Below are 72,089 nucleotides of genomic sequence, written 5' to 3'. Positions count from 1 at the left end.
TGGCGATGGGACAACAACTTCAGAAAACATTATGTCAGTTTCTTACAAAACTAAACATACTATTAGCATATAATCCAGCAATTGTGCTCCTTGGTATTTACTTAAAGGAGTTGAAATCTTATGCCACATCAAAACCCACACACAGATGTTTATAACAGTTTTACTCATAATTGCCAAAACAGAAAAAAACCCAACATGTCCTTTAGTAAGTGAATGAATAAATAAACTGTGGTAGCCCACACAATGAAATATTATTCATTTTTTAAAAAGAAATGACCTATCAAGCCATGAAAAAAAATGGAGGAAACTTGAATTAGTATTACTAAGTGAAAGAAGTACATCTGAAAAGGCTACACAATGTATAATCCCAACAATATAATATTCTATAAAGGCAAAACTATGAAGACAAAAAATATCAGTGGTTACCAGGGTTTGGGAGAGGAATGAGTAGGTGGAACACAGAGGATTTGGGGGGCAGTGAAACTACTCTATCTGATACTATAATAGTGGATGCAGGTCATTATATATTTGTCCAAATCGATGGAATGTACACCGAATGAACCTTAATGTAAGCAACGGACTTTTAATGAAAATGATGTATCAATATATTTTCATCCATTGTAACAAATGTCTCACTCTGATGGGGGATGTTAATAAGTAGGGAAGCTATGCATGAGTGGGGCAGGGAGGATATGTGAAATTACTGTATCCTGCTCTTAATTTTGATGTGAACCTTAAACTACTGTAAAAAATAAAGTCTATTCAAAAGAGAGAGATAGAACAAATCCACAAAAAGAATAATGAGAAAAGTTATAACCACAAATATGAGGGAGACCAGATAAATTACTAGGGAATTATGCATACAGAATTATGCTAACAAAATTCTTGATGGAATATACAGTTTTATGGGAAAAGTAAATTATTAAAATTTATCAAAGAAGAAATTTTAAAAATTAATAATAATTGTTGAAAAACTGAAACATTTCCAAAATGACTCCCTCAAAATTAATATCAATAAGGGTGTGATGAGGCTCACATTCTCATATACTATTCATGAATCTAAACTGGTACAACAAATAAATTTACCACTAGGTTGTGGAAGCATTATAAATGCTTGTATCCTTTGACCAATTAATAATTATACAAACATTAATTTATCTAATTATTATTTTTTTGTCTAGGGAAGACAATAGAGCAACCTATACAAAATTTTAGGGATCAGAGATCATAGCCCAAGTATTCTATGATGAGACAAATTACTATTTACATGTGAGGAAAAAAGAAAAAACAGTTTCAGAAAATACACATCTACAGTAATCTAGGAAGTTAAATTCAAACCAAGTAAAACTTGAGTCAGAATGAAGAAATCAAGTACAACAAAGTTTGAATAGAAAAGTTGTAAACAATGAAACCATGAAAAATAAATTAATGTTTATATAAGTATTAATACAGTTATAAAACTTATACCAGTATAAAAAATGTCTTGAAGAAGACACATAACATAATAAAGAAATATTTATCCTTATTATCAACATCATCAACTGTATTTAAAAATAGATGTTGGGTTGATTACTGTAACTTTTTAGTACTGTATGAAGTCTGGGGGGGTTATGCCTCTTGCTTTGTTCATTTTCCTCAAGATTGCTTTGACAATTCTGGGTCTTTTATGGTTCTATATAAATTTGAAGATTATTTGTTCTACTTCTGTGAAAAACATCATGTGTAATTTCATAGATGTTGCATTAAATCTACAGATTGCTTTGGTTAGTATGGCCTATTAACAATATTAATTCTTCCAATCCAAGAGCATGGGATATTTTTTCCATTTCTTTAAATCATCTTCAATTTCCTTTATCAATGTTTTATAGCTCTCAGCATATAAGTCTTTGACCACTTTGGTCAGATTTATTCCTAAGTATTTTAATTTTTTGATGTGATTTTAAAAGGAATTGTTTTTTCTGGGTTTTTTTTTGTGGTTTTCTCTTACTTTCCCTTTCTTATGTATAATTTTTAGTGTAAAGGATGTGACTGATTTCTGTAGGGAACTCTTGTATTGTGCAACCTTGCTGAATTCGATTATCAGTTCTAATAGTATTTTTCTTAACATTTTTATTGGAGTATAATTGCTTTACAATGGTGTGTTAGTTTCTGCTTTATAACAAAGAGAATCAGTTATAAATATATATATATCTCCCATATCTCTTCCTTCTTGCATCTCCCCCCCTCCCACCATACCTTTCCCACCCTTCTACCTGGTCACAAAGCACCGAGCTGATCTCCCTGTGCTATGCGACTTATTCCCACTAGCTATCTATTTTATATTTGGTAATGTATATATGTCCATATATACACTACCACTCTCTCACTTTGTCACAGCTTACCCTTCCCCCTCCCTGTGTCCTCAAGTCATTTCTCTAGTAGGTCTGGGACTTTATTCCTGTTGGGCCCCTAGTTTCTTCATAACCATTTTTTTTATTCCATATATGTGTTAGCAATATGGTATATGTTTTTCTCTTTCTGAACACTTCACTCTGTATGACAGACTCTAGGTCCATCCACCTCACTACAAATAACTCAATTTTGTTCCTTTTTAATGGCTGACTAGTGTTCCACTATATATATGTGCCACATCTTCTTTATCCATTCATCTGTCAATGACACTTAAGTGGTTTCCAAATCCCAGCTATTGTAAACAGAGCTGCAATGCACATTGTTGTACATGACTCTTTTTGAATTATGGTTTTCTCAGGGTATATGGCCAGTAGTGGGATTGCTGGGTCGTATGGTAGTTCTATTTTTAGTTTTTCAAGGAACTTCCATACAGTTCTCCATAGTGGCTGTATCAATTTACATTCCCACCAACAGTGTATGAGGGTTCTCTTTTCTCCACCCTTCTCCAGCATTTATTTTCCGTAGATTTTTGACGATTGTCATTCTGACCAGTGTGAGATGATATCTCATTGTAGTGTTTTTTTTTTTTTTTTTGTGGTACACAGGCCTCTCACTGTTGTGGCCTCTCCCGTTGCAGAGCACAGGCTCCGGATGCACAGGCTCAGCAGCCATGGCTCATGGGCCCAGCCTCTCCGCGGCATGTGGGATCTTCCCAGACCGGGGCACAAACCTGCGTCCCCTGCATTGGCAGGTGGACTCTCAACCACTGCGCCACCAGGGAAGCCCTCATTGTAGTTTTGATTTGCATTTCTCTAATGATTAATGATGTCGAGCATTCTTTCATGTGTTTGTTGGCAAACTGTATATCTTCTTTGGAGAAATGTCTATTTAGGTCTTCTGCCCATTTTTGAATTGGGTTGTTTGATTTTTATTATTGAGCTGTATGAGCTGCTTGTAAATTTTGGAGATTAATCTTTTGTCAGTTGCTTCATTTGCAAATATTTTCTCCCATTCTGAGGGTTGTCTTTTGGTTTTGTTTATGGTTTCCTTTGCTGTGTAAAAGCTTTGAAGTTTCATTAGATCCCATTTGTTTATTTTTATTTTTATTTCCAGTTCTCTAGGAGATGGGTCAAAAAGGATATTCCTGTGATTTATGGCATAGAGTATTCTGCCTATGCTTTCCTCTAAGAGTTTGATAGTGTCTGGGGTTACATTTAGCTCCCTAATCCACTTTGAGTTTATTTTTGTTTATGGTGTTAGGGAGTGTTCTAATATCATTCTTTTACATGTACCTATACAGTTTTCCCAGCACCACTTATTGATGAGGCTCTCTGTTCTCCACTGTATATTCTTGCCTCCTTTATCAAAGATAAGGTGACCATATGTGCACAGGTTTAACTCTGGGCTTTTATCCTTTTCCATTGATCTATATTTCTGTTTTTGTTACAGTACCACACAGTCTTGATTACTGTACCTTTGTAGTATAGTCTGAAGTCAGGGACCTTGATTCCTCCAGTTCCATTTTTCTTTCTCAAGACTGCTTTAGTTATTAGGGGTCTTTTGTGTTTCCATACATATTGTGAATTTTCTTGTTCTAGTTATGTGAAAAATGCCATTGGTAGCTGCATAGGGATTGCATTGAATCTGTAAATTGCTTTGGGTAGTATAGACATTATTTCTTTCATCAGTGTCTTATAATTTTCTGCATACAAGTCTTTTGCCTCCTTATGTAGGTTTATTCCTAGATAGTTTATTCTTTTTGTTGCAATGGTAAATGGGAGTGTTTTCTTAATTTCACTTTCAGATTTTTCATCAGTAGTGTATAGGAATGCCAGAGATTTCTGTGCATTCATTTTGTATCCTGCTACTTTAACAAATTCATTGATAATCTCTAGAAGTTTTCTGGTAGCATCTTTATGATTCTCTATGTATAGTATCATGTCATCTGCAAACAGTGACAGCTTTACTTCTTCTTTTCTGATTTAGATTCTTTTTATTTATTTTTCCTCTCTGATTGCTGTGGCTAAATCTTCCAAAACTATGTTGAATAATAGTGGTGAGAGTAGGCAACCTTGTCTTGTTACTGATATTAATGGAAATGGTTTCAGTTTTTCACCATTGAGAATGATGTTCGCTGTGGGTTTGTCATTTATGGCCTTTATTATGTTGAGTTAAGTTCCCTCTCTGTCTACTTTCTGGAGGGCTTTTATCATAAATAGGTGTTGAATTTTGTCAAAAGCTTTCTCTGCATCTACTGAGATGATCGTATGGTTTCTATACTTCAGTTTGTTAATAGGGTGTATCACATTGATTGATTTGCGCATATTGAAGAATCCTTGCATTCCTGGGATAAATCCCACTTGATCATGGTGTATGATCCTTTTAATGTGCTGTTGTATTCTGTTTGCTAGTATTTTGTTGAGGATTTTTGCATGTATGTTCATCAGTGATATTGGTCTGTAGTATTGTTTTTTTTGTGACATCTTTGTCTGGTTTTGGTATCAGGGTGATGGTGGCCTCGTAGAATGAGTTTGGGAGTGTTCCTCCCTATGCTATATTTTGGGAGAGTTTGAGAGTGATAGGTGTTAGCTCTTCTCTAAATGTTTGATATAATTCGCCTGTAAAGCCATCTGGTCCTGGGCTTTGTTTGTTGGAAGATTTTTTTTTTCTTTGCTGTACGCTGGTCTCTCACTGTTGTGGCCCCTCTCCCGTTGGGGAGCACAGGCTCAGCGGCCATGGCTCACGGGCCCAGCCACTCCGCGGCATGTGGGATCTTCCCAGACCAGGGCACGAACCCGTGTCCCCTGCATCGGCAGGCGGACTCTCAACCACTGCGCCACCAGGGAAGCCCCTGTTGGAAGATTTTTAACCACAGTTTCAATTTCTGTGCTTGTGATTGGTCTGTTCATATTTTCTATTTCTTCCTGATTCAGTCTCAGAAGCTTGTGCATTTCTAAAAAAATGTCCATTTCTTCCATGTTGTCCATTTTATTGGCATATAGTTGCTTGTAGTAATCTCTCTTGGTCCTTTGTATTTCTGCAGTGTCAGTTGTTACTTCCCCTTTTTCATTTATAATTCTATTGATTTGAGTCTTCTCCTTTTCTTTCTTGATAAGTCTGGCTAATGGTTTATCAGTTTATTTTTTATCTTCTCAAAGCACCAGCTTTTAATTTTATTGATCTTTGCTATCATTCCCTTCATTTTTTTTTCATTTATTTCTGATCTGATCTTTATGATTTCTTTCCTTCTGCTAACTTTGGTTTTTTTTTTTTTTTGGTTTTCTTTCTCTAACTGCTTTAGGTTTAAGGTTAGGTTGTTTATTTGAGATGTTTCTTGTTTCTTAAGGTAGGATTGTGTTGCTATAAACTTCCCTCTTAGAATTGCTTTTGTTGCATCCCATAGGTTTTGGGACATCATGTTTCAATTTTCATTTGTTTCTGGGTATTTTTTGATTTCCTCTTTGATTTCTTCAGTGATCTCTTGGTTATTAAGTAGTGTATTGTTTAGTCTCCATGTGTTTTTATTTTTTACAGATTTTTTCCTGTAATTTATATCTAGACTCATAGCATTGTGTTCAGAAAAGATACTTGATACAATTTCAATTTTCTTAAATTTACCAAGGCTTGATTTGTGACCCAAGATATGATCTATCCTGTAGAATGTTCCATGAGCAACTTGAGAAAAATGTGTATTCTGTTGTTTTTGAATGGAGTGTCCTATAAATATCAATTAAGTCCATCTTGTTTAATGTATCATTTAAAGCTTGTGTTTCCTTATTTATTTTCATTTTGGATGATCTGTCCATGGGTGAAAGTGGGATGTTAAAGTCCCCTACTATGATTATGTTACTGTCGATTTCTCCTTTTATGGCTGTTCGTATTTGCCTTATGCATTGAGGTTCTCCTAAGTTGGGTGCATAGATATTTACAATTGTTATATCTTCTTCTTGGATTGATTCCTTGATCATTATGTAGTGTCCTTCTTTGTCTCTTGTAATCATCTTTGTTTTAAAGTCTATCTTTTCTAATATGAGAATTCCTACTCCAGCTTTCTTTTGATTTCCATTTGCAGGGAATATCTTTTTCCATCCCTTCACTTTCAGTCTGTTTATGTCCCTAGGTCTGAAGTGGGTCTCTTGTAGACAGCATATATACGTGTCCTGTATTTGTATCCATTCAGCCAGTCTATGTCTTTTGGTTGGAGCATTTAATCCATTTGCATTTAAGGTAATTATCAATATGTATATTCCTATTACCATTTTCTTAATTGTTTTGCATTTGTAATTGTAGGTCTTTTCTTTCCCTTGTGTTACCTGCCTAGAAAAGTTCCTTTAGCATTTGTTGTAATACTGGTTTGGTGGTGATGAATTCTCTTAGCTTTTGCTTGTCTGTAAAGTTTTTAATTTCTCTGTCAAGTCTGAATGAGATCCTTGCTGGGTAGAGTAATCTTGGTTGTAGGTTTATCCCTTTCATCACTTTAAACATGTCCTGCCAACCCGTTCTGACTTGCAGAGTTTCTGCTGAATGATCAGCTGTTAACCTTATGGGGATTTCCTTGTATGTTATTTGTTTTTTTTTTCCCTTGCTGCTTTTAGTATTTTTTCTTTGTATTTAATTTTTGAGAGTTTGATTAATATGTGTCTTGACGTGGTTCTCCTTGGATTTATCCTGTATGGGACACTCTGTTCTTCCTGGACTTTATTAACTATTTCCTTTCCCATGTTAGGGAAGTTTTCAACTATAATCTCTTCAAATATTTTCTCAGTCCCTTTGTTTTTCTCTTCTTCTTCTGGGACTCCTTTAATTCGAATATTTGTCCATTTAGTATTGTCCCAGAAATCTGTGAGACTGTCCTCAATTCTTTTCATTCTTTTTTCTTTATTCTGCTCTACAGTAGTTATTTCTACTATTTTATCTACAGGTGATTTATCCGTTCTTCTGTCTCAGTTATTCTGCTATTGATCCCTTCTAAAGAATTTTAAATTTCATGTATTGTGTTGTTCATGATTGTTTGTTTGCTCTTTTGTTCTTCTAGGTGCTTGTTAAACATTTCTTCTATTTTCTGCCTTCTATTTCCAAGATTTTGGATCATCTTTACTATTATTATTCTAATAGTTTTTGTGTGTATTCTTTAGGGTTTTCTATATCCTGTAATCTGCATATAATGACAATTTCACCTCTTCTGTTCCAATTTGGATACTTTTATTTCCTTTCCTTGTCTGATGGTTGTTTCTAGAACTTCCTGTACTATGTTGAATAGAAGTGGTAAGATTGGGCATTCTTTTCTTGTTCCAGATGTTAGCAGGGTGAAGGCTTTCAGCTTTTCACTGTTGATTATGTTGGCTATGGATTTGTCCTAAATAGCTTTCATTATGTTGATATATGTTCCCTCTATACCTACTTTGGTAAGAGTATTTTATCATGAATAGATGTTAAAGTTTATCAACTGCTTTTATTGCATCTGTTGAGATCATCATGTGGGTTTTGTCTTTTCTTTTGTTGATGTGAAGTGTCACATTATTGATTTGCATATGTTGAACCACCCTTGTGACCCTGGGATAAATCCAACTTGGTCATGGTGTATGTTTTTTTTTTTATATATGTTGTGTGATTTGGCTTGCTGATATTTTGTTGAGAATTTTTGCATCTATATTCATCAAAGTTATTTGCCTATAATTTTTGTTTTTGGTATTGTCTTTGTCTGGTTTTGGTATCAGGGTGATGGTGGTTTCATAGAATGACTTTGGGAGTGTTCCTTCCTCTTCAATCTTTTGGAATAGTTTGAGAAGGATTGGTATAAGTTCCTCTTTCTGTTTGGTAGAATTCCCCAGTGAAGTCAACTGGTTCTGGACTTTTGTTTGCAGCAATTTTAAAAAATGTTTTTAATTTTTTTTTTACATATTCTATTTAACTTCTAGTGATTGGTCTGTTCAAATTGTCTATTTCTTCTTGATTCAGTTTTGATGGGCTCTATGTTTCTAGAAACTTGTCCATTTCTTCTAGATTATCTAATTAGTTGGCAGATAACTGTTCATAGTATTCTCTTATGGATTTTTGTCTTTCCATAGTATTGTTTGTAACTTCTCCTCTTTCATTTCTTACTTTATTTATTTGGGTTCTCTGTCTTTTCTTCTTGGTGAGCCTGGCCAGAGGCTTGTCAATTTTGTTTCACATTTTAGAGAGCCAACAATTGGTTTTATTGACTTTCTTGTGTGTGTGTGTACATGTGTGTGTGTGTGTGTGTGTGTTTAATCTCGATTTCCTCCCTGATCTTTATTAATTTTCTTCCTTCTGCTTATTTTAGGTTTTGTTTGTTCTTTTTCTAAGTCTTTTATTTGGTAAGTTAGGTTGTTTTTTTGAGATTTTTCTTGTATTTTTTATGGAAGTCTTATAATGCTATGAACTCCCCACTAGCAACTGCTTTTGCTGCATCCCATAGATTTTGTATGGTTGTGTTTTCATTGTCATTTGTCTCAAGGTATTTTTTTAATTTCCTCTCCAATTTCATCACTGACCCATTGGTTATTGAGTAGCATGCTGTTTATTATCCATGTAATCATTTTTTCTCATTTCTTTTTCTGTGGTTGATTTCTAGTTTCATGAAGTTGTGGTCAGAAAAGAAGCTTGAAATAACTTCTATCCTCTTAAATTTGTTGAGGCTTGTTTTATGCCCTATGTGGTCAATCCTAGAGAATGTTCCAGGTGCATTTGAAAAGAATGCAAAGCTACAGTAACCAATGCAGCATGGTATTGGCACAAAAACAGAGATATATATCAATGGAACAGAACAGAGAGCCCAGAAATAAACCCACACACTTATGGTCAATTAATCTTCAACAAAGGAGGCAAGAATATACATTGGGAAAAAGTCTCTTCAGCAAGTTGTGCTGGGAAAGTTGGACAGCAGCATGTAAATCAATGAAGTTAGAACACACCCTCACACCATACATAAAAGTAAACTCAAAATTGCTTAAAGATTTAAATATAAGACATGACACTTTAAAACTCCTAGAAGAAAACATAGGCATGTCTCTGACATAAATCATACCAATGTTTTCTTAGGTCAGTCTCCCAAGGCAATAGAAATAAGAGCAAAAATAAACAAATGGGACCTAATTAAACTTAAAAGCTTTTACACAGCAAAGGAAACCATAAACAAAATGAAAAGTCAACCTATAGACTTGGCGAAAATATTTGCAAGTGATGTGACCAACAAGCACTTAAATTCCAAAATACGCAAACACCTCAGGTAACTCAATAACAACAACAACAACAAAAACCCAAACAACCAAATCAACAAATGGACAGAAGATCTAAATAGACATTTCTCCAAGGAAGACATACAGGTGACCAATAGGCACATGAAAAGATGCTCAACATTGCTAATTAGTAGAGAACTGCAAATCAAAACTACAATGAGTTACCACCTCACACCAGTCAGAATGGCCATCATTAAAAAATCTACAAATAACAAAGGCTGGAGAGAATATGGAAAAAGGGACCCTCCTACACTGTTGGTGGGAATGTAAATTGGTGCAGCCACTATGGAAATTAGTATGCATGTTCCTCAAACAACTAAAAATAGAGTTACCATATGATCCAGCAATCTCACTCCTGGGAATATATCCAGAGAAAACTATAATTAAAAAAGATACATACACTCCTATGTTCATAGTGGCACTCTTTACAATAACCAAGGCATGAAAACATCCTAAATGTCCATCAACAGATGAATGTATAAAGAAGAAGTGGTATATATATATACAAAGGAATATTACTCAGCCATAAGAAAGAATGAAATAATGCCACTTGCAGCTACATAGATGGACCTAGGGATTATCATACTAAGTGAGGTAAGTCAGAAAGAGAAAGACAAATACCATATGATATCACTTATATGTGGAATCTAAAATATGACACAAATGAACTTATCTACCAAACAGAAACAGACTCACAGACATAGAGAACATACTTATGGTTGCAAGGGGTGGGGGTGGGAGAGGGTTGGATTGGGAGTTCAGGACTAGCATATGAAAACTATTATGTAGAGAATGAATAAACAGCAAGGTCCTATTGTACAGCACAGGGAACTATATTCAATATCCTGTAATAAACCATAATGGAAATTAATAAATATGCAAAAGAATACATGTATATACGTATATATAACTGAATCACTTTGTTGTCCACCAGATACTAACACAACATTGTAAATCAGCTATACTTCAATTACAAAATATATATAAAAACATGCACAAAGGGTAAAATAAAAAAGATGTTGGGTAGGGTTTTGGAAGAAAAAGCAGGTTAATTATATTATAAAGAGTCTATCAATAGTTACTATTTTATCCTGGATCTTGATAGAGGATAATAGATTATTTTTGTGTTTAAAAATATCCCTTACAATAGTAAGGGTAGAATAACTTCAAATTGCTAGAATAAATAGCCAATAAAACGTGAGCAATTCAGAAAAAGAAAGTTGGAATCCTTGTATACGATAAAGGCTTAATATTTGTAATACAAAAAGAGTACATACAAACAACATATAAGAATAAGAGAACAGCTCGTATCTTAAACCTGGATATAGTTCAAATTCTTCAGACCATTAGTTATGTAACACTAGACATACAGAATCATTTTATTATTAGGAATCTAGTGAGCGCACACGGAACATGTACTCTAGCCTCTTTATTTGTCTAAATCCACATGACAGTTTTGGGATTTTACTGATAACCCAGTAGGCCACATGGAATAAGAAGAGATCAGGAAAAAGAGAGTTTCAGCAGACATTTGAGAGCACAGAAAGTCAGATATCCTCCTAACCTTTTATTCAGCACCAATCACAGGAAATAGGAAGCATAAGAGAACTGCTTCATTAAGGGATGTGGCCTCGTCATACAAGGGTCTTGGAATCTGAATATATGTATATTCCCACCTCTTGGGGAGGAACAAAAAAGAGTGTGGGGAGGGAGTGGGAATTTTCTCTTCCCCTCTATTTTGAAACATATAACAAAGTGTTTGCTTAGAAATGCTTTTTTTTTTTTTTTTTTGCTTTACGCGGGCCTCTCACTGTTGTGGCCTCTTCCGTTGTGGAGCACAGGCTCTGGACGTGCAGGCCCAGCTGCCATGGCTCACGGGCCCAGCCGCTGCACAGCATGTGGGATCTTCCTGGACCCGGGCACGAACCCGCGTCCCCTGCATCGGCAGGCGGACTCCCAACCACTGCACCACCAGGGAAGCCCTAGAAATGGTTTTGAAGGAGCTAGACATAGGAGAACTTCCACTTTGTATTTTGCACATTTTTCATTTTAGTTTGTCAATGAACGTATATTGATTTTACAACCAGGAAAAGCAACAGATATTAAAGATAATGGTTATTTTTATTTAAACGTTAGTTTCATCCTCTTTTTAGAAACAGTGTCTCTGAAAAGTTATAATAATCCTGCATTTCTATAATTTAAAAACAAAAATATTGACTCGTTCTCCAAGTTATTTCATTCTGTCATTTCAGTTATCTGTTGTGTTGTCAAATTTGATTTCTTATTGATGGCATATCTAAAGGTCACTTTGTCTAGTCTAGTTGAAAATAGTGACATAACTAACAGGGTTGTCTCATTAACAGTGGACATTGATTTAAAAGCATGAGTATATGTAATTTAAGAAAATCTAAGATTTTATGTTTTAAGACCTTTCAACTTAGTGCTCCCCTTTTAAACACTGAATCATAGACATCTTAATGAAATCAATCTAATTATTTTCCAGCTCAGCATGTTTGTGGTATGTTCAGAATGAATTGCATTTAATTATCAGATTAATTTTTTTAACATCTTTATTGGAGTATAATTGCTTTACAATGGTGTGTTAGTTTCTGCTTTATAACAAAGCTTATCAGATTAACTTTTAAAATTAGACTGCAAAATTATATCATTACCTATATAGAATTATCTTTCTTGCACTAATGGAGATCTTTATACAAAATAACTATTCAAAATATTAATAAAGCTAAAAAATAGATCTCTCCATATGGATTAAGAACTTTGCACAATTTTTTCATTAGTATGTTTTACTTGAAGAAGTATTTTAAGTTTTCTCTTATGTAAATTGTCCAAGAACCTCATTAATTTAATATTTACTGAATGCCTATTATGTGCCATGGGGTTAGAGATATAAAGTTCAATCAAACATGGCCAGTGACCATAAGGAGTTATATATTTTTTAAATGAGATGTTATTTAAAATTATATTTGTTTGAGTCAAATGCATTATTGTTAGTTATCTGTGTATGTTGTCAAAAACAATTTCTACATCACCATTTTATACAATTATATTGTTGAATCTAAAGTGTCTGTCATTGTCAACCTCTACATAGTCATAAAACATACCATGTCATTCTTCATTTATTAAATTACTGAAAAACTAGGAGGAAACTAAATGGTAAAAATACACACAAAATTTTAAGTGTTTCTCCATGTGATATGCTTCACCAAAAGGGAATATTTAAGAGCAACACTCTAGTAACCTAACTGACCTGAGTTTAGTTGACTTTCCTGCTAAGAAATTTCTCCTTGGTCAAAATGTAACTATATATGTGGTTCAGTTTCATCATTAGCTGAAAAAGGAAAAAGAAAATGACATAACAGGTCTAGGTAAATCAAAGGATTAAATGTTTAAAAGTGAAACCATAGCAGAATGGAAGAAATTATAGGTTGGTATTTATTTGACCACTAACAAGTACATTCTAGCATAAAGGCACTGGGCAGAGGAGGAGGGCAGGTGGAGTCACAATGCTAAAAACTGGTAAGTTTGATACAACATAAGTTTAAAATACCATATGTCAAGATGCACTATAAATATTGGAAAAAATAACCTGATGGTGAAGTATGTGCAATATTTTCTACATACATATGGTGACTACACTAATAGGTAAATAGCTCTCTCAAATGCCTATGAAGAAAGTAACATGAAGGAAAACACTGGAGCCAGAGATTTCCATCTAGAAAATTGTTGCAATTATTCAGGTGAGAAATGGGAAGTTCCTGTACCAAGACAGTAACATTGGAAGTGGAAAGTCAGTAGGATTTGGTATTTGATTGAGGTGCAGGCTGGAAGAGGAAGGAGAGACCAAAGCACAGGTATTCATTGTTTACCTTTAAACCCACCACAGTCTTTAGGTTCAGCATATGTCTCCAAATGGACTACCAATGTCCTCAATAAACAGAATTCTGTAAAACACATCTAAGTCAGTGTTGAACCATACGTAACTTATTCACAAGTAGCTTCTGTTGTATGCACATCTAGCTAGTTTAGACTTGGATTTCCCAGTCAGCACATGTGACTTTTTCCTTTTTTCTCCACCTGTTCTTTTCTCTGCACTGATTGGCACCAGGGCAATTCCTGCTCTTTGCCTGTCCACCCATTATTATCCTGTCCTCCACTGCTCTACTGATTTAGAGATCAGAAAGCATTTTTCCCAGCACCAATGATATCTTATTGCCTACTTCAATTTCTGCATCCCCATCCCTTACCACACACAAGAGTTTTGCTAAATTTTGTGTGCACATATGACCCTCTTGCCATCAGTTTCATTATCTTGGCTATGATTCTATAAAGATTTTCTTGCTCATTTACTCAAACCAGTTTTCAACAGTGTATGTCACATTTTTTTGTACTGCAGTAGGGTTAAATTTATACAATGTGTCCCATCAAGACTTAATTCCTATTAGGTATAATAGATGCTATTTGGATTGTTAAAAATAACTGAGTCAGTATCTTTATTGATTTGGAGACATGTTAATAACAAGCTGCTGAGTGGGAAAATAAGATTATAATATTATGAAGCATAGAATCTAATTTCTGTTTTACATACACAAACACCCACAAGTATTCATAAAGTCTATACAATAAAATGGCAAAATAGTAAGAGAAAGAATCTTTTTCCTATAGAATGTTTTATGGGTAACTTTTAAATTTTCTTTCCTTTTCTTTTCTTTCCTTGTCTTTCCTTTTGTTTTTTCCCTATCTACAGTATCTAATTTTCTACCAAAAAAACATATATTATTTGTATATCAAAAAACTTAAAATTAAAAAAATAAATTAAAATAATATAATAAAATAATTCTAAAAGTATAATAAAAATAATATGTGATTCTTTAGAAACTTGTTTACTAACAAGGGAAAAGACTCATCTTATTGAAACACTGATCTTATATTTCCTTTTTTTTTCTAATCACTTCTCACAAAGTGACAAATAGGTCTAGAGAAAATACTGAAAACCTCAACTACTCTAGACTCTGTAGATTTATAAGCTGCTTAAAAGGAGCAATTTTCTTTTTCCTTTTGATGTATTCTAAATGTGTGTGTGTGTGTGTGTGTGTGTTAACAGTACCAACATTTAAACACTTTTACAATTATCCCTTATACAGTGCATGGTGTCCGTTCCTCCCCCTTCTTCTCAGGTGTAGCACTACACACATGAAAATTCCTAATGTGCTGTTGAATAAAAAATAAGTCTGGGTGTCCTGGGATACCAACTGTGTTTCATCAACATGTCTGTAAATAAATTTTGTTGAACTGATTAAAAGGTTTACTGAAACCCTTATTTATTGAGCATACATCTATGCTTTTCTATCTATTGATCTCATTATTTAATCAGCAAATAAATTAAATTAGTGTGATGACTTATAATTCATAAAGGCTTTGAGTGATTAGCTGTTGCCCTTTAGCTACCTAATGATTTTCCAGGGAATGAACTCAAGCTAATAGACTTGTCATTTCCAAGGCCTTATTTTTCTCTAGTGGATTTGTGTTTAGTTTTCTTCTGAAAATCTGTATTTACTTTTTATTAGTTTTGGGATTCTTCACCCATACTCATTTGTCATTTAAAGTTAAATTCTTCATTAGTTGTAATGGGGAAAACTGAGAGCTTTGAAAATGAAAATTCTGAGATAATTAAAAAATGTCCATCAAATAATTTATTATAACTACTTATAGGTAAAAAATATGTTCAATTTGAAATGCACGTTAGTTGTGTGCATAGAAGGAAAAACACCTTGATGGGAAGCATAAGAAATTTATTTTTGTTTAGATTATATCATTTTTATGTTTTGCTTAATGACATCTTGGTATTTGGAAATATTTCTTTGTTCAGCTTATTTTTTATTACTGAATTGAAAGTTTAGTGTCATGTGAACAGCTACCCTTTTCTTCTTTCCCATGCTTGCCACCTACTAAAATTGCTAATGATCTTGAATATTGACCAATAATTAGAGGAAGGATAATTAACCATAGGCCCAAATAGCTTAATTCCAGATGTCAAAGGTTGTTTTTCTTTAAACTTTATTTCTATTTTGGTAATGGAAAAGTAGCCTTATTTACTCCCATATTTCAACACCAACAGTGACTTCCCAGCCTTGACTTCACTCAGACGTATTTACATTAATCTATATCAGGTCTGTCTGTCCCACATGTTAACAACTGATGTAAAAGGACATTTCCCATTCTCACTCTCAGATTCCTAATTCTACTGTTGGCAAAATTCAATCTGAGTCCAAAGGCCTGAGAACCGGGGGAGCCAGTGGTATAAATCCAAGTCCAAGGGCAAGATATGATGAGATGAGATGTCCCAGCTTAAACAATGAGGCAGAAAAAATGGGGCAAATTCCTCTTTCCTCAGTAAAGCTTTCCCCACTCTTATTGTGCCACTTTCTTCTTTTTTCTCTAGGGCCATACTTCTCTCTATATCAAGGCCTTGAAATACTCTGTTCCCCTCTGTAATGTCCTTAGTCACCAGTCCCATCTCAATTATGTGCCTAGATCCTTATCACTCTTCCAACATGATTTTAAATGCCATTTCTTAAGAGAGGATTTTCCTGATTACTCATTCCAAAGTAGCTCCCACCCCACCACAAAAGTCTTTCTCACAAGAACTTGTTTTTTTTTAATAACTTAACTACAATTTTAAATTTAAATATTAATTTTTAGATTTTTAAAATCTCTTTCTTCCCCCAATAAAACATAATTCTATAAGAGTAAGCCTCATCATTTGTTCACTACTGTATTATAACCACTCAGAACACTACGTGGCTTGAAGTAAGTGCTCAAAAATATATATTCAATAATAAATGTAAGCCTGATTGAACAAATGAATGAAAGCAGTTCTAGTCTCATGACCAGTGGTTTATATGTGTTAACTTAATCTACTAAACATGCTAAAATACCCTAGACTTTTTTATGTCTAAGGAAATGTCACTATCACAAGTCAGTAAGTTGGCACTTTCTATTTTCTTAGATTCTTTTTAATTTTTTTTTTCTGAGAAAGCCTGAAAAAGAAAGTGAATAATGAGATGTGAGTAAGGCTTGAGCACTAAACTTTATAAAGACCATTTGCCTGAAGTAATGAAGAGAGGTGCTAAAGAGAACATAAAGGAAATCATGTGGGTCACCTGAGAAAAAGGAATAGGGCATCAACGTAGATGACTGGAAGGCAAGATTTCTCAAAAAGCATGTCACAGAGTAGGAAGGACGTAGGTGCATGGCACTGAGTCAGTATGGTCCCAGGGATAGGCTAAACAAAAGAATAGTTTTAGGGAGGAGAAGGGATATCTTCAAAATAGACCACGTGGACTTCATGCTGTAACATAAGAATGCCAATCATACAAACACTTGCTTCTTCATAGGCAACAGTGATCAATTTAAAATTAAGTTTGCTCATATTTATCCCTTCTCAAATGGTAAAATATTCTACCCGATGACATAGTCTTTAATTTGCATAAAAGTGCAGTGCCTCTAAACACTTCTCATACCATTTTAACAGCAAGGGTCAAGGTCATACCCAGAATTCCAAAGGTAAATTTGCTATGAATAGGGTAGACCGTAGCAAGGATCTACCCAGTTTCATCCTGCATTAGATGTCATTATACTTTAATATTTTAGCATTAATTTTTAATTTTCTGCTTTCCATTCTCTATTTGAAGCTATCTTGGCAATCCCAGTTAATCTTGCTGAACAAATTGGTGAGAGAGTTGGTTCCAGTACAAATTCCAACCAGGAAGTGGCTCTTTCAGCAAATACAAACAGCTTTCAAGAAATGGATCAATACTCTTCTATAGTGACTTTAATGCTTGCTTTTATTGAATGTTTTGATATAAAGTAAATGTGTAGCCAAAAGTACTACTTGTTTTATTGTGAATTTTAAAACCAGCCAGCAGAAGACTACTGGGGCAGGAAAATGGTACCCATCTAATAGAGGTGGTCAGGAAGCTAAGGACTTTAGCTAATTGAGTGTTCTGTTTAACTGAGAAGTTTTAATTCCCAATCTGATCTAGATTTCACCACTAGATGACCCAACAGCAAGAGAACTTTGGGCTTTAAGAATAATACTGGGGGGACTTCCCTGGTGGTGCAGGGGTTAAGAATCTGCCTGCCAATACAGGGGACACGGGTTCAAACCCTGGTCTGGGAAGATCCCACATGCCGCAGAGCAACTAAGCCCATGCGGCACAACTGCTGAGCTTGCGCTCTAGAGCCAGCGAGGTGCAACTACCGAAGCCCACGCGCCTAGAGCCCGTGCTCCGCAACAAGACAAGTCACTGCAATGAGAAGCCCGTGCACCACATTGAAGAGTAGCCCCCACTCACCGCAACTAGAGAAAGCCGGCACGCAGAAACAAAGACCCAACGCAGCCAAAAAAAAAAAAAAAAAAAGAATGATATTGGGTGAGCCCAGTTCTGTGAGAAACTTTCAAATGGGTATGTTTTTGTATTTCTAAAGTTTAAACTCCAAATGGGAGGACAAATCAGAATTCAAACATACTAACAATCAGAAAACAGAGAATATAATGTGACTATTAAAGTGAGATTTAAACTTTTTATGAGAACGATAGTTTGTGGAATCAGTCTCATTATATTTTAGTATAATGGAATTCTTAATAGTGTGATTCCAGATATAGTGATTGAGAGGATAGAAAGGGTCATGTAAAGTGGAACACTCAAGAAAGGTTTCCCTTAGCAAATAAAATTTGTGATGGGCCTGAAAATTATGGGGATGTCAGTTGCTTGTATGACTGTCAAGGAGAGAAGAGGTCATTTTCTTAGAAAGCCCCCTGGAACAACATTTGTGAGGGATAGATAGGAAAGGAAACTGGCATGAGTGGATAATGAGAATTGAGATAAAACATCGGAAGTTTTCAAAGAGAACATCTATCTCTGAGTAGAGAATCATAAAGTAATTTTAAAGCGCAGAGTATGAGTAGTACAGAACTGTCCATCTTGCTTCTCTGCACTAAGGCATACAGTTGATGGCATGAAGTTTGAATTTTAATTCAGTAATTATTGTTTTTGTAATTCATTTAGATGTTTTAGCATAAAATTCTCTCTTCTTCTTTTTGTAAGATTTTCTTATACAGGCTCCTTGCTTGAGTGAAATTTCTATCACATTTCAAATTTCAATGTTACTTCTTCTCTGGAGCAATTCTCAGATTTCAAAATGGAAACCTGGAAGAATTTGTAAGGTATTCACCATGGAGCTGTAGTCAGATTTCTTTCATAGGAACTATGTTTTCTACCAGTCAGATCTGAATTTTTACATGATATTTCAAGATTAAATTGTAACAGATAAATTAAGGAGAAAGCCTAAAGCCCAAAGACAGTTCAGAAACAAAAGTTGTGACTCACCCTGTTAGGTGAGGGGTCAGAAGAGGGCGCCACAGGCTTTAGGGGAACTTCTGTCCAGACCGTGCTAGCCCTTTAAGGAGGAAGATGGTTAGAATAATGAAACAAAATTATTATTGTTTTCAAATAATTATTGGGTGTTCCTGCGTAGGCGGTTACAGGAAACATTTCCTCAGAAGATAGAACTAATCATGCTTGAAACTTATTTCACTACTTTTTAAAGGTTTCTATTTTGTTCTCAAATTCTCAATGCAGTTAGTGTTTAAAAATACGAGGTTCTAATTCTCTTTTCTCTTAAGACTATCTAGTGGAGGAATAACAAAAGATAGGTTCTCAAACTTAATCATTTTTGCCATTTAAATCCAGAATCTCAGAGATTAATGGGGTCTTAGGTATTGTACCTAACTCTTATTTGACAGAAAGAGAAGCTGAGGTCCAAAGGGATCACACAATTGGATGTTGACAGAGTTGGAATAAGATACCAGCATACCCAGTCTTCTGTGGAGACTTCCTCTAACATAGCAAGCTAGCAAGTCGAGTAAAAAGTTGTGTGTATGGTAGTAATGTAAAAATAGAAGTGTTCTCATGAGTTAGAGACGTTTACTAAAACACTCATGGATGAAATGACATTACATCTGGCATTTGCTTTAAAATTCTTCAATAAAAATTGTGAGGGAAGGCAGATAAATACAACAAGATTTGCAACATGTTATTAACTATTAAAGCTGTGTTATTGGTATATTCATGTTCATCACACAATTCTCTTTTTTTGTTTATGCTTGAAAAATTCTATAGTAAAGAGTGTTTTGTAAAGTAATGTGTTAGGGGACAGCTGTGTAACTGGAAATTACACCGTTATGTATAATCTATAGATTTTAATGATCCATGATCATGACCATGGTCAAAACTTTCTTATAAAGGCCATCTTAATGCCAATAAATGTTTTATAAGTAAGTACCTGCTAATGAAAGTATGCCTGTTTATGATACTATACATTATAATGTGTTAAAATGGAGGCTTTTGTTTTTAAGAGAATATGATTAAGTTCACAATTGTGGAGAATATAAGTTTATTATTTGAACTATATTATATCTGTTGATTCCTTTAATTTTATCCAGCAAAACCAACAAATCTACAGGGTGTGTATGTATATGAATGTGAGCAGAGCAGGATACTTCTTAATACAATTTGATTCTGCAACAATTGATTTGAAAGGATACTTCCAAAACAATTTGATAATTTATGCATTAAAACTTTAATTTTCAAGGAAAACAAATCAATTAAAAAAGCAATTCCTCTGTCATCAGCCACTCAATATATAGATACACAGAGAAAGAATGCTGATAAATAATCAGCAGGGGAACAGAACAAGGGAAGCATCAGTAAAATAGATCAAAGGGAGAGAGGTTGAGACTCTGGCTACATATAAATATACCAGACCATATATGCCTTCTGGTTGAACAGCACAGATGACAACTAACAGCTTATGTAGCAAAAAGCTAACTTAATATAGAGAAACCCCTCCCCACAAAAACATAAATAAATAAATGAATAAATAAGCATAACCCCTTGTTATTTAGTAAGTTAAATAAGCTAGCAAGCACACAAATATTAAAGCTGAAATTTAGAGGTGGGAGAGGATCATATTGTCCAAATTATTATTTTTTTAATTTTTTAATTATTTTTTTAGGTTTACTATCTTTTAAATTAATTTTTATTGGAGTTTAGTTGCTTTACAATGTTTTGATAGCTTCTTCTGTACAGCAAAGTGAATCAGTTATAAGTATACATATATCCCGTTTTTTGGGATTTCCTTCCCATTTAGGTCACCACAGAGCATTGACTAGAGTTCCCTGATCTATACAGTAGGTTCTCATTAGTTACCTATTTTATACATAGTATCAATAATGTACATATGTCAATCTCAATCTCCCAATTCATGCCACCCCTCCTTCCCCCCTTGGTGTCCATAAGCTTGTTCTCTATGTCTGTGTCTCTGTTTCTGCTTTGCAAATAAGATCATCTATACCATTTTTCTAGATTCCACATATATATGTTAATATATGATATTTGTTTTTCACTTTCTGACTTACTTCACTCTATATGACAGTCTCTAGGTCCATCCACGTCTCTACAAATGACCCAATTTCATTCTTTTTTTACGGCTAATATTCCATTGTATATATGTACACATCTTCTTTATCCATTCCTCTGTTGATGGAAATTTAGGTTGCTTCCATGTCCAGACTATTTTAACTAGTGCTGCAATGAACATTGGAGTGCATGTGTCTTTTTGAATTACGGTTTCCTCTGGGTATATGCCCAGTAGTGGGATTGCTGGGTCATATAGTTCTATTTTTAGTTTTTTAAGGAAACTCCTTACTGTTCTCCATAGTGGTTGTATCAATTTACATTCCCACCAACAGTGCAAAAGGGTTCCCTTTTCTCCACACCCTCTCCAGTATTTACTGTTTGTAGATTTTTCAATGATGGCCATTCTGACTGTTGTTAGCTGATACCTCATTGCAGTTTTAATTTGCATTTTTCTACTAATTAGTGATGTCCAGCATCTTTTCATGTGTTTGTTGGCCATCTGTATGTCTTTTATGGAGAAATGTCTATTTAGGTCTTCTGCCCATTTTTTGATTGGGTTGTTTGTTTTTTTGATATTGAGCTGCATAAGCTGTTTGCATATTTTGGAGATTAATCCTTTGTCAGTTGCTTCATTTGCAAATATTCTCTCCCATTCTGAGCATTGTCTTTGTATCTTTTTTTATGGTTTCCTTTGCTGTGCAAAAGCTTTTAAGTTTAATTAGTTCCCATTTGTTTATTTTTGTTTTTATTTTCATTGCTCCAGGAGGTCAGTCAAAACAGATCTTGCTACGATTCTTGGTCACTTTCCTATATGGTTGTCTTCTGGAAAAATAGTTTCGAAAAAAGATTTGGACATTACTCTTTTTTGATCCACCTCCTAGAGTAATGTCCAAATCATTTTTGAAATATTTTTCCAGAAGACAACCAGATAGGAAAATGACCAAGAATGGCTTCCACTTCATTAAATGCAATGTATTTCTCACCTTTGATCTACTAAGGTAAGTAGGTAATTTGGCTTAAATCTATTATATTAACATTCAAAAACACTGCCACTGTTTTATTTCTCTCCAAAGGGAAATGACTTCTGTTTCTTATCTTCAATTTTTTTTCAACTTTCATACTTTGTAATATTTTATTTGTATTTCTTGGTGTAAGGGGCAACTTGCCAAGAAAGGCACTAACTCAGTAGTATAATGAGCATTTGCAAACAGTAGTTATTTCTATAAAGGCTTATTTTCTCTCCTTGAAGAAAATTTCTGGGCAAAGAATTGACATTTTGAAAACATTTTAGGAAAAAATATTCAAATATGGGGAAATAAAGGTTATGGGGAGCAGGGGGCTTTGAAAATCTAGCTTGTGCAGACAGTGTAAACACATTGAAAAGTACAAAGATAAATAAGGCCAGGTGCATGAAAGAGAGATAGATGTCAGATCTAAGTTAGAGTTGAGTTACCCGTTTGGGAGCTGATTTAGATTCAAGTTGGTATGAGGGAATATGGCCAAAATATGAAGTCTTGGCTGAGCAAAAGCTAAATGAGTTTGATGGACTTGGAATTGAGTTTGATTTTGAATAAAAACTCATCTTTACTTCTTAAATGGAACACTGCAATTTTAGTTTTAAAAGAGAGGATATTCACTCAAAAAATATCCTGTACCTGCAAGAGCAGAAACAAGGGTGGGAGTGGAAAGTAAGAGAAAGAGAGGGGAAAGCTGATGACTAAACACCACACGATATTAAGAAATAGGATTATACTGTCAGTTGTGACACTTAGATTCTAACAGCGGTTCTGATGCTAACTTGCAATGTTACTGTAGGCTAGTTCCATCCCTCTCCAGGCTTTAGTTTCTCCACCTGATTATTTAAGATCGTTATAGTAAATGGTCTTCTGGGCGTGGGGGGGGGTCTTTATAATTTTGCATTTCTAGTTAAAGTCATTTGAAATCATTTAGTGCAACTTAGCTAGGTTTTTGCTAATGTTCACTTATAACTAATAGCAACTAATAAAGCTACGTAAGCTAATAAACTAATGTTAATTTTATTTGGAGACACTTGCTACTATTCTAATCATGTTTATACTAAATTAGGGTTAGACTTGTTTTTGAAGCATTATGCTGGGCACCAATTCTCACGGCCTATGTCTGGACATAAAAATGGAGAAAGTATAGGGAGTAGGGCTGACTGTTTGCTAAATCAAGGAAAACATACCCTGGAGATGACTGATTTGGAGATATCTCTGATGCTGGCTTCTTTTTTTGTTTACTTATACTCAGAACTCCTTCAAGGTCACTAGCATTTTCATTTAAACCTGGTGTTCCATTCCTAGTTGGCTGCTTGGCTGCCTCTTTAATGCGCCCACAAGTTTTATGCAGCTGTTAGGAGATGTGCTTGGTGTCTAATTTCCCCTTCTGTCTGTGGAGATTGAGGCTTTGCACATCTGAATCCATCTATATCAAGATTTTTCCCTGGTCCAACTCTGGTGATGTCCTGTCCCATATTTCACTTTCTCTTTTTAACTTTTTGACTGTTACATCAGCACCTTTTATAACTGGGGGTACAGTTCTAAAGACGCCAGTGAATTTAGGAAGGAAAAAGTTATGTGACAACCTATTAAGCCTCAAATAATAGCTCTTCTTTCAAAGGCCTTGTGATGTGAAACATCTCCATGGAGAATGCAGAAAAGAAGTTCATGTTCTCAGATAGTGAAACATTTCTGTAACCAGATTAGTCAGTCTTATCTTTGCCATGGCCTTGCCATGTGACCTAAGACAGGAACCAGCCTTTTGGGGAAAGAGAAGTTCTTTTCTACATACTTCTACTGGTACAAAGTAGATGTAGACCTGAACCCATTTGTCACAAGTGGCATTCAATATAATTTGGACAGATGTATGGACAAATATTTTATTTTAATAACTAATTAATTATATTTATAATAGAGTTAGTATTTTTTCTATAATTACCATCTCTTTATGTCACATGTAACTTGTTTTCTGAACATATGGTAATATTTTTATATTAAAGGAAGTTAAATAACTTTAAATAAAATTATATTTGAATAGATTAAAGAAAGGTATACATATTATTATACATATTATGTAGTGGTAAACAGGTACGAAAAAATCATGCAAGAGGTATAAGAATGATTGAAATTTGGGAAACACAGGATCAGATAACCTCTAAGTTGCTGTTAGCCCTTAGATTCTATGATTTCTTCAATGGTCACTAAAAGGAGAATTAAATTATGAAATTATTTTCTATCTACCTCCTTATTCTCTTCCCCTATTAAGTACTATGTGTTTTAGTACTAGGTGTCTGCTGAGTGCTTATTTGTTCCAAAAGCATTAGTATTGCCTAGGTCATCTTCAGCAAGAGCAACTTGCCTACTACATGAAAGGCTGTCTTACCACATTGTTGACATTGCTCTTCTCGGAAATTACTGTAAGTCTATAAACACAAATGCTTTTTCAAAAGGTGTCAAAACAGCAAGAGAGATAAGTCATGAATTCTCATTTCACCATAAATATTCATGATCAATGCCATCTACAGCTGATGGCCAGAATAAGTCTCAAATGACAATCTATACTTTTGCACTACATGGTTATTTTACAAGCTCAAGTATAGGTTCTCTACTATTGTGGGACATGTGCATCACAAATGGCAAGGAGCCATCTGAGCATCTGCAACTCAGAAAAAAAATCAGGAGAACAACCTAAATTCCCAAACAAGGGATTTGTTATGATCACCATGCAAAGGCATTTTCAAATGTCCTTCAAAAGAAACAGTATACCAAGAATATATATATATATATATATATATATATATATATATATATATATATATATATATATATATATATATATATGTTAAAGACCCTTTGGGTTCATTCAAGCTCAGCTACAACTTTTTGTTTAATTAGGGTGAATGGAACCTTTTTACACTTTGCTTGGGAAGCTATGATTTTTTTGACCTACATCAACATTCATCAAGGTTTGTATTTTTGCTATCTCTTTGGACAATAGAGATTAATGAAGTTATTTCTTATGTGAATAGCACCTACATTTCCATTAACTTTTTGAATCTCAGGCAACCTAGGAAGGTAGGAAGAGCAGACATAATTGTCCCCACTTTGAGGAGAGAAAATTGACAACTATCAAGGGAAGCACTTTTGATTCTCATTGTATGTTAGAGACTGAGTAGGAAGCATAATTACAGAACCAATGCTTTCCAGCCTTTTATAAGATGCTAGGTTCTATCTAGACTAGACTGTCACTGGAAGTAACAGTGACGAAGGGTTTTAGATGATGAGGTAAAAGTAGGGGTGGGGGTCCAAAACCTCTCTTCAATCTTCAGATACCTATTGAAAGGCATGCAGTTCCATAGTCCTAAACTATTCTGAGAGCTGAACGTCCCTGGAAGAAGCTGCTCTGCTGCCCTGGTGTAAACTGGTAGAAGGAAGCCATCTGAGGTTTGTTTATACTATAAACATAACATTTGACCTACCCAGTTTGATAATACAACTAAATAGATCATTGCACAAAGTTTTTCTTTGTCTTCAGGTGACTAAACCTCTGATTTTCACTTTCAAATAACATTTAACATGGCAATAAAATCTCCCTAAGTTTATCAGAGCTAAGATAAAGTGAGTAGAGCTAAGAATAGTATGATTTTAGCTATTCTTCTATCTCTGAAAAAAGACAGATTTCAGAATATCATTAGAAACCAAAAGGGAAGTCACTAGTGACCTTCAACAGAATATTTTTGTTAGAAAATGAGAATCCGGTTTTTAAGAGAGATTGGGAGATAATGATATGGATGCAGTGGGTAAAGGGCATTTTTAGCAAAAAATTGAGTGTGAGTGTAAAAATAGAATTATAACTTTGGTGAAAAATAATTCTTCACTGTTTAATGATATATAAAGAGTTCTCTATTTTTAGTTTGTCTCCATACTATTCTCCATAGTGGTTCTATCAATTTGCATTCCCAGCAACAGTGTTGGAGGGTTCCTTTTTCTCCACACCCTCTCCAGCATTTATTATTTGTAGATTTTTTAATGCTAGCCATTCTGACTGGTGTGAGGTGATACCTCATTGTAGTTTTGAATTGTATTTCTCTAATAATTAGTGACGTTGAGCTACCATAGGATCCAGCAATCCCACTCCTGGGATTATATCTGGAGAAAACCATAATTCAAAAAGATACATGCACCCCAATGTTCATTGCAGCACTATTTACAATAGCTAGGACACAGTAGCAACCTAAATGTCCATCAATGGATGAATGGATAAAGAAGATGTGGTACATATATACAGTGGAATATTACTCAGCCATAAAAAAACAACAAAATAATGCCATTTGCAGCAACATGGATGGAACTAGAGATTGTCATACTGAGTGAAGTAAGTCAGACAGAGAAAGATGAATATTGTGTGATATTGCTTATATGTGGAATCTAAAAAAAAGGTACAAATGAACTTATCTACAAAACAGAAATAAAGTTACAGATGTAGAAAACAAACTTATGGTTACCAGGGGTAAAGGGCGGGGGATAAATTGGAAGGTTGGGATTGACATATATGCACTACTATGTATAAAATAGATAATAAGGACCTACTGTATAGCATAGGTAACTCTACTCAATACTTTGTAATGGCCTATATAGAAAAGAATCTTAAAAAAGTGTGGATATATGTATATGTGTACCAGATTCACTTTGCTGTACACCTGAAACTAACACAACATTGTAAATCAACTATACTTCAATCATTTTTTTACCTTAAAAATAAAAACAGAATGGTAGTTAGATGAGACAATGAGGTTAATGTAACTTATGTCTATCTTTAAGTTAGTAAAAAAAAAAGAAAAGAAAAGTAAACCTACGTGTGTGCTTTTTGCATTTTGTAATAACACAGGGGAAAAGAGAATTGAGCTCATTGGCAGCTTAGGGTATGGGTATGGGTATATACTCCAGTGTTCATCCCCTCATTTTCCACTAAGACTAGGTAGCGCTACCCACACTGTTTCCTGACTCTGGGAAAAAATCTTTTCATAGTTCCAATGGTGTCATTAAAAAAAACTGTTTTGAATGTTCTAGCTATTTCTGTTCCTCATAAAGATCCTCTATTTGCCTCTGTTTACAAGTTTCAGTGAAAACGGGTGGCCCTGGGAAAGAAATAGGTAAGTGGTGATGTGACTAATGAATAACACAGAGACACAAAGAGTCATTTTCAGCTGGGCTCCAATATTTTAAATTGCTTTATAAATCCATGACTTTGCATTTCTATACATATAGAGTGTATTTCTTTATTTATTTTTTACAATATTTTCATAGCATCTTTTCTCTGCAGTTCTCAATGGTGAGGATCTCAAAATAACAACCTGTTCATATGAGGACCCAGGGAAAATCTGACTAACACTGTTGGCAAAGTCTCAAGTTCCCCTACCGTACACCTTCCCCTCTCCTCCTTGTATTTCTCTGACTTCTTTTTCAGGCGTAATCCCTGAGTTGAATCATAGTCTTTCAATGTCTGCCAGTTCCCATTCCTTTCCTAAGTGTAACTGAAATATGAATACACGGAATCCCCCAACCTGGGGTGAAACATTTCCATGACCTGAGCAGTTGATCAGGTCATATTTCATCAGCAACAGCGGGTAGTATCCAAGAATGTGAGGAATTCATAAAGAAGCTAACTTCAGTTTAGCCTGAGTTTTATAAGTGGAGCCTCCAGGGATCTCACAGCTTTTCTTCATTAAAATAGTATATGTGTTTCACATAACTACTAATCTTCAAATGCAACTTATTGGCACCTGTTGGTTGAAATTCATTTGTTACTCAAGCATCTCAATAATTTCACTTAATTTTCAAACTTCTAACCAATTGGTCCTAAATTTTAATATTTTCAATAATTCTGCCTCATGTCTAGATAGTTGGAGATATATTTTATATGGTGATATTGTATTTAAAAGAACTTTAACATTGTTGCTTAAATAACCCCAGCCTTATTATGTTAATTACAATTAAAGGATCTCACGTGGTCATTATCTTTTGTAGGAAATATTCTAAACACTTTATCTGAAAAATTGGAATTAAAAAATATACCCTTGTATCCACTTTCACGTATTATTTATCCTGAAGGCAAATCACCTTGGTTACTGCCAGGCTCTTAAATCTGCTCAACCAGGATCATAACTCACTTATTCCCATATCACTTATAGCAGGTCCAGGACTGCACCCAGAAAAACTGATGGAAAGACTTTGCGTTAATACCAGAGATGTCCCTTTGCCCCCTATACTAAAGCCATGGTTCAGCTCTATTGACTTGGACATGCCTATTATTGAGCTCTTTTGTTTAACCAACTGTTAGATCATACTGCCTTTAAAATTCTCACTCTGTCCTCCTCTCTTAGGCCCAAAATCAAATTTCTTGATTATGTAAAAACTAGCAATGTCTGAATAATTTCTCAGTTATCTCTACTCCTTGAAATAAAATAAAATAACATAAACAAGGAATAAATAATATATTTGGCCCTTAGACAAAGCCAACTTTAACTATCTGCACATAGTATCTGTAATTAACATGAGAGAGAGGATTATCAGAATTGCCTGTCTTTGGAGCCCTGTAATTCCTTTGTCTAATCCATGATTTTACTGTATCTGTATAGGTAGATATTCAAAGGAAAACATTGTTGTCCTAGTTCACACATCTCAAATGGCCCAGTTTCTGCTCAGTGAGATTAAATTTATCTGGAAGTGGAATCTGAAGAAAGGTGAAAAACTTCTGCTTGTCAAAAGTTTTACTTACAAGTGAAAAGATATGTCATGTTTTAGAGATTAACGATTTTTAGTGCTTTAACGATTAAAACACTCTTTATGTATATTATTTACTATAATATTCATATAGCTCACCCATGGATATGAATATTAGAGTAAACACTCAGTTCCAGAAAATTGCAACAGAAGATGCTGGATGACCAAGTTATTTACCTTTATGAATGAGGAAATAATAGAGAAGGGTAAGAGAACCTTGAACCTTGAAGATTCAGTTGAAATATTGTCATCCAAAAGTCATTCTGAAAGTGTCTTTTTTCTTTTTAAGGAAATGTAATCTAAGGCAAGATCCGGATGATGCACTATTTTAACAGTAAGAGGCTAAGAGGGAGGAAGAGTCTCTGTTGAGTTCATTACAAAGAGTTCATTTTGCATCAAATAGCAATTACTTTTTAAGCCACACATCCCTGCCTGTCTAAAATATCTCTACCACTTAAATTCCCACCCATTCACCCACTGATACAGAATAGTAACTCACAAAAGATCTGGATGCTTAGAAGAGGAAAAGAGTGGGGGTGGGTCAACACCCACTTTTTCCTACTAGACTCTGAGCACTTCTTTCCACTTGCTAACTGCAAAGGTTAAGAGTATAGATTTTGGTACCAGACTGCCTGAGGTAAAATCCTTGCTCGACCTCTTAATAGCAAAGTGATTTTTGTCAAGTCACTTAATACTTTTGTACTTCAGTTTCCTCATTCACATAATGTAACAATAGAATCTATATCATAGGGGTTTTGGGATGATTATATGAGTTGAAATTGTTTTTTATCACTATTTTAAGACTTAGAATTCCTCATCATGCACTTTTTGTGACCAGGTTTCATCTAAGCACAGAATATTTGTCTGATTAGTTACATTGAACTTCAAAGCACTCCTCAATGTGAGGCATGTTTGTACATATGTTGTATTCAGATGGGATGTGCACAAGCCATCAAGCTTTGTGTACTGGGTGTACACAAAGGCTTCATACAACAATGTATGTGTGTTTGTGTGTGTATATGCATGTACACTCTTTTAGCATGTCTATACCTGAAGTTTCTAGGCCAATTGATAAATTTACTATTTATGTTTTTCACAAGAATACATTTCAGAGATGATTCTTATATTTTTTTTCTCTCTATGGAAACTTCTACTACAATATTATTTCCCCAGACTCTCAGCAGGTAGGTGCTTTTAAATATAATTTAATTCAATTTTTTTCTTTGATTGTTAGTACACGTTCAAAATTAAACACAGCCAAGTGGCCTGTGAATATTATTAGCTTATTTTTCAAGTATTTTTCAGTGCTCATACAGATTTCCACACCCCACAACCTTCCCCGTGGGTCCCCAGGGACCCACAGCTCTGTTTCAGATAGAGAAGGAAGGCATGTGCTCTCATTTTGCACTTGTGAAACAGCCTAGCACCAGCCACTATTGCCCCACACCTGTTCCCAAAAGCAAAAGGCAGAAAAAAGTTTCTCCTCCTTTCTTTTCTGATTTTGCCTCCTTTCTTATAGATCAAAATATGTTTCTTCAGCTTTGAAACTTCTAAGGGGCTTTCAGGTAATTTTTTATTACTGTTTTTGAACCCCCCTGTCCTGTTGAGCACCTAGAGGAAAGTAGATAAGCCATGCCTGTTAGACACGTGGTAAAACAGTTCACAGCTGTTGCAACCAAAGCCTGCATTCTTGTTTGAATGTGGTTAAGCTGGGAAACTGAAGTGTGGGTGTCTATGGAAACAACCGCTCAAGTGATTATGAGTTGAGACATAGAGAAACCAACTTGTAAAGGGGGTGTGCTAACTCCAGCCTCCTCCAACAATAGCAAATGATAATTCTTTGTGCTTGCCAATTTGTATTTGGGGCTTCAAATTTTGTTTCATACAGACTCAGCTGTTGGGCTTTCTCTTGGCTTAAAAGCATAGTTCTGAGTACTCAGGTCTATAAGCAAATTTTGCTGGCTGCAGCTCCAGCTATCTACCTATTTCCACAAAGACACAATTCTTTTGACCATCACCCTTAAAAGTGTAGTCTTTCAGTTTCTTTGATGGTGCAAAGCACCTTCTTTAGTGGGTCATAAAAGAATGAAGAGAACATTAGCATTGCACTTAGGAACTTGTTCTCAGGTCATGGTTCATTCAATTATTAGCAGTAACTAAGGAGGCTCTACAGCTTGTGAGAGTCAGACTGCCTGGAATCTTAATTCCAACTCTGCAATTTAATAGTTGTGTAACCTGGGGAAAACTACTTAACCTTTTTTAACCTCAATTTTCTTATACATGAAATGGTTATAATCATAGGTGCTATATCTCACAGGGCCATGTGATGATTTAATGAAATAATACATATACATAATCTAAGGAAATATATTAATAAATATTATACACCATCATCATCATAATCATCATCATATCTATATTACCATCCAGGAAAAACCAAATAACCTTGCTTCTCCTTACTAGACTTATCTATAAGTTGACAATCATGACCTAGGAGTATTGAGAAAAATTCAAAAATTTACGAATTCTAAACAAAGATGGTAGTCTCTGAAGTGCAAATGAATTGAAGGGTGTTTATTGATAATGAGCAAATATAAAAGCTAACAAGTGACTACATGCCCCATTCAAGGTCTCTTTTATGGGATGAAGTTAATTCTAAAAGTGAGAATACAAGTTCTTAGTTCCCAGCTGTTTCTGAGTAAATGAATCCTAGTTCTCCCCTTCACTGGCATTTCTTCAATGATTAATGCATACTTAATAGATTCCAGAAACAGTGATGCCTTCGGAGTATCAGCTCTGATACTCTAGATATTTTACATGTCCTAGATCATACAGGACAAGGATAACAGATATTTTTGTTCTTGGCATGATATATTATCAGAGAGAAATCTGGATATTCCGTATCAATGGATATGGAATGTTTTTCATATCCATTGATAAGCCAAGCCCTGCATTTTCGGTGGAATCTCAAAGGAATTAGAAAATTTGTGGTGCTTTTCTAGATTTCTTTTTAATACCATTATAGATTTTCTCTGTAGTATTTCTTCACCAGCATTGTTAGGTAACAGTTTCAAATACCCTCAAATTAAACACTAATATCATAGCTTTCTACAGTCTGTAGGGTGAGGCTTGAAGACTTCAGCTTTTTATTATTTTATGTTTGTTTGTTTATAATATATCTTTGTCCAAGACAGAATTAGCTGGATGTGTGTGGGATTATGTGTCAATGTTTAACTTAAATGGGTCTTCAATTGCTCAAAGCTCCTGAAAAATGCCACTTATCCTCCTCATGATTACTCACAGAGCCTTACATAATGTTTAGCTGCCAACACTCTAGAGCTACCATTTATTTTTATGGTGAATGATGCCACCATTTCTTCACTAATCCTTTGCAGCTCACCAGCAGAGGGGGCCAATAGCTGTATTCTATGGTTCTTCAGGTAGTCCAGGGTCCATAGTGGGGATTTTTTGTTTGTTTTTGTTTAAAATATCTGTCATTGTGTCATGCTCATGGAATGCTTCCCTGAGCAGCTACAAAGACATGCTGGCAATGCTTTTGAGGATGGGATTGTTTTCCAGTCCCCAACATGATATTTTATTTCTAGAATAAATATTTATTTAAGTAAATAAATATTTTTTTTCTCTAGAAAATATTTCTGGCTCAGGGAAAATAAAATACTTTTCATTTTCAATGGAGACAGTTTCTGGAAAGTTAGGGATAGTAATGAATGAGTTAAGTCCATTCTCTCACCCCCACTACACATATACACACATCTGTGGAGGGATTCCCATGAAAAAACTTATTTAAACTGCCAAACTTTACTCATGTCTAAGAGAGTGAGCTCACTAATAATGCCTTGCCCTTGGGTGCTGATTTTGATGTCTTTCTTATACACACGCATACATGTGCACATACCCTCACACTGTCTCAACAACAGAAAAGTTTAAGTGTTATTTAAATTATTTTACACTGTGGGGAAACTAAAATACAAACCAAGTTTGGGAAATTGCTTAAGATCATACAGTTAGTAGTTAAAGAAATAGAGCTAGATCAATTAGGGTGATAATAATCTCTCTGTCAAGTCTCAGTGTCTTATTTACTCTTGAAGTTTACAGATTGAAGCCCTTAGTGACTTAAGGCATAGAATGGATGAGGGAATAGAGTGAATAGGAAAAGAAAAACAAACATAGAAAGAAAACGAGGCATATGCATTAAAGGGTTAGAAAGCCAATGACCATGGCCTCAGGGCTCTCTCCCTGGCATTTAGATGCATATTTCACCTTAATCAAAAGGGAACCTATTAATAAAGAATCTTCACAGACCTAACATTCTAATTATAGATGTAATTTTTTCCATAGCAAGAAACTTCTTCAGCATATTTTCTATCTCATAAAGTAAATAAAAGTCAATCTCAGTTCAATCTTTTTCAGAGATGGGAAAATTATACTTTCATAAGCAACCTGTCCCATTGCTTAAGAACAGCTCATATGTTCTATACTATAAATGGAAGTCCACTTCCACCTATCTTCCATTTATTGGTCCTATTTATTTCTTCTATTACATTAAAGCATTAGCTTCCTGCACTCTTATATGTGACAGCCATTATTCTACATAAAGACAGCAAGAATGCTCTTCCTTTCCCTTGTCTAGAATCAGTTTTCAGTTCATCATCATTAGTTTTCACTATTCGTCATTGATTTCATCATATATTCTTCATTAGCCAAGCTTTCAGCCTCTCCATGCATTAGCCACCTTCCTCTGGTTACTTGAATTCATTTAAGTATGTCATAAAATGTGAAATCCAAATCTCATCTGACCAATGTGGATTAGAATAAGAATGGTACCATCCTAATTCTGGGAAATGTATATTTCTTAATGTATTAAAGTATTGTGCTATCTTATAGATAACCAAATTATACTGTGGGTTTTTCACACTCAATTAAAGCTATGTCTTAAACATGAAATATTATCATGTCAGGTCTTTTCATATTGTTGAAACTAAATGCTATATTTACATTAGTTAGAATTTATACATTTTTGTTTTACCCAGCATTTTACAATATTTAAATAATTACAAACCACTGATTCCTGTTTTACAAATACTTCTAGCAAGCCTTGTTATTACAGAATATTAGAAGCATTAAATTAGAATAGGGAATGAAGAATCAATACAAATACAGGATCAAGATATTACAGCTGACAAAAAGAGAAGGGACAGAAACACCTGAAAAAAAAACACAAGAATTAAAGAAGCAATTTTAGTTCAGAAGCACTCAGTATAGGAGCAAACAGCCCTACATACCTCATGAGAATTTCACTGTATATGTAAACTACACAGTAAAGTACCTGAGCAATTAGGATACTCTTAAGTTAACTATCCTCTATTTAATAAAGCAGATACATAACAATCTTTAGAAAAAGCCCTGCTTAAAATTTTTTGGTATTTGAAGTGGGTTGAATGGTGCCCCCCCAAATATGTCTATGTCCTAATTGTCAGAACCTGTAAATTTTACCTCATTTGGTAAATGAGGTATTGTACATGTAATTAAGTTAAAGATTTTGAGATGAGGAAGTCATCCTGGATTATCTGGATGGGCTCAAAATCCAACAAAAAGTATCCTTATAAGATAGAAGAGGATAAGATACAGACACATAGAGGAGAAGGTAATATGAAGATGGAGGCAGAGATTGGAGTAATGTAGAGGAAGCCAAGGAATGCCAAGAATTGCTGGCAACCACCAGCAGCTAGGAGAGAGACATGGAATGGATTCTACCCAGATCCCTGGAAAAAAAGTGCAGCAGCTCTGCCAACACTGATTTTGGGCTTGTGAGCTCCAGAACTGTGAGAAAATAAATTTCTGTTGTTTTAAGCCACACAGTCTGTGGTAATTTGCACTCCAAACATTGAAAACTAATACAGTGCTTAAGGTGCTAAGTATCACTACCTAGCAACTTTACTTACATGGAAACTGTTAAAAACTGGATAAATGGAGCATTTGTGGGTAAAAGTAAAACAATATAAAATAATATGAATTATAGAACCTGAGCAACATAGTATCATTATTAATGTTTTAAACATTAAATTGTATTTACACAATACGTACTGAAATGATATTTATTCACTCATTCACTTATCTCTCCATCCTTCCATCTATTCATCCATCCATCCATTTAACCTACCAGCAAGCCAACATTTATCTAGAAGTTATTGAGTTCAACCTTAAATCAACATCACAGCATGATTTCATTCATCAATGTTGTTAACCACAGACACGTTTTATAGATTGTGATAATTTCAATCACCCAGATGTTTGCAGTCATCCAGATATTGAGGATCATGAAGTTAAATCAACTGAACGATGAACTAAAGAGTTTTCATTTCTTACAGATGTCTTGGTACCTTGTAAATGTAACCATAATCTAAAATGTCCCAAAATGCAGTTGAGAAGGAAGCAAAAGTAATCATGTTTTACGTATAGCATACAAGATAAACATGTGTCTTGGACATTCTCAACTATTGTGAAACCCCCAGGGAGTGGTAGGAAGAATAATTTGTGCCTAATTGGTAGCAATTTACTCTTTTAGTTTATGAAGTTTTGTATGTTAACTTTGCATCACTTAAAATATGTTTTTTTTTTTACCTGAAAACAAGAATGATCATGTTTGGCCACAACAAGGTATTTTATTGGAGAAGATGTGAATATTATTGCTACCTGAGTTCAGGATGACATTGGAAATAAAGGAGCTTAATTCATTATTCTATCAATGAAATACATGGCAAGTCTTCCTCAAACATGAAACTAGCTGTCTTTCAGAAGTATTTGGCCAGTGATTTCCCATGAGGAAGATTTTATCAAACTAAAGCAAAATGAGAAAATTGGGAGAATGTGGCAAGTGTTTTATAAAATTAAAAGCATTTAACTTAAAGATCTCTGTCTTACCTGCTTATGTTCTTCCTAATTGTGGGTGGTTATTGTTTACTGTTGTTTACTAACCTCTTAACTTGACAAAATAAAATATGAGTAAGCCTATGCCAATGACCACTTTTTTGTATGCACTAGTTTATGAAATTAAAAAAATGAGTTACTTGTATAGAGAAAAGAATGATAATTTTGGAATCAGAAAACCTGGATTGTAGTGCCAGTTCTGCTACTAGCAAGTAAAGTGATAACTTTATCTCAGTTCCTTAGCTTCTCAGATTCTTGGTTTCATCATGTGAATGGAATAATCACTGTTATGCTGACAACATAGGTTTGTTTTTTATTTTTTGAGGCTTACATGGGAAAACATCTAAGAAAGCATTTTGTGAACTGTACAGTGCTAAACAAAAGGGGATTTATTTTGTGTAACAAAACTGAGGGAAAGTCTTTGATGTAGTTAAGTACTTTTATAAAGTTACAGAAATATACTCCTATTTTCTGAATGCTAGATGAGCCTGCACTCTGAAAAGGCCACCCAATTGTTAATTTCTCCTGTAGACGTCTTAGTCAGGAAATCTGTGGCTTATCATGCCAACCAAAAATCAACCTAGCAGATAAGGCCCTGTGTCAATAAGCAGTATCCACTGCAGAATATTATAAGGATTTGTGTGGATGCTCAAATCCACCTAGAGTCAGCAATCTCAAGGTCTAGTACACTGTCAGACATTTAGTAGATGCTCACAAAATATTTATGCAGGAAATGAATGTGAGGGAGGGCCAAACAGAGCTTAGTGATTCTGACAAAAAATCAATTATTTTATAAATAACACTACAGTTTACAATTTCACATTTACATTTTAGTGGTTTTAGTATTCTAGCAAAATTGTGCAACAATCTCCACTATCTAATTCCAGAAATATTTCATTACTCCAAAAAGAAACTCCATATCCATTAGCATCCATTCCACATCTCTTCATATACCCAGGCCCTAGAAGCCACAAATGTGATTTTTGTCTCAATAGATTTGCCTATTCCAGATATTTCATATAACTGGACTCATATAATACATAGTCTGGCTTTTTTCATTAGGCATACTGATTTTGAAGTTCATTTATGTCTCATAGTATTTATCATATTTCATCCCTTTATATGGTCAAATAGTATTCCACTGTATGGATATCCCATTTGGGTTGTTTCCACTTTTTGATTATTATGAAAAAAGTTGAAATGAACATTCATGTACAAATATTTGCGTGGGCATATCTTTTCAATTCTCTTTGGTAGATATCTAGGAGTGGAATTCCTTGTTTGTATGATAACTATATGTGTGACTTCTAGAGGAACTGTCAAATTGTTTTCCAAAGTGGCTGCAGCATTTTACATTTCTACCAGTAATGTATGAAGGTTCTGATATCTTCACTGCCTTTCAGACATTTGCTATTATCTTTTTTTATTATAGTGGATATTAAGTAATATCTTGTGATTTTGATTTGCATTTCAAAATGACTAGTGATATTGAGTTTATTTTCATATGCTTACTGGTTATTTATATATCATCTTTGGATAAATGTCTATTTAAATAATTTTCCCATTTTAAGTGGGTTATTAAATATTTTATTGTTGAGTTGTAAGAGTTATTTAAACATTTGGTATACTAATCATTTCTCAGATATACAATTTGCAAATATTTTCCCCCATTATTTAGATTGCATTTTCAATTTCTTGTTACTATACTTCAAAGCCCAAACAATTTTAATTTTGATGAAGTACAATTTATCTATTCTATTTTTTTTTTGCTTCTTGTGTTTTTGGTGTCATATTTAAGAAATTATTGCCTGAAGTTCAGAGAATGGATGACTTGGGAGCAGGGTTATGGACAGAGAAGATTCCTTTTCAGATAAAAATAAAAATTAAACTAAAAAGATAAAAGCAGCAGTAAAATTCAGATATAAAAATATAACAGATACACAAGTTGTCTTAAGAGCCCACAATGATCAGGGGTTTGGCCAAGATGATGGAGTAGAAAGACACTGGGCTCATCTCTTCTCACAGGCACACCAAAATCACAACTATCTACAGAACAATCATCAATGAAAAAGATGGGAACCTAACAGAAAAGATGTTCTACAACTAAAGATATAAAGAAGGAACCACAATGAGATGGGTAGGGGGCATGGAGTCCTGGTATAATCAAATCCCATACCCCAGTGTGTGACTCACAAAGGGGAGAATAATTAGAAGTGAGAGGTCCAAGCCCCGCATTGGGCTACCCAGCCTGGTGGTCCTGCACCAGGAAAATGAGCCCCCAGAGCATTTGGCTTTGAAGGACAGAGGGGATTAATTTCAGGAGTCCCAGAGGCCTGGGGAAAAAAGAAACTTTATTTTTAAAGGGTACACACAAAATCTCATAGACTCTGAGACCCAGGGTAGAAGCAGTAATTTGATAGAAGCCTGGGTCTGTCAGACTTATCTGATGATCTTGGAGAGTCTCTGGGAGAGGCCAGAGGCCACTGCAGCTCACCCTGAGGACACAGACATTGGTGACAGTCACTTTTGGGAGCTCTTTCTACCATGTGGACACTGGTAATAAGTACATACCAATCAATAATCACTTTAAATGTAAATAGACTAAAAATGCTCCAATCAAAAGGCATAAGCCAATAAAAAGAATGAAATAATATCATTTGCAGCCACATGAATGGACCTAGAGATTGGCATATTGAGTGAAGTAAGCCAAACAGAGAAAGACAAATATCATATGATATCACTTATATGTGGAATGTAAAAAGATGGGTACAAATGAACTTATCTACAAAACAGAAGTAGAGTTACAGATGTAGAAAACAAACATGTTTACCAGGGGTAAGGGGGGCAGGAATAAATTGGGAGGTTGAGATTGACATATACACACTACTGTGTAAAATATATAACTAATAAATACCTACCATATAGCACAGTTAACTCTACTCAATACTCTGTAATGGCCTCCATGGGAAAAGAATCTAAAAAAGATTGGATATATGTATATGTGTAACAGATTCACTTTGCTCTACACCTGAAACTAACACAACGTTGTAAATCAACTATATTCCAACAAAAAGTTTTTAAAAAATAAATAATAAAACCACAGAAAGTAGAAAAAGAGTGGAGACAAAAGTAAAAACAAAGAATCAGGGAAAAAAAACATAACAAATATGGTAGATATTTAATCCAGTATGTAAATAGTCAATTTGAATGCCAGTATGGTAAATGTATCAATTAAAAGACAGAGATTGTCAGAGTGGGTCAAAAAACAGTCGACCTATACATTGATTGTCTACAAGATATCCACTCCTAATATAAAAACACATAGATTAAAAGTTAATGGATGGAGAGGAGCTTCAAGATGGTAGAAGAGTAAGATGTGGAGATCACCATCCTCCCCACAGATACATCAGAAATACATCTATGTGTAGAACAACTCCTACAGAACACCTACTGAATGCTGGCAGAAGACCTCAGACCTCCCAAAAGGCAAGAAAGTCCCCAAGTACCTGGGTAGGGCAAAAGAAAAAAGAAAAACAGAGACAAAAGAATAGGGACGGGACCTGCACCAATGGGAGGCAGCTGTGAAGGAGGAAAGGTTTCCGCACACTAGAAGCCCCTTCGTGGGCAGAGACTTTGGGTGGTGGAGTGGGGAAAGCTTCGGAGCCGCAGAGGAGAGTGCAGCAACAGGGGTGCGGAGGGCAAAGTGGAGAGATTCCAGCACAGAGTATCGGTGTCAACCGGCACTCACCAGCCCGAGAGGCTTATCTGCTCACCCGCTGGGGCGGGTGGGGGCTGGGACCTGAGGCTCTGGCTTCTTCGGAAGTCACATCCCAGGGAGAGGACTGGGGTTGGCTGCGTGAACACAGCCTGAAGGGGCTCGTGCGCCACAGCTAGCTGGGAGGGAGTCCGGGAAAAAGTCTGGAGCTGCCATAGAGGCAAGAGACGTTTTCTTGCCTGTCTGTTTCCTGGTGCGTGAGGAGACGGGATTAAGAGCACCCCTTAAAGGAGCTCCAGAGATAGGCGCGAGCCGCGGCTATCAACACAGACCCCAGAGATGGTCATGAGACACTAAGGCTGCTGCTGCAGCCACCAAGAAGCCTGTGTGCAAGCACAGGTCACTATCCGCTCTTCTCCTCCTGGGAGTCTGTGCAGCCCGCTACTGCCAGGGTCCCGTGATCCAGGGGCAACTTCCCCCGGAGAACGCAGGGCGTGCCTCAGGCTGGTGCAACATCACTCCTGCCTCTGCAACTGCAGCCTCGCCCCACACTCCGTACCCCTCCCTCCCCCCAGCCTGAGTGAGCCAGAGCCCCCAAATCAGCTGCTCCTTTAACCCCGTCCTGTCTAGCAAAGAACAGCTGCCCTCAGGCGACTTATATGCAGAGGTGGGTCCAAATAAAAAGCTGAACCCCAGGATCTGTGCGACCAAAGAAGAGAAAGGGAAATTTCTCTCAGCTGCCTCAGGAGCAGCGAATTAAACCCCCACAATCAACTTGATGTACCCTGCATCTGTGGAATACCCGAATAGACAACAAATCATCCCAAATTGATGAGGTGGACTTTGGGATCAATGATATATATATATATATATATATATATATATATATATAATTTCCACTTTTCTCTTTTTGTGAGTGTGTATGTGTATGCTTCTGTGTGTGGTTTTTTCTGTATAGCTTTGCTTTTACGATCTGTGCTAGGGTTCTGTCTGTCCCTTTTTCTTAGTATAGCTTGTAGCACTTGTTATCATTGGTGGATTTCTTTTTTGGTTTGGTTGCTCTCTTCTTTCTTTCTTTCTTTTTTTATTACTTAATTTTTTTTTAAATAATGATTTTTTATTTTAATAATTTTGTTTTATCTTCTTCCTTCCTTCCTTCCTTCCTTCCTTCCTTCCTTCTTTCTTTCTTTCTTTCTTTCTTTCTTTCTTTCTTTCTTTCTTTCTTTCTTTCTTTCTTTCTTTCTTTCTTTCTTTCTTTCTTTCTTTCTTTCTTTCTTTCTTTTTCTCCCTTTTATTCTGAGCCGTGTGGATGACAGGCTCTTGGTGCTCCAGCCAGGCATCAGGGCTGTGCGTCTTAAGGTGGAAGAGCCAAGTTCCGGACACTGGTCCACAAGAGACTTCCCAGCTCCACGTAATATCAAACAGTGAAAATCTCCAGAGATCTCCACCCCAACGCCAAGACCCAGCTCCATTCAACGACCAGCAAGCTACAGTGCTGGACACCCCATGCCAAACAAGCAAGACAGGAAAACAACACCATCCATTAGCAGAGAGGCTGCCTAAAATCATAATAAGGCCACAGACACCCCAAAACACACCACCAGATGTGAATCTGCCCACCAGAAAGACAAGATCCAGGCTCATCCACCAGAACATAAGCACTAGTCCCCTCCACCAGGAAGCCTACACAACCCACTGAACAAACTTTAGCCCCTCAGGATAGACACCAAAAACGGGAATTACAAACCTGCAGCCGACAAAAAGGAGACCCCAAACACAGTAAGTTAAGCAAAATGAGATGACAGAGAAACACATAGCAGATGAAGGAGCAAGTCAAAAACCCACCAGACCTAACAAATGAAGAAGAAATAGGCAGTCTACCTGAAAACAAAATCAGAAAAATGATAGTAAAAATAATCCAAAATCTTGGAAATAGAATGGAGAAAATACAAGAAACGTTTAACAAGAACCTAGAAGAATTAAACAGCGAACAAACAGTGATGAACAACACAATAAATGAAATTAAAAATTCTCTAGGAGGGATCAATAGCAGAATAACTGACACAGAGAATGGAAAAGTGACCTGGAAGATAAAATAGGGGAAATAACTACTGCAGAGCAGAATAAAGAAAAAAGAATGAAGAGAATTGAGGACAGTCTCAGAGACCTCTGAGACAACATTAATCACACCACCATTTGAATTACAGGGGTCCCAGAAGAAGAAGAGAAAAAGAAAGGGACTGAGAAAATATTTGAAGAGATTATAGATGAAAACTTCCTTAATATGGGAAAGGAAAGAGTTAATCAGTCCAGGAAGAACAGAGACTCCCATACAGGATAAATCCAAGGAGAAACACGTGAAGACACATATTAATGAAAATATCAAAAATTAAATACAAGAGGGAGGAGATATCAGAACATATGTATATGTATAACTGATTCACTTTGTTATAAAGTGGAAACTAACACACTATTGTAAAGCAATTATACCCCAATAAAGGTGTAAAAAAAACAGCAAGGAAAAAAAAACAAATAACACACAAGGGAATCCCCATAAGGTTAACAGCTGATCTTTCAGCAAAAACTCTGCAAGACTGAAGGAGGTGGCAGAACATATTTAAAGTGATGAAGGATAAAAACCTACAACCAACATAACTCTAGCCAGCAAGGATCTCATTCAGATTTTACGGAGAAATTAAAACCTTTACATACAGGCATAAGCTAAGAGAATTCAGCACCTCCAAACTAGCTTTACAACAAATGCCAAGGGAACTTCTCTAAGCAGGAAACACAAGAGAAGGAAAAGACTGAAAATAACAAACCCCAAACAATTAAGAAAATGGAAATCGGAACATACATATCGATAATTACCTTAAAGGTTAATGGATTAATGCTCCAACCAAAAGACACAGACTGGCTGAATGGATACAAAAACAAGACCTATATATATGCTGTCTACAAGGCACCCACTTCAGACCTAGGAACACATACAGACTGAAAGTGAGGGGATGGAAAAAGGTATCCCATGCAAATGGAAATCAACAGAAAGCTGAGGCAGCAATCCTCATATCAGACAAAATAGACTTTAAAACAGAGAGAATTACAAGAGACAAAGAAGGACACTACATAGTGACCAAGGGATCAATCCAAGAAGAAGATATAACAGTTGTAAATACTGATGCAGAAAACACAGGAGCACCTCAATATATGAGGCAAATGCTAACAGCCATAAAAGGGAAAATTGACAGTAACACAATCATAGTAGGGTACTTTAACACCCCACTTTCAGCAATGGACAGATCATCTAAAATGAAAATAAATATGGAAACACAGCTTTCAATGATACATTAAACAAGATGGACTTAATTGATATTTATAAAACATTCCATCCAAAAACAACAGAATATGCATTCTTCTCAAGTGCTCATGGAACATTCTCCGGGATAGATCATATCTTGGATACAAATCAAGCCTTGGTAAATTTAAGAAAATTGAAATTGTATCAAGTATCTTTTCTGAACACAATGCTATGAGGCTAGATATCAATTACAGGAAAAGATCTCTGAAAAATAAAAACACATGGAGGCTAAACAATAAACTATTTAATAACCAAGAGATCACTGAAGAAATCAAAGAGGAAATCAAAAAACACGTAGAAAAAATGTCAATGAAAACATGAAAACCCAAAACCTATGGGATGCAACAAAAGCAGTTCTAAGAGGGAAGTTTACAGCTATACAATCCTACCTTAAGAAACAAGAAACATCTCAAATAAACAACCTAACCTTACGTCTAAAGCAGTTAGAGAAAGAAAACCAAAAAAAAAAAAAAAAAAAAAAACCCAAAGTTAGCAGAAGGAAAGAAATCATAAAGATCAGAGCAGAAATAAATGATAAAAAATGAAGCAAATGTTAGCAAAGATCAATAAAACTAAAAACTAGTTCTTTGAGAAGATAAACAAAATTGATAAACCATTAGCCAGATGCATCAAGAAAAAAAGGGAGAAGACTCAAATCAATAGAAATGAAAAAGGAGAAGTAACTATGACAGTACAGAAATACAAAGGAACATGACAGATTACTACAAGCAGCTATATGCCAATAAAATGGACAACCTGGAAGAAATGGACAAATTCTTAGAAATGCACAACCTTCTGAGACTGAACCAGGAAGAAATAGAAAATATGAAAAGACCAATCAGAAGCACTGAAATTGAAACTGTGATTAAAAATCATCCAACAAACTAAAGCCCAGGACTAGATGGCTCCACAGGAGAATTCTATCAAAGATATAGAGAAGAGCTAACACCTCTCCTTCTGAAACACTTACAAAATATAACAGATGGAAGAATACTCCCAAATTCATTCTAAAAGGCCACCATCACCCTGATACTAAAACCAGACGAAGATGTCACAAAGAAAGAAAACTACAGGCCAATACCACTGATGAACATAGATGCAAAAATCCTCAATAAAATACTAGCAAACAGAATCCAAGAGCACTTTAAAAGGATCATACACCATGATCAAGTGGGGTTTATCCCAGGAATTCAACGATTCTTCAGTATACACAAATCAATCACTGTAATACACCATATTAAGAAATTGAAGGGGAAAAAACATATGATCATCTAAATAGATGCAGAGAAAGCTTTTGACAAAATTCAACACCTATTTATGGTAAAAGCCCTCCAGAAAGTAGGCATAGAGGGAACTTTCCTTGACATAATAAAGGTCATATATGACAAACCCACAGGCAACATCATCCTCAATGGTGAAAAACTGAAACGTTTTCCACTAAGATCAGGAATAAGACAATGTTGTCCACTCTCACCACTATTATTCAACATAGATTTAGAAGTTTTAGCCACTGCAATCAGAGAAGAAAAAGAAATAAAAGAAATCCAAATCAGAAGAGAGAAATAAAGCTGTCAGTGTTTGCAGATGATATGATAATATACATAGAGAATCCTAAAGATGCTGCCTGAAAACTACTAGAGCTAATCAGTGAATTAGGTGAAGTATCAGGATACAAAATTAATGCACAGAAATCTCTGGCATTCCTATACACTACTCATGAAAAATCTTAAAGTGAAATTAAGAAAACTCTCCCATTTACCATTGCAACAAAAAGAATAAAATATCTAGGAAAAAACCTACCTAAGGAGACAAAAGACTTGTAAGCAGAAAAATACCATGTTCTTGAACTGGAAGAATCAACATTGTGAAAATGGCTATAATACCCAAAGCAATCTACAGATTCAATGTTATGCCTATCAAACTACCACTGACATTTTTCACGGAACAAGAACAAAGTATTTCACAATTTGTATGGAAACCCAAAGACCACGAATACCCAAAACAATCTTGAGAAAGAAAAACAGAGCTGGAGGAATCAGACTCCCTGGCTTCAGACTATACTATAAAGCTACAGTAATCAAGACAATATTGTACTGGCACAAAAACAGAAATATAGATCAATGGCACAGGTTAGAAAGCCCAGAGATAAACCCACACACATATGGTCACCTTATCTTTGATAAAAGATACAAGAATATACAGTGGAGAAAAGACAACTTGTCCAGTAAGTGGAGCTTGGAAAACTGGACAGCTACATATAAAAGCATAAAGTTAGAACACTCCCTTACACCATACACAAAAATAAACTCAAAATGGATTAAAGATCTAAAGGTAAGGCCAGACACTGTGAAACTCTTAGTGAAAAACATAGGCAGAACACTCTATGACATAATTCACAGTAAGATCCTTTCTGACCCACCTCCTAGAGAAATGGAAATAAATACAAAAATAAACAAATGGGACCTAATGAAACTTATAAGCTTTTGCACAACAAAGGAAACCATAAACAAGACGAAAAGACAACTTTCAGAATGGGAGAAAATATTTGCAAATGAAGCAACTGACAAAAGATTAATCTCCAAATTTACAAGCAGATCATGCAGCTCAATATCAAAAAAAAAAAAAAACACAAAAAATCCAATCAGGAAAAGGGCAGAAGACCTAAACAGACATTTCTCCAAAGAAGATATACAGATTGCCAACAAACACATGAAAGAATGCTCAACATCATTAATCATTAGAGAAACGCAAAACAAAACTACAATGAGATATCATCTCACACTGGTCAGAATGGCCATCATGAAAAATCTACAAACAATAAATGCTGGAAAGAGTGTGGAGAATACTGAACCCTCTTGCACTGTTGGTGGGAATGTAAATTGATACAACCACTATGCAGAACAGTATGGAGGTTCCTTAAATAACTACAAATAGAACTATAATATGACCCAGCAGTCCCACTACTGGGCATATACCCTGAGAAAACCATAATTCAAAAAGAGTCATGTACCACAGTGTTCATTGCAGCTCTATTTACAATAGCCACAAAATGGAATCAACCTAAGTGTCCATCAACAAATGAATGGATAAAGAAGATGTGGCACATATATACAATGGAATATTACTCAGCCATGAAATTAAACAAAATTGAGTTATTTCTAGTGGGGTGGATGGACCTAGAGTCTGTCAGACAGAGTGAAGTAAATCAGTAAGAGAAAAAACAATACTGTATTTTAAGACATATATATGAAATCTAAAGAAAAAGAAAAATCATTATGAAGAACCTAGGGACAAGACAGGAATAAAGGCACAGACCTACTAGAGAATGGACTTGAGGATATGCGGAGGGGGAAGAGTAAGCTGTGACAAAGTGAGAGAGTGGCATGGACATATATACTCTACCAAACGTAAAATAGATAGCTAGTGGGAAGCAGCTGCATAGCACAGGGATATCAGCTCGGTGCTTTGTGACCACCTAGAGGGCTGGGATAGGGAGTTTGGAAGGAAGGGTGATGCAAGAGGGAAGAGATATGGGGACATATGTATATATATATAACTGATTCACTTTGTTATAAAGCAGAAACTAACACACTATTGTAAAGCAATTTTATTCCAATAAAGATGTTAAAAAAAAAGACTGACAAAAATCTACACTTAGTTTGGAAAGAAATATGTAAAATTACTTGATGGAGAAAAACATAGTATGCTAACACATATCAAAGGGAAGCAGAAGTAGCTGTATTCATTTCACACAGAGCAAGTAAGGAAAATTATCAGGGGTAATGAAGAGTATTACATAATGTAATTGTAATACATTACATTGTAATTACACTGTAATTACAAATACATAATGTAATTGTAATACATAATTGTAATTATGTAATTACATAATTACAAATCATTCTCCAAGATTTCATGACAATTTTTAAAACCTATGTAACTAAAAATAGATCATTAAACTACATGAGGGAAAAAACTGATAGAAATTCAAGGAGAAATAAATGAATCAATTATCATAGTTGGAGACTTCTACACCCCTCTCTTAGAAATGGACAGATCAAGCTGGCAAAAAATTAGTGAGGATAGAATTGAGCTCAATAACACCATCAACCAAGTGGATATAACTGATATTTGTAAATGACTTGATCCAAAAACTGCAGAATACAAAATTCTTCTCAAGCTTACATGGAACATCACCAACTTAGACCACAATTTGGGAAAACACACCTTAGCAAATTTAAAGTAATAGAAATCATGCTATGTATGCTCTCAGGCCATAAGGAATGAAACTTAAACTTGATAAGAGAAAGACAACTGAAAAACCCCAAAATACATGGATATTCAAAAACACACTTTTAAATAATACATAGGTTAAAGAATAACTCTCAAGATAAATTTTTAAAAATGTTGCAAACAAAATGAAAATAAAAATACAACATATCAAAAATTTGTGGGATACAGTGAAAGCAGTGCTTACAGGGAAACTTATAGCATTGAATGAATATATTAGAAAGGAAGAAAGATCCACAGTCTAAGTTTCCAACTTAGGAAATGGAAGAAGGAGGAGCAAGTTAAGCCTAATACAAGCAGAGGAAAAGAAATAATATATATTAGAGCAGAAATCAATAAAATTGAAATCAGGAAATCAATAGAGAAAATCAATGAAACCAAAAGATAGTTCTTTGGAAAGATCAAAAATATTGGTAAACCTCTAGCAAAGCTAACTAAGAAAAGTGGAGTACACAAATTACTAATATCAGAAATTTGAAAGAGGGCATCACTGCTCTTCCCATGGACATTAAATAAGTAAAAAGTAGTTCTATGCCCACAAATTTGATAACCTAGGTGAAATGGACCAAATTTTATGAAAGACATAATCTGCCAAACACCCACAAGGAAAAATAGACAATTGGACTAGAACTCTATCTATTAAAAATATTCAATCAATAACTAATAATCTATAACTAATAACCTACCAAAACAAAATTCTCCAGGCCATATGATTCAGTAATTCCACTTACATGTATTTATCCAAAGGGAAAAAAGAAACCTCTAATAAGAAAATTCTCCCAGTGTTCACTGCAGCATTGTTAGCAATAGCCAAGAAATGGAAGCAACCCAAGTGCCCATAAATAGATGAATGGATAAAGAAGATGTGATATATATACACAATGGAATATGTACAATGGAATACTACCCAGCCATTTGCAACAGCATGTATGGACCTTGAGGGTATTATGCTAAGTGAAATAACAAAGACAAAGAAAGACAAATACCATATGATTTCACTCACATGTGGAATATAAAAACAAATAAAAATAACTAAATGAACAAAGCAAAACAAACAGAAACAAACACCTAGATACAGAGAATAAAGCAGTGATTACCAAAAGGGAAGGTCAGCAGGTAGGGCAAAAAGGAGAAAGGGGATCAAATTTATAGTGGTAGATGAAAAGTAAATTTTTGGTGGTGAGCATGCTGTGGGGTATACAAAACTAGAAATATAATTTGTACACATGAAACTTATTTGATGTTATAAATCAATGTTACCTCAATGAAAATAAATTAAAATATATGTATTAAAATACAAAAGAAAATAAATAATTACTTTAAATGCATTGGACTAAATGCTTCAACCAAAGGATACAGAGTGGCTGAATGGAAAAGAAAAATAAAACCCATATATATGCTGCCTACAGGAGGCTGACATCAGATCTAAAGACAAAGACTGAAAGTGAGGAGATGGAAAAAGGTATTCCATGCAAATGGAAATCAAAAGAAAGCCAGGGTAGCAATACTTATATCAAACAAAGCAGATGTAAAAATAGAGACTGTTACGAGACAAATAAGGACATTACCTATTAATCAAGGGATCAATCCAGGAGGAAGACATAACAATTATAAATATATGTGCATCTAATATAGGAGCACCTAAATACATAAAACAAATATAAACAGGCAATATGAGAGAAATGAACAGTAACACAATAATAGTAGAGAACTTTAACATCCAACTTAACATCAATGGACAGATCCTCCATCTAGAAAATCAATAAGGAAATACTGGCCTTAAATGACACATTACTTCAGAAGGACTTTACGTGTATGGAGAGAGAGAGAGAGACATAGAAAGAGAGAGAAAGAACATTCCATCCAAAAACAACAGAATACACATTTTTTTTCAAGTGCACATGGAACATTCTCTAGGATGTATAACATGCTAGGCTACAAAACAAGTATTGGTAAGTTGAAGAAACTTGAAAACATTAGAAACATATTTTCCAACCACAGAGCTATGAGATCAACTAGAGATTAGAAATCAACTACAAGGAAAAATAATAATAAAACAGCAAAAACCACAAACACGTGGAGAGTAAACAATATGCTAATAAACAAGCAATAGATAACTGAAGAACAGAGAGGAAATCAAATGGTACTTGGAGACAAATGAAAGCACAATGATACAAAATCAGTGGGATGCAGCAAAAGAATTCCTAAGAGGGTAGTTTATAGCTATACAAGCTTACTTCAGGAAACAAGAAAAATCTCAAATAAAAAAACCTAACCTTACCCCTAAAGAAGCTAGAAAATGAAGAACAAAAAAACCCAATATTAGTACAAGGAAAGAAATCATAAATATCAGAGCAGAAATAAATGAAATAGAGACTAAATAATAATAGAAAAAAACAAAGACACTAAGAGCTTGTTATTTGAAAAATAAAAACTTGATAAATATTTAGCCAGACTCATCAAGAAAAAATGAGAGAGGACCCAAATTATTAAAATTAGAAATGAAAAAGTAGTTACAATTGACACCACAGAAATACAAAGGATCCTAGGAGACTACTATGAATAACTATATGCCAATAAAATGGACAACGTAGAAGAAATGGACAAATTCTTAGAAATGTATAATCTTCTGAGACTAAATGAGGAAGAAATAGAAACTATGAAAAGACCAATTTTCAGTAATGAAATCGAGTCAGATATTTTAAAATTCCCAACAAGAAAAAATCCACTACCTAATGGCTTCACAAGTGAATTCTATGAAGCATTTAGAAAAGAGTGAACACCTATCCTTCTCAAAATATTCCAAAAAATTGTGGAGGAAGGAATGCTTCCGAACTCATTCTACAAGGCCTGCATTATCCTGATACCAAAACCAGACAAAGATATCACAGAAAAGGCAATTACAGATCAATATTCCCAATGAACATAGATTTTAAAATTCTAAACAAATTATTAGCAAACCTTATCCAATAATACTTTAAAAGGATCATACACCATGATCAAGTGGGTTTCATCCTAGTGATGCAGAGTGGTTCAATTTGAATAAAGTGATCAATGAGATATATTTTAACCAACTGAAGAATAAAAACCATATGATCACCTCAATAGATGTGGAAAAATATTTTGATAAAATTCAACATCCAAGGGGCAGGAGTCAAGATGGTGACATAGGAGGATGCGGAATTTGTATCTGCTTAAAAGTACATCAAGAATACATCTACAAAGGGAAAAATTCTCACAGAGAACTTGCTGAACATTAACAGAAGACTTCAGACACTTAAAAGGAAAAGAAAAATCCCCTGAGAAGCAGGTAGGATGAAAGAAAGAAAGAGAACAAGAAAAGAGGGATCAGAAAGAGACAAGCAACCCTTGTGGGAAGCTGAAGGTATCAATCTTGACACCAAGACATGGCTCCACCCAACAGCCTGCAGTCTCCAGTCCTGGACACCTCATGCGAAACAACCAGCAAGACAGGAACAAAGCCTCACCCATCAGCAGACAGGCTGCCTAAGTCATACTAAGCTCACAGACAGCACAGAAAACATCATCTGATGAGGCCCTGCCCATCCAAGGGAAAAGACTCAGCTCCACCCACCAGAGCACAGGCACCAATCCCTCTCACCAGCAAGCCTACACAAGTCCCTGGACCAATCTCACCCACCAGGGGTCAGAAAACAGAAGCAAGAGGAACTACAACCCTACAGCATGTGGAAAGGAGACCATAAACACAGCAACACAAAGTGAGATGACAGAGAAATATGTTGCAGATGAAGGAGCAAGGCAAAAAGCCAGAAGTCCAAATAAATGAAGGGGAAATAGGCAATCTACCTGAAAAAGTATTTAGAGTAATGATAGTAAAGATGATCAAATATCTTGGAAATAGAATGGTGGCATGAATAGAGAAGATACAAGAAATGTTTAAAAAGGACCTAGAAGAACTAGAGGACGAACAATCAGTGATGAACAACACAATAAGAGAAATGAAAAATGTATTAGAAGGAATTAATAGCAGAATAACTGAGGCAGAAAAATGGATGGATACATGAGCTGGAAGATTTCTGGTGGAAATAACTGCCACAGAGCAGAATAAAGGAAAGAGACTGAAAAGAAATGAAGACAGTCTCAGAGACCTCTGGGATAACATTAAACATGCCAAAATTCAAATTACAGGGGTCCTAGAAGAAGAGAAAGAGAAAGTTTTGAGAAAATATTTGAAGAGATTATAGTCAAAAACTACCCTAACATGAGAAAGGAAATATTCACCCAGGTCCAGGAAGAGCAGAGAATCCCATACAGGATAAACCCAAGGAGAAACATGGCAAGACACACATTAATGAAACTAACAAAAATTAAATACAAAGAAAAAATATTAAAAGCAACAAGGGACAAACTACAAATAATATAAGGTTATTTGTAGAATACCCATAAGGTTACAAGCTGATTTTTCAGCAGAAAATTTGCAGGTCAAAAGGGAGGGGCAGGATATGTTTAAAGTAATGAAAGGGAAAAACCTACAACTGAGATTACTCTACCCAGCAAGGATCTCTTTCAGATTTGATAGAGAAATAAAAAACTTTACAGACAAGCAAAAGCTAAGAGAATTCAACACCACCAAACCAGTTTTACAACAAATGCTAAAGGAAGTTCTCTAGGAGGGAAACACAAGAGAAGGAAAAGACCTAAAAACAAACAAAAACAATTAAGGAAAAGGTAAAAATAACACACATTTTAATAATTACCTTAAATGTAAATGGATTAAATGCCACAATCAAAAGACACAGACTGGGTAAATGGAAACAAAAACAAGACACGTGTATATGCTGTCTACAAGAGACCCACTTCAGACCAAGGGACACATACAGACTGAAACTGAGGAGATGGAAAAAGATATCCCATGCAAATGGAAATTAAAAGAAAGCTAGAGTAGCAGTACTCACATCAGAAACAATAGACTTTAAAATAAAGACTACTATAACAGACAAGGAAGGACACTACATGATGTTCAAGGGATCAATCAAAGAAGAAGATATAACAATTGTAAATAATTATGCACCCAACATAGGAGAACCTCAGTACATAAGGCAAATGGTAACAGCCATAAAGGGGAAATCGACAGTGACATAATAATAGTGGGGGACTTTAGCACCACATTTACATCAATGGACAGATCATGAAGACAAAAAATTAATAAGGAAACACAAGCCTAAATGACACATTAGACCAGAAATACTTAATTGATATTTATAGGATACTCAACCTGAAAGGAGAAGAACACATTTTCTTCTCAAGTGCACATGAAACATTTTCCGGGATAGATCACATTTTGGGTCACAAATCAAGGTTCACTAAATTTAAGAAAGTTGAAACAGGGAATGTGAATTGGTTCAGCCACTATGGAGAACAGTATGGAGGTTCCTTAAAAAACTACAAATAGAACTACCATATGACCCAGCAATCCCACTACTGGGCATATACCCTAAGAAAACCATAATTCAAAAAGAGTCATGTACCAAAATGTTCATTGCAGCTCTATTTACAATAACCCAGAGATGGAAACAACCTAAGTGCCCATCATCGGATGAATGGATAAAGAAGATGTGGCACATATATACAATGGAATATTACTCAGCCATAAAAAGAAACGAAATTGAGCTATTTGTAATGAGGTGGATAGACCTAGAGTCTGTCATACAGAGTGAAGTTAGTCAGAAAGAAAAAGACAAATACCGTATGCTAACACATATATATGGAATTTAAGAAAAAAAATGTCATGAAGAACCTAGGGTAAGGCAGGAATAAAGATGCAGACCTACTAGAGAACGGACTTGAGGTTATGGGGAGGGGAAGGGTGAGCTGTGACAGAGCGAGAGAGAGTCATGGACATATACACACTAACAAACGTAGTAAGGTAGATAGCTAGTGGGAAGCAGCTGGATGGCACACGGATACTGGCTCGGTACTTTGTGACAGCCTGGAGGGGTGGGATAGGGAGGGTGGGAGGGAGGGAGATGCAAGAGGGAAGACATATGGGAACATATGTATATGAATAACTGATTCACTTTGTTATAAAGCAGAAACTAACACACCATTGTAAAGCAATTATACCCCAATAAAGATGTTAAAAAAAAAAAAGAAAGAAAGTTGAAACAATATCAAGCATATTTTCCAACCACTCTTCAATGAGATTAGAAATCAGTTACAGGAAAAAAAGAAAAACTAAAAAACAGAAGCACATGGAAGCTAAACAATATGCTATTAACTAACAAAGAGATCATTGGAGAAATCAAAGAGGAAATAGAAAGAATCCTAGAAAGAAATGACAATGAAAACACTACGATCCAAAACCTATGGGATGCAGCAAAAAGAGTTCTGAGAGAGAAGTTCATAGCAATAAAATCCTACCTCAAGAAACAAGAAAAATTCCAAATAAACAACCTAAACTTACACCTAAAGCAACTAGGGAAAAAGAAAAAAACAAAATAAAACAAAGCAAAACAAACAAACAAAAAAACAAAGTTAGTAGAAGAAAAGAAATCATAAAGATCAGAGCAAAAATAAATGAAATAGAAACTAAGAAAACAATGGTGAATATCAAAGAAACTAATAGTTGCTTGTTTGAGATGATAAACAAAATTGTTAAACCTTTAGCCAACACATCAAGAAAAAGTAAAAAAGGGAGAGGACTCAAGTCAACAAAATAAGAAATGAAAAAGAAGTTACAATGGACACCACAGAAATACAAAGGTTCATGAGAGACTACTACAAGCAAATATATGCCAAAAAAAAACGGACAACCTGGAAGAAATGGACCCATCCTTAGAAAAGTACAGCCTTCCAAGACAGAACCAGGAAGAAAGAAATAGAAAATATGAAGAGACAAATCACAAGTAATGAAATTGAAACTGTGATTTAAAATCTTCCAACAAACAAAAGTGCAGGACCAGATGGCTTCACAGGTGAATTCTATCAAACAGTTAGAGAAGAGCTAACACCTATCCTTCTCAAATTCTTCCAAAAACCTGCAGAGGGAGGAAAATACCCCAGCTCATTCTACAAGGCCACGATGACCCTGATACCAAAACCAGACAAAGATATCACAAAAAACAAAATTACAGGTCAATAACTCTGATGAACACAGATGCAAAAATTATCAACATAATACTAGAAAACTGAATCCAACAACACATTAAAAGGATCATACACTATGATCAAGTAGGATTTATCCCAGAGATGCAAGGATTCTACAATATATGCAAATCAATCAATGTGATACAACATATTAATAAATTGAAGAATAAAAACCAAATGATCATCTCAATAGATGCAGAAAAACCGTTTGACAAAATTCAACACCATTTATGGTAAAAACTGTCCAGAAAGTGAGCATAGAGGGAACTTACCTCAACATAAGTAAGGCCATAATTGAGAAACCCACAGTAAACATCATTCTCAATGCTGAAAAAATAAAACCATGTCCTCTAAGGTCAGGAACAAGACAAGGGTGTCCACTCTCAGCACTATTATTCAACATAGTCTTGGAAGTCCTAGCCACAGCACTCACTGAAGAAGAAGACATAAAAGAATCCAAACTGGAATAGAAGTAAAACTGTCACTCTTTGCAGATAACATGATACTATACATATAAAATCCTAAAGATGTCACCAGAAAACTACCAGAGCTAATCAATGGGATTCATAAAGTTGCAGGATATAAAATTAATACACAGAAACCTCTTGCATTCTTATATACTAACAACAAAAGATCAGAAGGAGAAATTAAGGAAACAATACCATTTACCATTGCAATAAAAAGAATAAAATACCTGAAAAATAAACCTACTTATGGAGACAAAAATACTGTAGGTATATAACTATAAGATACTGATGAAAGACATCAAAGAAGACACAAACATAGAGAGATATACTATGTTCTTGGATTGGAAGAACCAATATTGTCAAAATGACTATACTACCCAAGGTGATCTACAGATTCAATGCAATCCCTATCAAATTACCAAGGGCATTTTTCACAGAATTACAACAAAATAATTTTATAATTTGTATGAAAATACAAAAGACCCCAAATAGCCAAAGCAATATTGAGAAAAAATATGGAGTTAGAGGAATCAGGTCCCCTGACTTCAGGTTATACTACAAAGCTACAGTAATCAAGACAATAATGGCACAAAAACAGAAATATAGACCAATGGAAGAGGATAGAATGACCAGAGATAAACCCATGGACCTATGGTCACCTAATCTATGACAAAGAATGTACAACGGAGAAAAGACTGTCTCTTTAATAAGTGGTGCTGGGAAAACTGGACAACTACATGTAAAAGAATGAAGGTAGAACACTCCATAACACTACACATAGCACTATACACAAATCTGTCTAAACGGATTAAAGACCCAAATGTAAGGCCTGGTACTATAAAACTCTTAGAAGAAAACATAAGTAGAACACTCTTTGACATAAATCAGAGCAAGATCTTTTTTGACCCACCTCCTAGAGTAATGAAAATAAAAACAAAAATAAACAAAGTGGACCTAATTAAACTTAAAACCTTTGGCACAGCAAAGGAAACCATATGATGAAAATACAACCCCTCAGAATGGGAGAAATTATTTGGAAATGAAGGGACTGACAAGAAATTAATCTCCAAAATATACAAACAGCTCATGAAGCTCAATATCAAACAACTGAATCAAAAAATGGGCAAAAACATAAATAGGCATTTCTCTAAGGAAGACATACAGGTGGCCAACAAACACATGAAGTGATGCTCAACATCACTGATTATTAGAGAAATGCAAATCAAAATTAAAATGAGGTATCACCTCACACTAGTCAGAATGACCATCATCAAAATATCTACAAACAATAAATACTGGAGAGGGTGTGGAGAAAATGGAACCCTCTTATGCTGTTGTTGGGAATGTAAATTGATAGAGCCACTATAGAAAACAGTATGGAGTTTCCTTAGAAAACTAAAAATATAACTACCATATGACAAAACAATACCACTCCTGGGCATATACCCAACAAAAACCATAATTCAAAAAGATACATGCACCCCAATGTTCATTGCAACACTATTTACTATAGACAGGACATGAAAGCAACCTAAATGTCCATTAACAGAGGAGTGGGCAAAAAAGACTGGAACATATATACAGTGGAATAATACTCAGCCATAAAAAGGAATGAAATTTTGTCATTTGCAGAGACATGGATAGACCAAGAGACTGTCATACAGAGTGAAGTAAGTCAGGAAGAGAAAAGCACATATCGTATATTAACAAATATATGTGGACTTTAGAAACATTTTATATATGATCTTGTTTGCAAAGTAGAAATAGAGACACAGATGTAGAGATAACATATGGATAACAAGGGGGAAGGGGTGGGTGAGGTGAATTGGGAGATTGTAATTGACATATATACACTACTATGTACAAAATAGATAACTAAGGAGGACCTACCTTTATAGCACAAAGAACTCTATTCTGTGCTCTCTGGTGACTTAAATGTGAAGAAAATCCATAAAAGAGGAGATATATGTATATGTATGGCTGATTCACTTTGCTGTACAGCAAAAATTGACACAGCAGTGTAAAACAACTATACTCTAATAAAAAAATTTGAAAAAAATTCAGCTTCCATTTTTGATAAAAGATGTCCAGAAAGTGGGTTTAGAGGGAACATATCTCAACATAATAATGGCAACAATCCCACAGCTAACTTCATACTCAATGATGAAAAGCTAAAAGCTTTTCCTCTAAGGTCAGGAACAAGCAAAGTTCATCCACTCTTGCCACTTTTATTCAACACAGTACTGGAAGTCCTAGCCACAGCAATCAGAGAAGAAAAAGAAATAAAATGAATCAAATTTGGAAGGAAAGAAGTACAACTGTCACTGATTGCAGATAATATGATAGTATACATAGAAAATCCTCAAGATGCCATAAGAGCTCATCAGTGAATACAGCAAAGTTTCAGGATACAAAATTAATGTACAGAAATCTGTTGCATTTCTTTACACTAAAAACATACTATCAGAAATAAAATTAAGGAAACAATCCCATTTACATTTTCATCAAAAAGAATAAAATACCCAGGAATAAATCTAACTAAGGAGGTAAAAGAACTGTACTCAGAAAAATGTAAGACACTGAAGAAAGAAATTGAAGATTACACAAACAGATGGAAAGATACACCATGTAAATGTATTGGAAGAGCTAATATTATTAAAATGACGATATCATCCACACAATCCACAGATTCAATGCAATCTCTACCAAAATATCAAGAGTATTTTTCACAGAACTTAAACCAACAATTTTAACATATGTATGTAAACACAAAAGAACCCAAATAGCCAAAACAATCTTCAGAAAGAACAGAGAGGGAGGAATCACACTCCCTGACTTCGGACCATACAACAAAGTTACAGTATACAAAGGATTGTGGTACTGGCACAAAAACAGGAACATCAATAGATGGAACATAGATATTTTTTTATTTCCTCTTTGATTTCTTCAGTGATCACTTCGTTATTAAGTAGTGTATTGTTTAGCCTCCATGTGTTTGTATTTTTTACAGATCTTTTCCTGTAATTGATATCTAGGCTAATAGCATTGTGGTCAGAAGTGATACTTGATGCAATTTCAATTTTCTGAAATTTACCAAGACTTGATTTTTGACCCAAGATATGATCTATCTTGGAGAATGTTAAATGAGCACTTGAGAAAAATGTGTATTCTGTTGGTTTGGATGCAATGTCCTATAAAAATCAATTAAATCCATCTTGTTTAATGTATCATTTAAAGCTTGTGTTTCCTTATTTCTTTTAATTTTGGATGATCTGTCCATTGGTGAAAGTGGGGTGTTGAAGTCCACTACTATGAATGTGTTACTGTCAATTTCCCCTTTTATGGCTGTTAGTATTTGCCTTATGCATTGAGGTGCTCCTATGAAGGATGCATAAATATTTACAATTGTTATATCTTCTTCTTGGATCAATCCCTTGATCATTATGTAGTGTCCAATGAAAATGGAGACACGATGACCCAAAACCTATGGGATGCAGCAAAAGCACTTCTAAGAGGGAAGTTTATAGCAATAATATCCTACCTTAAGAAACAGGAAACATATCAAATAAAAACAAAAATAAACAAATGGGACCTAATGAAACTTCAAAGCTTTTGCACAGCAAAGGAAACCATAAACAAGACCAAAAGACAACCCTCAGAATGGGAAAACATATTAGCAAATGAAGCAACTGACATAGGATTAATTTCCAAAATTTACAAGCAGCTCATGCAGCTCAATAACAAAAACACAAACAACCCAATCCAAAAATGGGCAGAAGACCTAAATAGACATTTCTCCAAAGAAGATATACAGACTGCCAACAAACACATGAAAGAATGCTCAACCTCATTAATCATTAGAGAAGTGCAAATGAAAACTACAATGAGATATCATCTCACACTAGTCAGAATGGCCATCATCAAAAAATCTAGAAACAATAAATGCTGGAGAGGGTGTGGAGAAAAGGGAACACTCTTGCACTGCTGGTGGGAATGTGAATTGGTACAGCCACTATGGAGAACAGTATGGAGGTTCCTTAAAAAACTACAAATAGAACTACCATATGACCCAGCAATCCCACTACTGGGCATATACCCTGAGAAAACCATAATTGAAAAAGTCATGTACCAAAATGTTCATTGCAGCTCCATTTACAATAGCCAAGTGATGGAAGCAACCTAAGTGTCCATCATTGGATGAATGTATAAAGAAGATGTGGTACATATATACAATGGACTATTACTCAGTCAGAGGGAGAAACGAAATTGAGTTATTTGTAGTGAGTTGGATGGACCTAGAGTCTGTCATACAGAGTGAAGTAAGTCAGAAAGAGAAAAACAAATACCGTATGCTAACACATACATATGAAATGTAAGGGGAAAAAATGTCATGAAAAACCTAGGGGTAAGACGGGAATAATGTCACAGACCTACTAGAGAATGTACTTGAGGATATGGGGAGGGGGAAGGGTAAGCTGTGACAAAGTGAGAGAGTGGCATGGACATATATACACTACCAAACGTAAAACAGATAGCTAGTGGGAAGCAGCCACATAGCACAGGGAGATCAGCTCCGTGCTTCGTGATCACCTAGAGGGCTGGGATAAGGAGAGTGGGAGGGAGGGAGACGCAAGAGGGAAGAGATATGGGAACATATATATATATGTATAACTGATTCACTTTGTTATAAAGCAGAAACTAACACACCATTGTAAAGCAATTTTACTCCAATAAAAATGTTAAAATATATATAATAAAAGACTAAATAAATAAATAAATAAAATGGAATATAATAGAAAGCCCAGGTATAAACCCATCCACTTAAAATTAATTCATCTATGACAAAGGATTGAAGAATATAAAATGGAGAAAAGACCGTCTCTTCAGTATGTGTTGCTTGGTAAATTGAACAGCCACATGTTAAAGAATGAAATTAGAACATTCCCTACCACCATATACAAAAGTTAACTCAAAATGGATTAAAGACCGAAATGTAATACTGGAAACTGTAGATCTCCTAGAAGAAATTATAGGCAGAACACCCTTTGACCTAAATTGTACCAATATATTTTCCAATTGTTTTCCTAAAGCAAAGGAAATAACTGCAAAAATAAAAAAATGGGACATAATTAAACTTAAAAGCTTTTGAAAAGCAAAGGAAACCATAGACTAAATGAAAAGACAACCTACTGAATGGGAGAAGATATTTCTATATGTGACCAAGAAGGAATTAATATCCGGATATATATACAGCTAATCAACTCAACATAAAAAAGATAAAACAATTAAAAAATTGACAGAAGTCCTGAATAGACATTTTTCAAAAGAAGACATACAGATGGCCAACAGGCACATGGAAAGATGCTATACTTTGTTAATCAGCGGAGAAGTGTAAGTTAAAATCCCAATGAGATATTACCTTACACCTGTCAGAATGGCTATCATCAAAAAGAACACAAATAACAAATGTTGGTGAGAATGTGGAGAAAAGGGAATCTTCATACACTGTTGGTAAGAATGTAAATTGGTGCAACCACTGTGGAAAACATTATGGAGGTTTCTCAAGAAACTAAAAATAGAACTACCATATGACCCAGCAATTCATTCCAGTCCTGGGTATGCATGAGAAAAACCAAAAACACTGATTGGAAAAGATACATGCACCTCACTGTTCATAGCAGCATTATTTTCAATCGCAAAGATATGTAAGTAACCTAACTGTTACTTATGCAACAATATGACTGGACTTGGAGCGTGTTATGCTTAGTGAAATAAATCAGAGGAAGATGATTACTATATGACATCACTTATATGTAGAATCTAATAAACAAAACAAACTAGTGGATCTATAAAAACGGAACAGACACACAGATATAGAGAACAAACTAGTGGTTACTAGTGGGGAGAGGGAAGGGGCAAGGGGCAAGATAAGGATAGGGGATTAATAGTTACAAACTACTATGTATAACATAAGCTACAAGGATGTGTTGTATAACACAGGGAATAAAGCCAACATTTCGTAATAATTATAAAGGGAATGTAACTGTTGGAAGCTGTGAATCACTATGTTGTATACCTGAAATTTAAATAATATTTTACTTCTACTATACCTCAATAAAACAAACAGAAAACAACACACACACACACACAGAAAGAAACTGTTTCCTAATACAAAGTGAAAAAGATTTACTTCTGGGCTTCCCTGGTGGTGCAGTGGTTAAGAATCCACCTGCCGATGCAGGGGACATGGGTTCGTGCCCCAATGCGGGAGGATCCCACATGCTGCAGAGCGGCTAGGCCCGTGAGCCATGGCCGCTGAGCCTGCGTGTCCGGAGCCTGTGCTCCGCAACGGGGGAGGCCACAACAGTGAGAGGCCCGCGTACCACAAAAAGAAAGAAAAAAAATTACTTCTATCTTTTGTTATAAGAGTTTTATAATTTTAGCTCTTACATATAAGTATTTAATCCATTTTAAAATAATTTTTGTATTTGTTATAAGGAATAGGTTCAACTGTGTTCTTTTGAATGTGGATATTCAATTGTCCTAGCATCATTATTTTGAAAATACTGTTTTTCCTCTATTGAATTGTCTTGTCACGCTTTTTGAAAATAAATTTACCACAAAGTTGTAGGATTATTTCTATTCTCAATATTAATCTGTCGATCTATATATGTATCTTCATGCCTGCATCACACATTCTTTATTACTATAGGCATGCATTAAGTTTTGAAATCATAAAGTATGAGACTTTCACCTTGTTATTCTTTCTCAAGATTGTTTTAGATTCATTTTAGGATAAGCTTAATATTTTATTAAAAAAATGGAATTTTGATAAGTATTGTGTTGAATTTGTAGATAAATTTTGGGAGTATTGCCATCCTGACAGTATTACATTTTGCAATTTAATATCATGGAATATTTTTCCACTTATGTAGGTATTAATTTCTTTCAATGACTTTTTTTTAGTTTTGGGGGTACAAATCTCACAATTCTTTTGCTAAATATATATCTAAATATTTCTTCTTGATGATCTATGAATTGTTTTCTAATTGTTTTCAGGTTTTTCATTGCTAGTGTATAGAAAGAAAATTAAAATTTACACATATGTATTGTATTCCACAACTGGGCCGAATATCTTATTTACTCTAATAAATTCTTTTTTATTCTTTGGGATTTTCTACATACAAGATAATGTTATCCACAAGGAGAGAGATTTTTACTTATTCTTGTCCTATATGGATGACTTTCTTTTCTTTTCTTTTCTTTTTTTGCTTGCTTAATTACCCTGCTTAGAACCTCTAGTACAATGTTTTGTTGTTGATGGGTTTTTCAGTTTTACTGAGGTATAATTGATAAATGAAATTGTAAGATATTTAAATGTACAATGTGACGATTCAATATATGTATACATTGTGAAAGGATTACCCACATTGAGATCAAGATATTCACCTCACATATTATTTTAGTGACATTTAAGTTGTACATTTTTATCAAATTTAAACTTAGACAGTTTTATCAAGTATAACTGTCATGTTATATATTAGCTCCTCAGATTTCATTAATCTTATAACTGAAAGTTTGGAAATTTTTACTGAACTCTTCTAATTTCCCCCACTCCCCAGCCCCAGCAACTACCTTTCTACTGTCTTTTTCTATGAGTTTGACTTTTTTATAGATTTCACATAAAATAATACCATGCATTATTTGACTCAGTGTAATGCCTCCCATTTTCATCCATGTTGTCTCAAATGGCAAGATTTCCCTCTTTTTTATATTTTATTGAAGAATAGTTGATTTACAATGTTGTGTTAATAAGACGTCCCTGTTTTTTAAAGAATGAGTAATATTCTACTCTGTATATATACCACATTTTCTTTATCTATTCATTCATTGACAGACAGGTTGCTTCCCTACTTTGGATAGGGTGAATAATGCTGCAATGAACATGAGAGTACACTTCAAAATAATGATTTTGATTCCTTTGTATATACCCAGAAGTGTGACTGCTAGATCATATGCTTCTATTTTTAAGTTTCTGAGGAAGCTCCATACTGTTTTCCATAATGGTTGCACCAATTTACATTCCTTTTGTGGGTCTTTTTTGATAGTAACCATTTTAAGAGGTGTAAAGTAATATTTCATTGTGGTTTTGATTTGCATGTTCCTGATCACTAGTGAAGCTGAGCACCTTTTCATATATCTGCTGACCATCTGTATACCTTCTTTGGAGAAATGACAATTCAGGTATTATGTCCATTTTTAAATTGGGTTATTTTCTTTCCCACTGCTGTGTATAGGAGTTGCTATATATTTTGGATATTAACCCCTTACCAGATATATGATTTCTCAATATTTTCTCCCATTCCACAGATTGCCATTATATTTTTACTTGTTTCCTTTCACATGTAGAAGCCCTTTGTTTTATACAGTTCCACTTGTTAATTTTTGCTTTCATTGCCTGTGCTTTTGGTGCCATATCTAAAAAATCTTTGCCAAGTTCAGTGTCTAAAATCTTCTCTATGTTTTCTCCTAAGAGTTTTAGTGTCTCAGTCCTTACAATCAAGTCTTTTTGCCATTTTGAGTTGATTTTTTTCTGTATGGTATAAGGGTCCAATTTCATTAGTTTGCATGTGGATATCCAGTTTTCCCCAACACTGGTTAAAGAAGAGACTATTTTTCCCCATTGTTATTCTCGGCACCCATGCCAAAAATCAGTTAACTATGTATGCATGGCTTTATTTCTGGTCTGTCTATGCTGTTCCTTTTGCATATATGTCTGTTTTTAGGCCAACATCATACTCTTTTGATTATTGTGTCTTTTTATTATATTTTGATATCAGCAGACTGATACCTTTTGCTTTGCTTTTCTTGCACAAGATTGTGTTGGTTATCCGTGGTCTTTTGTGGCTCCAAATGAATTTTAGAATTATTTTTCTTAAATGTAATTGAAATTTTAAAAGGGATTGGATTAAATCTGGAGATTTGTTTTGAATATTACAGGCAATTTAACAATATTATTTTTTCCAGACCACAAATAAAGGATGCACTTCAATTTATTTGTGTCTTCTTCTTTTTTTTTTGTTTTGTTTGCAGTACGTGGGCCTCTCACTGCTGTGGCCTCTCCCGTTGTGGAGCACAGGCTCCGGACACGCAGGCTCAGCAGCCATGGCTCATGGGCCTAGCCGCTCCGCGGCATGTGGAATCCTCCCCGACCAGGGCATGAACCCGTGTCCCCTGCATTGGCAGGAGGACTCTCAACCACTGCGCCACCAGGGAAGCCCTATTTGTGTCTTCTTTAATTTATTTTATCACCATTTTACAGTTTTCAGTGTATAAGAAGTTTACCTCCTGGGTTAAATTTATCCCTTATACTTTATTCTTTTTGATGCTATTGTTAGTGGGATTGTTTTCTTAATTTTTTTCCAGATAGGTCATTGTTATTTTATTGAAATGCAACTGAGTGTTTTATATTGGTTTGGTATCCTGCAACATTACTGAATTTGTGGCTTAGTACATAAAGGTTTTTTGGGGTTTTTTTGATTTTGCTTCTGTTTTTTTGTGGTATGCAGGCCTCTCACTGTTGTGGCCTCTCCCATTGCAGAGCACAGGATCCAGACGTACAGGCTTAGTGGCCATGGCACATGGGCCCAGCTGCTCCATGGCATGCAGGATCTTACTGGACCTGGGCATGAACCCGTGTCCCCTGCATCAGCAGGCGGACTCTCAACCACTGCCCCACCAGGAAAGCCCCATAAAGGTTTTTTTTTGGTGGAGGTTTTAGGATTTTCCACTATATGATCATGTAGTGGGTAAGCAGAGATAATTTTGTGTCTTCCTTTTCAATTTGGATGTCTTTATTTTTCTTACTTAATTTCTCTAATAGAACTTCCAGAACTATGTTGACTAAAAGTGACAAGAGTGGGCATCCTTGACTTTTAATGGATCTTAGAGGAAAAGCTTCCAACTTTTCATCATTGAGTATGATGTTAGATGTGGGCTTTGAGAAATAGTCTTTATTGTACTGAAGTAGGTTCCTTCTATATCTAATTTGTTGAGCCTTTTTTTTTATTAAATTTTGTTGGATTTGGTCAAATGCTCTTTATACATCTATTGAGATGATTATGTAATTTTTATATTTCATTATGTTAATGTGGTGTATACCACTGATTGATTCCTTTATATTGAAAATACCTTGCATCTCAGGGATAATCCTACTTGATCATGGTGTATGAACTTTTAAATGTGCTGTTGAATGTGGTTTGCTAGTGTTTCATTAGTGATTGCATCTATGTTCATCAGGAATATTGGCCTGTAGGTTATTTGTCCTTTGTTGCTTTTGTCTGGCTTTGGTATCAAGGTGATACTGGCCTCTTAGAATGTTTGCAAGGCTTCTCTCTTCTTCAGTTTTTCAAAGAGTTTGAGAAAGCTTGGAATTGATGCTTCTTTAAATGTTTGGTAAAATTCACCAACAAAGCCATCTGACCCTGTGCTTTTTTTGTTGGGAGGTTTTTTATTAATGCTTCAATATCCTTATTCATTATTTGTCTGTTCAGGTTTTCTATTTCTTATTGATTCAGTCTTGATAGGTTGTATGTTTCTAGGAATTTATCAATTTCTTATAAATTGTTTGATTTCTTGGTGTATAATTATTTATAATAGTCCCTAATGTTCCTTTTTATTTTTGTGATATCAGTTATGTCTCTTATTTCATTTCTGAATTCATTTATTTGAGTCCTTTTTTCTTATTCTAGCTGTGGAATTTTGAAGTTGTGTTTGTCTTTTCAAAAAACTCTTGGTTTTGTCAATTTATCTATAATATTTTCTATTTCATTTATTTCTACTTTCATCCTTATCATTCCCTTCCTTCTTTTGATTTAGGTCATAGTTTGTTCCTTTTCTTAGTTTCTTGGGGTATAAATTTAGGTTGTTTATTTGAAACCTCTATTCTTTTTTAACATAGGCATTCAACATTATAAACTTTCATTTTAACACTGCTTTTGCTGAATCTCATAAGTTTTACCATGTTGTGTTACCATTTTCATTTCTCTTGATATATTACCTAACTTCCCTTTTGATTTCTTTGATCAAACGGTTTTATGAGTGTGTTGTTTAATTTCCAATTCTTTGGGAATTTTCCCATTTCTATTATTGATTTCTAGTTTCATTGCACTATGATTGGAAAACATATTTGAAATGATTTCAACCTTTTAAGATTTGTTATGACTTGTTTTGTGTCCTAGCATGTGATCTATACTGGAGAATGTTCCATAGAAGAGTGAATATTCTGCTGCTGTTGGTTGGAATGTTCTGTATATTTCTTTAGGTTCATTTGGTTTATAGTGTTGTTGACTTGTGCTGTTTTCTTACTTTCTGTCTGGATGATATATTCATTAATGATAATGGGGTATTGAAGTCTCCAAATTTTATTGTATTGATGTCTATTTCTCCCTTCAGGTATGTCAGTGTTTGTTTTATATATATTAGGTGCTTTGATGTTGAAAGCATATCTGTTAAATTCTTCCTATTTAAATGACCCTTTTATGATTAAATAGTGACCTTTGTCTCTAGAGACATTTTTACTTGAAGTCTACTTTATTTGATATGAGTATAGCAACTACTGCTCTCATTTGGTTATCATTTTAATGAAATTCCTTTTTCTATCCCTTAACTTTTAGTCTATGTGTATTCCTAATCCTGAAGTGAGTCTCTTATAGATAGTATATAGTTATTTCTTGTTTTTTTCTCTATTCAGCCACTCTTTTTTCAATTGACATATAATTGACATGTGACATTATATTAGTTTCATGTGTACAATATAAAGATTCAATATTTGTAGATATTGAAAAATGATACCAAAATATGTCTAGTTAACATACATCACCATACATTGTTAAAACATTTTTTCTTGTGATGGGAACTTTTAAGATCTATTCTCTCAGCAACTTTGAAACATGCAAGAGTATTATTAACTATAGTCACCATGGTGTACATTAGATCTCCAGAGCTAATTTATTTTATAATTGGAAGTTTATAATTTTTGACCCCGTTTACCCATTTTCCCCATTGTCTACCCCTGCCTCTGGCAACCACCAATCATTTCTTTGTATCTATAAGCTTATTTTTTGTTTGGTTTTGTTTTAAATTCCACTTATGTGTGTGAGCATATGGTATTTGTTTTTCTCTGTCTGATGTATTTCACTTAGCATAATGCCCTCAAGGCGCATCTATGTTGTCCCAAACTCTATGTCTTTTGATTGGATAATTTTATCCAATTATATTTAATGTAATTACTGATTGATAAGAACTTACTATTGCCATGTTAATTGTTTTCTGACTGGTGTTTAGTTCCTTTGTTCCTTTCTTGGTGTCTTCCTTTGTGATTTGATGATTTTCTGTAGTGGTACATTTTGTGTATCTACTATAGGCTTCTGCTTTATCTTTATATTTTTATCTTTTCTCTTTATCTTTTGTGTATCTGCTATAGGCTTTTGCTTTGCATTTACCATGAGGCTTACATAAAACATATTATAGTTATAACAATCTTTTTAAGCTGATAACAACTAAACGTTGATCACATACAAAAACTGTACATGTTTATTCCTCTCCCCATATTTTATGTTCTGATGTCACAATTTATTTATTTTTATGCAAATGTATACATTCACAAATTATTGTAGCAATATTTCCTTTTAATACTTTTGTCCTTTAACCTTTATACTAGAGGTGAAACTACCTACAAATCATCACTACAGTATGGATATTATGAATTTGACAATATACTTTCCTTTACCAATGAGTTTTTTTTTTTTTTTTTTTTTGCAGTACGCGGGCCTCTCACTGCTGTGGCCTCTCCTGTTGCCGAGCACAGGCTCTGGACACGCAGGCTCTGCCACTCCGTGGCATGTGGGATCCTCCTGGACCGGGGCATGAACCCGCGTCCCCTGCATCGGCAGGCAGACTCTCAACCACTGAGCCACCAGGGAAACCCTACCAATGAGTTTTATACTTACATATGTTTTCTTGTTACTATTTAGCACCCTTTTATATCAGCTTGAAGAACTCTCTCTTCTCTCTCCTGGCTGTGAGGTTTCTGCTGGGAAGCCCATTGATAATCTTCTTTTTCGTCTTCTAATCTTATTGAGATATAATTGACATACAGCCCTGTATAAGTTTAAGGTGTATAGCATAATGATTTTACTTACATATATCATGAAATGATTACCACAATAAGTTTAGTGAACATCCATCATCTCATATAGATGCAAAATGAAAGAAAAAGATTCTTTATGATGAGAACTCAGGACTTACTCTCTTAACTATCACATATAACATAGAACAGTGTTAATTATATTAATCATGTTATACATTATAATTATATCTTATTTATCTTATAAGTGGAAGTTTGTACCTTTTGAGCACCTTCATCCAATTCCCCCTTCCCCCAACCCCTGCCTCTGGTAACCAGAAATATGATCTCTTTTTCTATGAGTTTGCTTGTTTTTTGAAGTATAATTGACCTACAACACTATGCTAGTTTCAGGTACGCAACAAAGTGATTTTATATTTCTATACATTACAAATAATCCCTACTGATAATTTTATGGGGCATTCCCTTGTATTTGGCAATTTTATTTTTTTCACTACTTTCAAAATTCTCTCATTGTATTTGATTTTTGTCACTTTAATTATAATGTGCCTCAATGAAGTCTTTCTTGGGTTCAATATTTTTGGAGATTTTGAGCTTTGTGTTCCTGGATGTCCATATCTCTCCACAGATTTGGGAATTTTTCAGCCATTATTTCTTTTTTTTATTTAACTGCAGTATAGTTGACTTACAGTATTATATCAGTTTCCTGTGTATAACATAGTAATTTGATATTTTTATAGATTATACTCCATATAAAATTATTACAAAATATTGGCTATATTCCCTGTGCTGTACATTACATTCTTATTTCATTTTGCCTCTTTCTCTTTCTCTTTTCCTTCTGGGACACCCATAATGCTTATATTATTTGCTTTGATAGTCTCCCATAAGTCCTATATGTTTTCTTAATTCCTTTTCATTCTTTTTCTCCTCAGATTAGATAATTTCAAATGAACTTCTTGGAGTTTTCAGATTCTTTCTTCCGGTTGATCAAATCTGTGTTGATGCCCTCTATTGCATTTTTTAAAAATTTTCATTGATTGTATTTTTCAGCTCCAGAATTGATGTTTGATTTTTTAAAATAATTTCTATCACTTTATTGAACTTCTTGTTTTGTTCATGTGTTGTTTTTCTAATTTCGTTGAGTTGTCCATCTGTGTTCTCCTATAGCTTGTTGAGCTTCCTTAAGATAAATATTATTTTTTTTTTTTGGTCAGGCAACTTGTAGATTTTAATTTCTTTTGAATTTGTTACTGCAGCTTTGTTAGTTTCCTTTGGGTATGTCATGTTTGCCTGATTCTTCATCATTTGTGTAGCCTTGTATTGATTTTTGTGCATTTGAAGAGATAAACACCTCTTCCTGTCCTTACAGACTCAATTATGCAGGTAAAGGCCTTCTCCTGCTGAGTTCCGGACTTCCCCTGTTATCACAATCAAGTGGGGTGGGAGCCAAGCCACATGGCTTTTACTAGCTTTATAATTGAGTCCACTGTTGGTAGGCCTGTTACCAGGGTCAAAAGTGGATGTGGTTCCTGCCAGATCCCCAGATCATGGGTTCCTGCCTCCATGGTTGAATAGAGCTGTGGCCAGGACATGGGGTCTTTTCAGGCACCACAGTTGAGTCTGCACACTGTGGGCCTGTTATTGTTGTAGATGGATATGGCTTACACCAGGTCCCTGTGCAGGGTCCCTGGTGGACAAGACTGTCTCCAGTATCACAGCAGAATGGAGGTGGAGCTGAATCATAGGGCTGCTTCATGGTATGCAACCAGAACCAAGGTCAGTGGGCCTGCCACTGAGTGCTTGGTCAGTGGTGTTGCCCACCAGTTCCGTGGGTAGGCAGGACTTCCCTTGGACTGCAGAAAAGCAGGGCTCTAACCAAGTCTTAGGGTCACTTCAGCATCCATTGCCAGGACTAACTTCAGGGTCCACAGCTTAGACTGGGTTTGGCAGGCCTCCTACCAGGTGCATGGGCATCAATGAGTCCCCGGGAAGGGAGACTGACAGCAGGACTGCAGCTGGGTCATAGGACTACTTTAGGATTCACAGTCAGAAACAAGTTTGGTGGGCTTGACACTGAGGGCATGTATGAGCATTTATCTTACCAGGTCCCTATGCAGGCACACTGACTCTGTACTGGTAATAGATTTGCCTGGAGCTAAGTCACAGGTTGCTTCCTGATCTATAATTGAGTATGTGTCTGATGGGCCTATTACCAAGGATATAGACGTGTGTGGCTCCTCATGATTCCCTTGGCAAGTAGGGCTGCTTGTAGGATGATGGCCAAGTGCTACTAGAGCCAAGTCCATAGGGGAACGAGGCTGCTTTCTGTCTGCATGTGGGACTATGCTTGGCAAGACTGCCACCAGTGTGTGGGCTTGCCTTAGCAGCTATCCTTGGTCTTGGGCTTTACTGTGGTTTTGAAATCTTCTATCTGGATCTCAAAGCTCCCACAAAGACACTTTTGTCTATGGATGGCTACCAGATTGTTGTTTGTGTGGGGGTAGTAAGCTGGGAACCTTCTATTCCACCATCTTGCTGATGTCACATCTGCATCATCTCATTTAATCTCATGACAGCCCTTTTAGACTTTCTTGTAAGGAAAGTCCACTAGCAACACACTCTTATAGCTTTTCTTTATTGGAGAATGTCATGAATTCTTTTTTTGAAGGGTAGTTTTGCTTTTCTAGTTATAGAATTCTTGCTTAACAGGCTTTTTTTCCTCTTTCAGCACTTTGAATATGTAATCTGAGTGCCTTTTGGCTTTCTTGGTTTCTGGTGAGAAACCAGCTAGTAATTTTATTCAAGAGATTTGTATATGATGAGTTATTTCTCTCTTGCTGCTTTCAAGTTTCTGTCCTTGACTTTGTCTTTTGTAGGTTTGATTATGATATGTCCCAGTGTGAATCTCTTTGATTTTCATCCTACTTGGAGTTCATTGAATTTCTTGGTTCGGTTGGGTCATGCCTTCAACACTCAAACAGGCAGTTTATACCTCTGTCTTAGCCTTTACTTTCTGCTTCTGAATAGCCTGAAAGTGTGTCAAAGGTGAGAGTTTAGGGCCTTCTCCAGTCTTTCTTGGGTATACACACATCACTGGACATGTGTACACTCCTACACATGCACATGGACTTTGTTTGAGCTTGTTAGAAACATCTTTATTACTAGACTTGTTAAATGCTCCACCACATGCATTACAGAATGCAGGTCACTTACACTCACTGAAAGACACTGTACTGAAAGTAGCTTGAAATTAGCTTGTTAGAAATGTATCATCGCTAGTGCTCTTAAACATTTTATTGTGTGTATTACAGAATGGGTATCACTTCCATTTACTGAAATAACACTAGTACATGGAATTTTAGATTCCCAAGACTATGTCCAAGTGTTGAAAAGGCTCTTTTGTTCATCTTATTTCCCAGATTTTTCTTTTACACTTTTGATAAGATTGCTGTTTCACTCAACTGTTATCTCTGCCCCAGGTAGCTGCATTGTTACACAGTTGCCAGTGATTACTTTCAACAGATGCCACTGGAAATAAGTTTGTATGCACCCGGAGAGCTCTGAGCCAGGTCAAAAAAGACAAGCCTTGCAAGTGGGCTTTCCAGGGAACTGCAAGACAGGTCAAATAATGACAATTTTCTGAAAATAGGGCTTTGAGAGAGCTCCAACTCCTTTCTGACCCCTCTTGTGGCAGCCAGGTTACTGGTTTTCACCATAATTTCGGGCAGTTGGTTTTCATGGCTACCATGAACTTGAGTAGATGGGGATAGACATAGGGCCACAAAGCTCACTGTTCTGATTCAGCTATTTTTCATAAATAAATGTAACTGAAATTATTACAAGTCTTTTGTTAACTTTCAGAGTTCTGGAAAATTAATTGTGACAATATTTGCCAGTGTTACCATTGTTTTTATGGAGAGGATTTTCAGAGGTACTTACTCTGCTTTTCCCTCTGACATTACACCTATTATGATACATTTGATAAGATAAAGAGGATGAAGATACTAATCCATGATAGTGGAGATGATGGGAGCAGAGGTAGAAAAAGTCAGAGATATTTTAGTGATAATGAAGGGTGAG

This window comes from Stenella coeruleoalba (assembly GCF_951394435.1).
Source record: "Stenella coeruleoalba genome assembly, chromosome: X".
NCBI lineage: Eukaryota > Metazoa > Chordata > Mammalia > Artiodactyla > Delphinidae > Stenella > Stenella coeruleoalba.
This window is presented reverse-complemented; position numbering follows the sequence as displayed.